Genomic DNA, 57,330 nt, shown 5'->3' on the forward strand with positions numbered 1-57,330 from the left:
GCGGGGGGGGGGGGAGAAGGGCGGGGCAAATACTAGGAAAGGAAAGAAGTTATTTAAGTTACCAGACAATGTTGTCATTAAAAGAAATGGATATAAATTGAAAGTTAGCCCAACCAGGCTGGAGCTGAGGCGGTTTCCAGCCATGAGAAGAGTGAAGTCTTCTAGTAAGAGTGACAGGAACAAACCACTGTAGGTGAGGGTGTCACAGTAAAATGGAATGAACTTGCTTGCAAATTGGGTAACACGGAATTCACCTAGTTCTTGCAGATACCATAAAGGTGAGTAGAGCCACTTTCTGTTTGCCTTTCTGCCACGGAGTTAAACAGTCTGAGTAGTCTTATGATGGATTTTTCCCAAGTTTATTAACACAGTTATGGAAGGTGAAAGGACACATCTTCAGTATCTATGAAATTGTTTGCACTGTTGTGCCGTCTGCTTTGTACTATTGTGGTAATAGTATTTTTTTGAAATTTCTGTTAAGTTATTGGTTCAGATAGAAAGCATGACTCTATGGCCTCCCGTGACATACTGATGTACTACAAAATGTTAAGAATTAATTAAAAAAAAAATTGGTTTAAAATTATGGTAATTCTGTGTGCTAAGTGTCCAACCAAAGCACAGTAATGTGGTTGCAAACATATGAGATGAGAAGCATAAGGTATCAGTGGATCAAATATTATTGACAGTATTTATGTGATCAATCACTTTGAACTCCTGGAAAATATTGTGAGGGAAAATCTACCATTTGCTTTTGGTATTACTGAGCCAAATTACTTGGAATTGATTTAGTTGATTTAGAGATGGTTCTATTTACATGTTCTTAGTCTTGCATGGTCTTAGTTAGTTAATATCAACAGTTCTTACCAGTTCTTTAAGAAGAATTGTATATAAGGTTGTTTTCCAGTGTTTTTGTTTACATGTGAGTGGACTCTGTTTAAATTTCCTTCCTATTTCCATATGAAACCCACATATAACAATAAGGAAAGATTTTCAAATACAGTAATAATTTATACTGAAAAAGATATTGGAAACGATTTCTGACGTTTCAGAGTCATGTAACTGAGCTTATAACAAAGACAGTAGAAGTAACGTTCTTTTTACTGTGACAGATGAGACAGGAATTTGAAAAAAGCATGCCAACAAAAAATTATAACTCTAATATAACATAAATGACCAAATTGTTTAACAAAGATATGAACACCTCCAAAGGTTCTTACATATGTAGCAAGGCAAAATACTGCTAAAAGGTACTAGGGCTGTTCTTATCTAAACACCTCTTTTCCATTGAGTTTGAAAGTAACCATTTCTCTACTCCAGAGTAGCCATAAGATGGCAGCACTCTGCACAAAAGGCTCCTGAAACCCTAAATCCCGTTTTCCCAGAAAGAGCCTTCACACACTGGCGGGAGTGAGTGGCCTGCGAATAGAAGCCACGCTGGCCAAGTTGAGAATACCTCCTGTAAACTTCAGAAACGTGGCTGGTTTCAGGCAGTGCCTGAGCCCATTTTCCTCCGTTTTTAGCAGCTGTTGAGCTAAATATGCTTATCTGTTCTGGTTATTCTAGATTAACCTTATTCAAACCCTGCATTTCAGCAAAGCACTGAACTTCTGTAGTTTTAAAGGACAGCAAGGTCAACTGTAAGATAAATTTATTTTTTGTGTGTAAGACCGGAGCGGAATCACTTTTTACAGGTGATTTAACCCCAGCTCAGTAGTTTAGTGTTTACATCTGGGTAAATCACGCCTGAATACATGGTGTTTACACAACCCTGCCAGCTTTTTCAAGAGCAAGTCCACACTCTGCGTCATCACCTGGCCCAGCCTGCTGCAGGACTGTGCCAAAGCTTCGCGTTTCTCCCCGGGGCTGCTGCAAGCCGCCTGTCCCAGGACTCACTTTGGCTCACCTGTAATGGGGACAGCAGCTCCGGTTTGCGCTCTAGCATTAATGGGAAGGGAGTTGGTTACAGAAAGCTCTTCAGCTGAAGCGCAGGAGGTCTGAGGTGCTGCGGAGCCTGTGCTCGCCGTGGTTTCCACCACCAGCATGTTCAGCCTCGCACCGGCCCTGAAGGCAGGTGCCTGCGCTGGTGCCCCAGTGCCAGGCTTTTATAGCACAGGGAGAACGAGGTGTACCATGCGAAAAGAAAACAGAAACTGAGGCCAGATTCGATAGGCTGTGTGGAAATCCCTGGCACTTTTTGCGTGCCATGGGCTGGCTGGCGGTCCCGCTCCGATGCTGCGCACTTTTCCCACTGGTTCCACCTGAGCACTTCTGCGGTTCAGGGGTTTGAGTGTGAGAGTGTACTCAAATCTGAAAAGCAAACAAATCTCTCAAGGTGCTCACCCATGTGAAGGAAGCTGAGGCCAAAGGTTTGCTCACGCCCTTGGCTGGAACCAGCCGGGTCAGAGCTGTGGGCAAGGTAAACACGTGTCGAAAACACCCTGGGTTGGCCGCCTGCTAGTCATTGCACAGTTGGTGAGCAATTCCTCCTTCTTCCTCCTCTTCCTCTCTGTTTGTTCAGAGGTGGGTTGTTGACTTCACTCTCTGCCCTCATCTAAGAGCAACACATTGCTCCGGAAACAAGAGGGACCAGAGCATGAATCATGGCCTGAGTCATGAATCCCCAACACCCCGCTTTGCTCGGAGCTGGAGGGGAAAAATTCCTTTCCTTTGCATGGCTCTTTGGCTCCTGCAACCCGCTGGAAGGAGCTGCAGACACCCCTCATCTTCTAAAGCTGCTCGCCATCGTGTGTGGCAAACACACCTGGAGAGGAGTGGAGGAGAGGCCTTTGCCTTTCCACACACCTGCCCACATCTCAGGTGGGCTCGGTGGCTTCCCCTGCACAGCAGTGTTTTGATCCTAGGCCCCTAACAGGGTGTGATATTGTAACACCCCAAAACATGGGAGCTGGAGCGAAGCAGCTCAGTCACTGCGCGTTCACATCTTCGCTTACTGCAGGCTCCGTGTCGTTTGTACAGGACCCGAATGCTTACAGTGGTTTCTTTGGATTGACGCCGTTTTCTGTTGGAGCAATGCCCATCTCACCATGCTGATTAACAAAGAAAGAGATAGTTAATAGCACCAACTGGCATTTACACTGTATAAATGCAGATGCATTTATTTATTTTACCCAGTGATTTGATAGGTGACACTATTGTTTTATATCTGGAAAAAATTTCAAGTAAAAAAAAAAAAAAGAACAAATTACTGATTAGTCACATTCACCATCACTGTGAATTTCCCCATTAAATACAGCTGTTTGTTAGGGATTGTTGCTTCGTCTTTAAATGTTTTTGCCAGCTCTCCCTAAAGTATTGCCAGGACCTATGCTGCAGCAAAGGGAGAGACAGGTTGGTCCATCCAATATCATTGCAGTATTTGTGTCTGGTTTCTGTCTGTGCTGGACTGTCCTGTGTGCAGGACGATCACGTCACTATGTGGCTACTCAAATCACCTCTAGTTCCTTAGAGATGAATCTAATTTTCACGCTTAGAAACTTTTCTTTCAGGCTTTGTTGCTTAGCTAATTGACAGGCATCCTCTGAAACATCTGTCACTGCCGTTCTTTGGAACTGGGTCTGCCAGGCTGCTGAGGGATATATTTCTGGGTAGTCTTTTTCGGAAGAAAATGCCTTCCATTTCTGTGGGCCTGAGAGTCCGGAAGCACTTGACTGTGCAGCTACAGAACATATGTTTTCTTTGGGAGAAAAGTAAAAACTATTTTAACCACTCATTCTGTAGGTTTTTGCATATTCTTCAGTTGCTACCTTTCTGGTTAAAAAGTTTGACCAAAACTTTTAAAGTCTACTTTGATTCCCAATTAGAGATCATCAGGAGCTTTCTAGACAGATTTGATTTGGAAGCCAACCAAGGAGAGAATAAAGTCACCAGATGTTTCAAATGCAAAGCAGCCTGCCTCTGACCTGAAGAGTGTAGCCCTTTGCCTCTTCCAGATGCAACAAGGAGGTGAGTGTCACTGTCCGTGCTGGAGAGAAGGGAGACCCCACCTCACTGCTTCCAGTCCCACAAAACTCTCTGATATAGGGCAAGAAGAGAGAAATGTTTTTTGAAGTGCAGGAGATGCTTCCCCCCAACCTTTGTAAATATTCTGAGAACTGTCCCAGCCTGTGGGACATTTGGCCTTTAAATTGCTCTGCTTTTTCTGGGCTTTCAGGGTGACAGTGCATATGAGAAGAGCATTGGGGATTAGGAGCTGGGTGGTGTGTGAGGCTGAGAGATCATTTACAAGAATTTCTCTTCCATACGGATAGCTCTTCAGCTTCTAATTGAAAGAGATTTTGCTTGCTCTGATGAGCTTGGGACATACTGATCTCTTATGTTGAGTGATCAGCTTTCACTGGAGCTAGCGTGCCTCCTCTTCCAGGTTTTGTCTAGCACAAAAAGAACTAATTGTTGTTTTCTCTTGGGCTGGTCTCCCTGTATGTGTAATTATGCTACATCAGTTCACACCCTATTTGCGGGAGAGGCTGGGATTTTTTGAAAACGAAGTAATTTTCGGATTTGAATGAGCCAATGGTGAGGCGTGCTTCTGTAGGCAAACGCTTCCCATTCTGGAACCTTTACAGACCCATCACCAGGCTGACTTGTGGATTCAGCTCAGTGTGCTAGAAAAGATAAACCGTAGTTCTAGAGACAAAAAGCCCACTATTGTTAATGAAATGCAACTTGAGTCTAATGCTTTTTTAGTTTATTTCTTATTCCCTGTCCCCAACATTAGCTTTCTTTCTTTCTCTACCTCAATATTCAATGTTGTTACTTGCCAGTGAATTTGTTAAAAGTTGACTGGATGAACAGAATATCTTTCTGTGCTATCTTCATGTATTATAAGTGCCAGGTATGGGGGAAAATGCGCTAAAGATTTTATCCTATACAAATTTTATTACTTTTAAAGAACCACGGACTTGCATTGTTCAGCATTGCCCATACTGAAAGATAAGCAGCTGTTTTCTGTTCTGATGTGTCCTTATAAAACTGTAACAGTGATTTAATTGGGACCAGAATTTGCTCCAAAATGAATACGTAGTGGCTGATGAAAACAGTAATAATTGCATTCTGTCCATACTGTAAACTACGTTTTTGTTATACTTCATTGAACTGATGTCTCTAATTTGGGTGAACGAAACAAGACTCTGTCTTTCAGACCTTGTAAAGAAGGGGAACCATGCTGTCAAACTAAGCAATGCCAGGACCCCAAGGCTTGTACACATTCTCCCCACATCAGCATGGCTACTCCGGATTGCAATTCTGCTCTTCTAGCACACGTGATAGTTAAAGCCAATAAAGCATTAAATTAGTAGAGGAATTTCCTGGTCAACTTACCTTTAGATATTACACAAGATACGTGGTGACATTTCAAAACAAGAATCATCTGTCAGCTTCCTGCCTAGGTTTTCTTGCCTTGCCCAAGATCTACTCTTCGTACACGTTGTCTGCCTTCCTGGACCTCTCTTAACCTCCTGTGCCCTTATCACTGAGCTTTTATTCCCACTCTGTGCAGTCTTGTGAGCTTCTCATCGTGTGAGTTTTTAAAAATCAAAACTGATCTTGATTTTTTGTCTCTTTTTTTCCTGTATGTTTTTATTGTTGTTTGTTCTGCTACTTTCTTTTTCTTCTCCCTTTCCTCTGGGGAGGTCTGTTCTTTTTTGCAGAAACTTAGTTATTTTATTCAGGCAAGGCTTATTCAGGTAGTCTTTGGCAGCCATCCCATTCAGAGGCAGGCACTTAGCCTCCAGTCATGCTGCCCTTGCCAAGACCTATATAAAATATTAACACACAAGCAAATGGGAAACTGATAATATCAAACAGAAATGGTAAGTTTGATGTAAGCTGTATTATTCATTCTCTCAACACTAAGAAGTTTGGTATCTTGAATCTAAGAATAAGCGTTTGCTAATTGCCAGCTGTTCAGGTGGCTTGTCCTTAATCTGGGACACTGCTTGTGTCTGGTACCTTTTGGTGGCTGAAGGAGTGCCACCAAGTTCTCTGAGCACGTTGTTTGAAGTGTTGTTATATTATCATGGGCTAGTAAGAGCTACAAAGTGACCTTCTGCATTGAAAGGAAATGTACTGTGTTTTGGAACTCTTCAAAGCTGTAGGCACAGCAACGATATTAAAGGACACATACACAAATGTAAATTAAAACCAGGGAAATATAAGATGTGTTGGATGGCACTTACAGGAGGATTTTTTTCTTAGTATAAGCAAACATTTTCAGTTGACTCCATTTATGTTTGAACTTGTGTAGTTACAGACAGTGTCCTCACAGAGTTGTCTTCACCAGCTGAGGGAACATAATCCAATCGATGCTTTTTTCATGCCACAGGAAATTGCTGTAGCTGAACAAGGGCCTTACAAAGGACACTCCAAGGTGTAGAAAGCAGTTGAAGGAGACTTAGGATTGTTGTTGTAAATAGAAATGTTAAGATATGGTTCCACAACAGCCTAAACTGGGCTAAATTCAGTCTAACGTATTTCCACCGTTCCTGCTAACTCTCCCTGTCTTTCCTGCTTCCTCTCTTGACCTGGCACTCGCTCAGGACTGGGAAGCCACACGATTCAGGGGACCCACCCAGGTGAAAAGTAGCCCCCCACCTTCCCCGTGGAAAGTGATTGGCTTATAACTGGATCAGTTGGAATCAGCCCACTGTTTGTTTGGACATGAGTACTGGTAGGAGCGAAGGGGTGGGAACACGAGGGCAGGGCAAAGGTTGGCTTGACGTAATCCATCTTGAGCTGCTATGAAACTACCCATAGACTGTGCAAATACTAGTAAAATTGGATGTGCCTGGGAATATTTCCAGGCACTAGAATGAGATTGTCTATGCTATTAAACTGTTAAAATGCTCCCTGGAATGAATTTGACCTCTTCCAATTAACACACACTGCAAACAATTTCTGGGCACGATTTGGTTGCTAGAATGGTCCCAATAGGCAATTTGCAAGCATAAACTCAGGTCTTTTCTGTGCCAGTTGGCCTCAAAGCCCAGGAATGTTTCCAGGCATGTTGAGTTTAACTAGTATAGACCCATCCCTACCATCACATCCTGCCCCGAGACTGCAGCTACCACCAGTTTGAAAAGGGAGGTCTGATCCTGCCAGTTCTCTTGGTGAGAGCAACCTAGTCCTTATGAGCTTTGGTAGGATTTATGACTGTAGGAAAAAAGGATATATGTTTTCAGGCTAGCAACGTGACTGATGAAATTATAATTTTATGCTGCACTGTGTAGAGTCGGTTGCAAACCGTTATGATAAGAGAGGGCTTGTCCTGAACAAAGGATTTTCAAAACAGACAATAGAAGAGCATAAAAGATGGGAAGAGATGAAATCTACAAATAAGAAATTTTATTTCCTTTAATAAGGTTGTAAGAAATGCGTATTTTGCCTTCATTCTAGGTGGCGGGAAAAAAAGAGATAGCAATAAGTTGTTATATTGTTGTATCTGTGCTGTGGAATATTTGGCTGCTTATTACACAGAGTTAAAGCTGACACAATTTTTTTCCCAAGTCAGTTGCAGAAACGAGAATGCAATTATTCCTCCTTCTACATATTAAAAAATCCACAACTGCAGCATTTCTTTTTCAGTTTGCAATGTTAATAAAATAAATGTACTCTGTATCTTGAATTACTGAAGCCAGATCCTCAGTTCTCATAAGTGATTGCTTTTTGTGGTTTGTTGTTTGTTTTTGTTTTTTTTTTTTCACAGTTCCCTTTACAAGTTTCCCTCAACATCAGGAAATCTGAAAAAATGGGATTTTTACGTCTCTCCAGGTATAATCACTTGGCAATCCTATGACCTGTCTGCCTAACACACTCCCTCAGGGAACCATTAAAGGCGTAATTTTAGAGGAGCCTTTAAAAAGTTGCTGTACGCACAAAAACCCGCTCCCTTGCCTGGGTTGCTCTAGGACCCAGAGCGACTGGGATTGACAGAAATCTTCACCTGAATGAATTTTCCCCTTATACCTTATAAGGAGTCCAGGAAAACAAGGAAGTGATAACCACGTTCACGTTACTTTATGCACAGCTTGTCGTCTTTACCTGCCCAGGTAGCCCTTGTTTTCACTTTTATTCATGATCTGTCCCGGTAGGGTTGAAGTTTCCTCGCAATCCAGTGTAGGTGACATTTGAAAACATACCCTCTGGGAATGTATGATTTTTACGACATTCTACCTTTCCGCGGACGATAATTAACACGCTAATATTTTTTTTTGTCATGCAGCCAGCACTGAAAACGAATGGGGATTGAATTGCTTTGCCTCTGTTTCCTATTTCTGCAAAGAAATAACCGTGCACAAGGTAAGGCTCAGGGGTAGGGAGCTCCATTTCAAAACCATTTCTGCATTGTTTCTTGCTTGAAGTTGATATGAAATAGCTTTCCATCTTCAGTATTTAATAATTCTTTTCTGTTTAATGACTTTTTGTTTTTGACAGACTGCTGTAGGGCTACCCAGCAAATTCATCTAAGATTTATGTGGTCATTACTTAGCACGACATGTATGAAAGAGACAGGCGTTTGAGCAATTTTGGTTATACTAATCACTGTTTGATCTACTGAGAAACTTTAATACTACACATGTGACTGAGTGTTTCACTGGCACTTGCACAGTAAATTAAAATCATATCTACAGATCTAAGTGAAGCAATTTTAAGTGTATAGAGTGAACATAAATCTGTTCTTTTAATATCCCTGGTAATGTTGGCAATGTCGTACCTGCACCGTACCAGAAACACATATAACACTTTATCAGGTGCATTGGAGAAAACAAGTAACATGTTCTCAGTGAATGCCATCCATAAAGCATGAGAAAGTAAGTATGTTAATTGCCAGCAATTGTGGGGGTTTAATTTTTATTAGAAAGTTAATCTTCTACCAATAGAAATACTGTTACGAAGGAATTTTATCAGTAATCCTAAATATGGCTAAATGTGTGCATTTTTCACCTCCCACATTCTCTAAATGACAAGATTCTTCATACATTGAATGGCTAAACACATTATTAATAGTCTTTTATCTTCTTGGATTAAACTTTAGGGACCTGTACTCAGGAAAGCGCAGTGACTTGTGAAGATTGTTTGCTTTCCGGACCACACTGTGCTTGGTGTTTTCAAGAGGTAGAGTAATTGATACAAAGAAAATTTTCAAAGTAAGACATGAAGTGTTTGTAGTAGCTCTGAGTGATGAAGTATTGACTTAATTGGTTCAGCCCGTGGTTTTGTAACGCATGCAGTGATTAGTGAAGCCTTCCTGGGGATCAAAAGTGGAATTCAATCTAGACTTTATGGTCTATTATTCATTGTTGGGTTTGGGTTTTTCTTTTTTTTTTCTTTTTCATTTGAAAACAACCTTCCTCATCTAAGGCAGAAATAAAAGCGCTGTTAGAGGGGCTCAGGTCATCAGCCTCGGGGCTGACTCACCCACAGCGCTGATGTTGAAGTACCAGACATCAAGTCAGAGACCAGACTGCATCTTATATATTACATGCCAAGCCAGACAGTGTAAACAGAAGGTGCTCGAGTCAGTTTGCATACGCAAATGATTAATCTGTGGTTGATTTTAAGTGTGATGATAGTGTCAGTTTTATAATTAGTATGACATAGGTGTAAGCGTTATGGCTGAAACATTGGGCTTAAAAAGAAAAATCTGGATTTGTTCCCAAAATTCTGCTGCAGACTTTCTGTGTAACCCCAGGCAAGTCACTTAACATCTTTGCTTTTAAAACTTTCACCTGTAAATGATGCTAAATAATTTCTCCCTCTTTCACAGTAAATAGTCTAGGTCTTAGTTCATTAATGTTAGCAAGATAGCCAGCTATTACAATTAAAAACTTGCCAGAAATAATAGAGAAATAGAATAAGTATTTTTCGTGATAGTTTCTGTTTTACACCTTTGCTGTTAAAAGTATTTTTTGCTTTTTTGAATAGCAAAATGATACCTAGGATGGAACTATTATACTGCTTTATGAAGCAGCTGACAAAGACTAAAGAGCACTTCTTTCAAAAATAAGTTGGCTCAGAACAATAAAGAAGTTTGCACAAATTGTTACCGTGGGAAAAAATGTCACCCATGTTAGGGTGTTTGCAGTAGTTTTTATGTTTGTACTCAACAATGAAAATCTTTAAATGAAATTTGATCACATAATTTTGACTACTGCCACGTATTTTCAGAAAACAAAAATGAAACACAATTTATTGATTTTTTAAAAAAAGCTATGGAACTATTGGAAACTTCAGAGCAGTAAAGATGATTTTTTTTTTCTTTGTTCATAAGCTCATTGACTTGTTTGCTAGAAAACAACATATCAAGAGTGCAAAAGATGTAGGAGCTCTAATGTCAGAGTAAACACAAGTGTCTCCAAAGAAACCACTGTTTTCTGTAGGATAAAAACACACCTTGTAATTGTATCTTAAATATGAGTTTGCTTCTTCACACATGTTTTGAAAAGCCGGCAACTCAAAGTGTGTAACTAAAGGAGATGATATGGATCTCTCTGTGGAAGTTTTATAATGGTACATGACTTTTATGCACACCATGCTCAAAAAGCAGTTGGTGAGAGTTTTTCCTGAGCAGAGACGTCAGATTCAGTCTGAAAATTAATAAACCACTGTTCCCATCAGGTGTCTCAACATTGCTTCCACCAAAAGATATAAGATCCCTGATAATTTTCAGGCATGAAGGGTGACATTTTGGTGGCAAGAAGGGTCCCAGTTTTGGTTTAATAGGTTTAAAGTAAATCTGTTTTGCTTTGGATGGAAACTTTTTCAGTGACTGAATTCAGAGAATATTTGTGGCTTAATGGCTGAGTCCCAGGTTGCTTACCCAAATCCAGGAGAAAAGAGCGGCCCCGTGGTATGGGCCCATGACCATCAGCCAGGAATTGAATGTTTCGGCTCTGGTTCTGCAGGGCATTACCGAGGTTTTGGTCAAAAGGTCTTACAGGCCAGAGCAGTTTCCAGTTCAGGAGGCAGCTGACTGATTTTGAGGATCTAAACTCTTGACACAGCTTAAGGAAATAGTAATAAGGCACAGAAGCCTCTTTGTAAAACTAACCATTGACTTCATGGCTACGGGGGGGGGTAGTACCTGCCCTGCAGCAGTGTTGTGGAAAGGAATACATATCAAGTGCTTTGAAATGAGTAACAAAAACAAACTGCAACTGATATTGGTAGGCTTGTGATTTTCTCCAGACGGGAGAAGGTCAAGTAGGATGCTGGGCCAAACGTAACCAGACAGACGTGGGCATGCCAGCAGCCCCGCCAGCGCTGGGGAGCGAGGGAGGGAGGCTCTGGTGCTTGTTGGGCACCAGGCAGAGTAACAAGGACTCGCTACCTGCTCCAGTGAACGTGTTAAATGAGAGTCGAGGAGAAACAGAAGGTCAGAAAAAAACAGTGAACACGGGGTACCCCACCGTCCATTTGTCAAAAAATTCGTAGGAGATTATAATCTGCGAGACCTCTTCTGTTATTAAATGACGTTGTTCCATCAGCAGTTCAAAACTGTTTAGGAAAGACTGATGAATTTGTGGCATAATCCTGTAACAGAAAAACCAGGGGCTCACCGGGGCTGTGTGTGATCATTCCCAGTGCTGCGAGAAGCCAAATGCAGTGAGTGGCACAATTCCCATTCCCCAACAATAGAGCAGTTTCTCCCAGGATACCAAATCGGTGTAAGTTACATTAATTATACTCCTGTGTGACATGATCCATGAAGGACAAATTTAGATTTCTGTGCTACCTAGATCTCTTTCTGTACTAGTTTGCATGAACTTGCGCCTTTGTTTCTCTTCCCTGCGTTGGATTGACCTTTCGTCAGGCAGGTGCTGGTGGCTGGTCAGTAAATACATTTAACTCAACCATTCCATCTCCTGTTTGCTTTAGAATTATACGGACTCGGCTGGAATTCATGGGAGGTGTGATACCCCAGAAAAACTTTTGTCAAAAGGATGTCAGTTGCATTTGATTGAATTTCCCATTTCAGAAGTAGAAATTCACAGAAACAACCCCCTAACTGTAGCGACCCAGAAAAACAATTCTGATGTCACACAGATTTCTCCTCAAAAATTAACTCTCAGGCTGCGACCAGGTAAGTTTCAGCCAATGTGATATACTGAAGCCTCTCAGACTGAACGGTCTAAAAAAAATCTTGATAGAATAAAGATAAAAAAACCTGTGTTGAGCCCAAAATTATCTGTTGACTCATCAGATGGAAGCTAGGTTTGACTGACTTCAAAATACTTTCAGAAGTGCTGGGTACATAATAAAAGTAAGGATATATTTTTTTAGTGTTTCTATTCTCTTGCCATTGAGGTGGCAATGAGAGAGTGGAACCCCCACCACCACCTCTCCAGCCCTGCTCCTGTGCCTCTCCCCCACAGGTCTGGCAAACAGCATATCTCAGAGGCAGCATAAAAATCTTGCTTTGAGGATTTACAAGGTACCAGAGACATTTATGGAAACATTCCAGACCTACTTTGGGGTCCTTGAGATGTGAATTTTTCCTGGAGAAAATTTGGAATAAAGAAATGTAAAAGACACCCAGTTAGGTCATGTCATGGTGTTGGAACCGAGAATAAACCCTGTGTGTACACTCTGGTTTTCTTTACATTTCTAGTGTAGGTGGTATGTCCCATAAGTGCTACATTTAGTTGTAATGAGCTTCATATCTAAATTTTCTAAAGCTGCACGATGCCTAAGTGATGTTCTCATGTTTTTAATTACAGCAATCAGTCGTAAATCTATGGTTATGGCTTTACTGAAGAACAATTTAGAAAAAACACTAGAACTGCCTTTCATTTTTCAAACATCGTGTTTGGGATTGTAGTTGACACAGAATTTTTGAAGGGTTTTTTTTTTAATTCTACTGATGATTTGAAATACTACATAATTTTCACCATAAATATAATTTTAAGAACAACTTGATATTGCTCAAGTGCTGATACGTATCGCATTTTCCCACGACCTTCATAGGACATGAAGAAACAATACAGATCAAGGTTCGCCAAACTGAAGATTATCCGATTGATCTCTATTACCTGATGGATCTCTCAGCCTCCATGGATGATGATCTGAATACAATCAAAGAACTGGGTTCAACTCTTTCCAAAGAAATGTCAAAACTGACAAGCAACTTCAGACTGGGATTTGGATCTTTTGTTGAAAAACCAGTTTCACCATTTATCAAAACTACAGCTGAAGAAATAAACAACCCTTGCAGGTAGGCAGGGAAAATACCTACCTCTTTTTGCATGCCAACATTAAGTCATAATATTAATCTTTAGGATAAAATTCAATTCAGCAGCCTCACTGGAAGCTCTACCCTCTTCCAGCTGTAACTCAGTCAGTTTGGGAAACAAGATTTGTTTCTTTTAGTTTCACTCTCTGATCATTATTCTGTTCGGTCTTAATGTTGTTTGGAGAGAGGAATCTGGGAGTGATTCTGCTTTTTAGCTTTTGCTGCTGGTTACGAATGGGCTTAATGGGTTAACAAACAGGTATGCAGAATAATTATGCATCGTTCTTTGATTTGCTAGAATATACATATATATATATATGTAAGAATTTTATGACATTGCTATACCGAACAGGTGCAAACTCAAGCCAAACACAGAATAGCAGTTTCTTTTACCCATCAATGTTGTTTTCCTACTTTTTTTCCCCTTAAGGTCTAGCAGTATCCCCCAAACTGCCAGGCTGCCCTAGCCCTTTCCTAACCTACGTGGAGGAGAAGCTGTGCTCTGCAGCCTGAAGCGGGACTGCAGCAGCTTGGTGGTGCTCTCTGAAGGTCATTAAGGGACTGCAGATCCTAATGTGCTTCTGAGTCTGAAAACAAGGCACAGCAGGGAGCACAGCAAGGACTGGGCGTTGGTAACTGCCTGAATTACTCTGCTCTAGGAGGCATTTCCCAGGCTCTATGCAGACCTGGTTGCGTTGCCCGCCTCACAGGATGCTCTATGGTTCGCTTACATTTTTCACTAGATCTGTCTCAGACACAGAGATACATGACCAAACCCACTAATCCGGACAGGCCTGCCAAGTACCCGTTGTAATGATTTTTCACTCTGTATTATCCATAAGATATCTCACTTATCTTGTAGAAGTGTGCCATACGAGTGCTTACCCACCTTCGGATACAAACACGTTTTGCCACTAACAAATGATGCTGAAAAATTCAATGAAATTGTGAAAGGCCAGCGAATCTCTGCTAATATAGACACTCCAGAGGGAGGATTCGATGCAATTATGCAGGCGGCTGTTTGCAAGGTAATTGAAACTTCTAGGCATGATATTAATTATTCTGTATATTACCACTTCTAGTATTATATGGTTATATTTTGTCCTGGTTTGAGGTAAAACAGAACCAATTTTCTGTTCGGAAGCAAATCATGATTTTTCAAGATTTTTTAATGCAGTCCAAGAGCCTCATTAGATTTGTGTGGAAATACTTTTGGCTGTCTCAAGTTAAACATGCATATTGCAGTTTTTTAGTGGTTCTTTTTAATTGCCAGGGATAAAAAAAAAAAAAAAAAGAACTGTATAGTTACTGGGTCTGTTTTCTTGATTGTTTTTTCTTTAACTATTTTTTATTAACTATGTTTAGAGTAGTAAGCAGGTTGATGCAAACATGGCCAGCCCTTGTTATTAAATACAGGAACAGGGAGACAAAAGGTTAGCCAAAGACAATGCAATGAACATAATCTCTTAAAAGAGATATTCAGACACTCCCTTTAAAATTGTTCCCTTAATTTATTTTGAGATGCTGTTCTCCAAATCTTTTGCTGCTTTTCCATATTGTGAGTGCTATACAGCATGCTAAACTAATGTATTTTAAATGACAGGAAAAAATTGGATGGAGGAATGATTCTCTGCATTTGCTGGTGTTTGTGAGTGATGCTGATTCCCACTTTGGGATGGACAGTAAACTGGCAGGGATTGTTATTCCTAATGATGGGAACTGTCATTTGGACCACAATAATGAATATTCCATGTCAACTGTTCTGGTAATTTACTATGAATTTTCTACTCGCATTCTGGAAATTTAAAGACTAATATGAGCAACTTAGAAAATTAATTAAAGTATACCTTCCTCACTGAAATGTGTAAGAGTTGGGGAATCCAGATGTTTACTGTCGTCTATTATATTTGTAATTGCATATTTTAGTAAAAAGAGAACAGTGTGTTTGTATGGAATCATGATAGACTATAGCTAGGAAAAAAGAAAGCACAAATCTTATTTCTGTTAACCTGGAAAACACATGGAACAGGACTGACTAGTATTTCCTTCTGCAGGCAAGGCAAAATTTGCATTAATCGTGTTCCCTGCAAGGGTGTGAATTCAGGAGGAGTTCAGGAACTTGTAGGACACCATTCACGTAGGAGAATTTACCAGCTTAAGGTTCAGTGTTCAAAAATACTGAATGTATACACCACAGTGTTCAGTGTAGGACAAATACTGACTTGCTCTGGCACAGTGTTATTCTATGGATTTTATATATATATATATGTATGTATGCATGTAGATATCACAGATGCTACTGAGCCAAGTGTCCCAGTATGGAGGTCGTCACTGTACTTTTCTCAGAGGGGTTTCCTTAAAAACAAGGCGAGGAAATTATATACACTCTCCTTTATTTTGTGTACATGTAGTGCCTAATTATAGTTTACACTATATAGACAATACAGTATTAATTATGAACATTTGAATCTATGCTTCAGGGGAGATAATTAGCAACTGGATGCAAATGAAAAATGGATTGATGTGGCTCTCTTCTGTTTGTTTGCAGGAGTATCCCACAATCGGACAATTAATTGACAAACTTGTGCAAAACAATGTTTTATTAATTTTTGCTGTAACGAATGAGCAAGTTCACATATATGAGGTGAGTAAACTAAAATGTTAAGTTCTCCAGTATATTTTTTAAGGGGGACCTTTTTTCACAGCTGCTACAATAATTCTAGTATTGAGGACTGAATTCTGTAAGACATTTGTGTAATAAAAATAGATAAAAGATTATAGGTTATAGAGAAAGGCTCTTTTACTTAGGAAGTGCTTCTTCATGTATTGATTCTGACGTTCTTAGGTAACTTTTAAATTGGGTTTCAGGTTGAATTACACTAATTTTTTAGGTCAAGGATTGTCAAACTAAGCATTGCTAAACTATTCAGTGTAATCATTATGATTACCTTTCTGTATTTTATAAGGCTAGAGAAGATACATTTGTCTTCATGCTCAATTCTGAAATAATGTGGGGTTTTTTCAGCTGACCTGAGAGTTTTATTAATTTGTCTTTGTTTCTGTGTCTCTTTCCAATGAGACAAATAGGAAAGTAGTGTGAGATTAAAAATACAAAATATGATGGACTGTCCTCTTCCCTCATGTATCATTTCTCATGCCCACTGAGGGAAAACACTCTATTACAGGAATTTTTGGCATTGGGATTTGCAGAATCCTGTTCTATCAAGTGATTTCCTGCTCTATGAAGTCATGTCATGGGAAATGGGAGCCAGGAGAGAGGGGAGAGCAGAGGAGCAGTGGTTATGGATACGCAAAATCCATATTTTTAATAGACTGTGTATCACTCATACCTGCAGCTCCATCAGTCATCTGTGCAGGCACCTGTTTTCAGACTCCACAGATATAAGCCCTCCCGAAGCCCCGTGCTGCTTTTGGCCCATTGGTGTTCCAGCTGTGAGCTGAGGCAAAGCCACCAACGGCTGCCTAACTGGTTTTTGCAGTGCGTGTGAGCAAAAGCCCTCTAAGATAAAATAAGAAGGATATTGGCAATTCTTATTTCCTTTTCTGTCCAGTCCTGCTGCTGGGAAGATATCTAGAAGAATTCAGTGAGGATAATAAGGAGGCCTGCAGCCTATGCCTGGCTGCTTGGGCACATACTACGTGAAGGGGGACAAGGGGAGGGAAATTGTGCCTCCAAATTTATTCAAGTTGGTTGAGAGGGAGTCAATAAGAGTGATCCTGCTGATACAATAAGCTTGGTTTTCCAAAAGAAAAAACTTCACACAACATTCCTCATTAAAAGCCAACAGTAAAGGAAAGAGAAGAAAGGTGCTCCTCTGGTGTGATAAATGGAGAATAGGAGAGAAAGGGTAGGGAAAAAGGTCTTATGTTGCAGCAGAGAGAGCAGATGAGCCCTTGAGGTACTCACCAGTATGATGGTTTTCTATTTCTATCCTCTGTGTAACCCAGGGAAGACCCCCCACCAGTGCTTCTCGGACTGGTTCCAGTTGTAGAGTTGTCGGGAGCAAGACTAATACTCCAGGTGTTTGACAGAAGTTACGAGTCACATCTTTCATAAACTGATTCTCAGATTACAGTCTTGACAAGAGAGGAATCACTCTGCATCTTGGAGTACTGACTGCCTGGCTTTTTTAAAGACTGTATTGAATCCGGAGCTGAGGCATGAAAATTTAGATCAACAGTAGTAGAAATCAATCACTTACAAATGCAGTGGGATTCTATAGTCATAGTATAGATTAGTTAAAATTTGTACATTAAAAAACTTTTGCTAGATCTCGTTATTGCTCAACAATTTCTTAATAGGGTCCCAATTAATGACAAATGAAATCTTTTCCCTGATTTTAGTAGGAGCTGCATGAATAAGGGCTGTTCTAGGAGGTAATTTGGAAGTATCTCTTTGATTTACAGAGCCTTATTTTGTCCAAAGAAACTTTTGTCTTACTGGAGGCATTATATTTTCCCTTGGAAATTGCTGGTGGTCACCCTCAGAGTTGGTCAACAGTGCTTATCAGGGGGTTTCTATTTCAGTATCCCTGTGTCAGTGTTATACCAGTATCAAAGTTATCAAGTGGCACCCTTTGTTCACTGGGAACACTAAACGAAGATTTATAGCTAACAAAAAATGCAAGTCATTGTTAACCCAACTGGGGAATGGCTTGTTCTTGTTACTTTCTTTGTTAGGGAAAAAAAAAGTGTGATTATCTTCTATCTTGTAGGGTATACAGTAATCCCATTCAATACATTCTATCTGCTGCTTTCATCTTTTCAATACCACTTTCTGTCACTTATTTGGATAGCTATAGTTGTTACAGTCTGCTTCCTGTCCTGTAGGTGATGTGGAAAATCAGTCAGTGCAAGTACAAAAATCATATATAAGTCTCACTGCAGTTTTTCCACACTGCAGTATACTTTCAAGGGCATATGTAGGACCTGCAAAGAGGACAATAGCGTCACGTTCTCATCTGCGTGATTCAAATTTGTAATGCAAATGTAAATAACCAGGTATCCATGCTTAAGAATGTAAAAAGAACAGAGCAAGACAATGAGAGTTATTCTTGTGTTGAGGCCACTGCTCAGGTCACCTGGAAGAGCTGGGAGAGGACCCTAAACCGGCACTTGAGCACCACCATTAAACCAATCTTGTCTTGGCGTATTACTTCTTTTAAAAAGCCTCAGTGATGGAGATTGTGCAGTCTTCCTCAGAAAACCCTCCCAAGCTTAATCATTCTTTGAGGTGAAAAGCCTCTCCCCAAAAATCTCATCTCAAATCTACTTGAACTCAGCATCTAATTATATCAGACCTCAAAATTGACCATTGCTATTCATAATTCAGGTCTTAGGGAGAAATGTACATTGAAATGACTGTGAGGACTTAGAAAGCACCTCTTTAAATAGACTTGATAGATTCCATTAGTCTTAAGTGCAGTGTTCAGACTGTCAAATATATATTTTATATCTCTAGCCCTGTATAATCCCCAACAATTTAGCCCAAAATAATTCTGTCATTTAATATTCTTGATCCTCTTCAAATGAATTTTCAGTTTATCCACTTACATGTACATGTATTATTATCTAACACACAAATATTAGGGATTGCACAAACACAGAATACGTATGCTTGTAACGTAGCTGGGTTTAGTTTTGATCCTTCCGTGCAATCAAACAGCTACTGCTCAGCAATCTAAAAGAGGGGGAGGATTTAGGTCCGATGCTCTCCCTGACCACAAGAACTTTAAAAGCAGTTGCATGGAAACATTTACAAGGCCACTCAAAATTAAATGCAAGAGAGGGGAGGAAGTTCCTTACACTGAGCCCTGATAATTTGAGATTGTTTATAAAAAGGAATATTTCCCTCCCCCCCAAAAAAAAATATATATTCATATATGTCTAATTTTTTGCATCATTAGTCTCAGCTGAGTCTTACCAAAGCAGCGGGGCATGTTTTTGTTCCATAAAAGCTATTCACTAAAAACACATCCGTGAATATTGCAATAATAATATTTTGATGCACAGTGTAAAACCTATTTTGGTATAAAAGAAAATATCAGTCTTTAAGGTTTCATGAAGTAGTTGTTATTATTGTTATTATTTGTTTTCAAGCAGAATTCTTTAAACCTAGATTTAAACCTAGATTTAAACCTAGAAAATTCAGACCTAGATGAGGGACAAGACTCCCTCTTTAATCCTGACTAAGCAGCACTTCTTTTGAAACAGAAATCGCTCTTTTTTGGAAAAAAATATTTCTTTTTATATCACAGGAGAATACAGCTTGAAAAATGGCTTTTTTCAGACTACATTTCACTGCTGAAAATTGAACTAAAAATATTCCAGTCTCCACACTTGTACAGAATTTCAGATTATTTTTATAAATCTGGCATGACACTCTATTTATGATGCAAATCATTCTACCATTTACACTGCTAAAAGTTAAACATTACCCCACTGAACTCAAATACATAATTGTCAAATTTAACTAGCACAAATCAGAGTATCTCTATAAAAAGGAAGTTCATCTTTTAATGAATATTTGCTGAAAGACTCAATTCTATATCATCCTTTGGATAGTTTTGTGATAGTAGCACTCCAAAAGCATGAGTCTGCCTCACCTTCTTAATGGTTAAACAGAAATATGTGCTAAAAGGCAGGGTTCAAACAGTCGACTGGAGATACACACTTAGACCAGGCTTGCAACGTCATCCTTGTATCACCATGCAGAAAATTTTTGTTCAAAGAGGAAAGATAAAACAAAGTCTTCAGAACAGTATATCCCTGCTGTTTGTTTTGCGTGCCACAGATTAAAGGGTGCTATACTTTAAATTCCAGGTTTATCGTCTTTTCTTATAGTTATCTCCCAAAAGGTCCACGTGTACAAAATGCAGAGTTTCAATATTCTAAGAATCCTTGAGAGAGCACTAATTACAGGAGGAGTCAGGAATGCAAAATCACCAGCTGTAACATAAAATGCAGTTAATCCCACTGATTTACAATAGCACTTCAGAAATCCAATGAATGATAAGTATTTCATACACAACATATAAAGTAATCAGAAGGCTTTTGGAGATGTAAAGTATATGAAGGATATAAGGGTATCAAACTATCCGTGTGTATTAATAGCAGTCTGGATTTTTTTTTTTAATTAAAATAACAGCATTGATACAATAAATTGCAAAGGAAGATGAATGTTGCAATGTGTGTTTTTAATGATGAACACTTATTTCTCAAAGGCATGGGTACAAGGAAGAGAAGTTCATGTAGTTAACAATCAGGAAAGATAAATTTTAATCGAGCATATTTAAAACCTAGCAGCCAGATGTCATGTTAGTGTCACAATGCAATTTAATGTGAAAGGAAAAGAAAATTTATCACTGAAATCAATTGTTAAATTGGCACTGTATTATTAACATAAAGTCAACATACAATCAATCATAGCCACAGACCACTGGGATATGTGGGGGGTGCTACATCAATCATAAACCAGCGGCAGTTTTTTAAGGACCTTTGTTCAAAGTTCTTGTAGCCCTTAGTTTAAAATTCTTAACTTCTGTGCCCTCACTAACCAGGAATTCAAGGTGCTCAGTTGCTTGCAAAGATAAAAAAGTGACTGCTGTTATTGAATGTAGGGTCCAAGACTTTCAAATAGTACAGCAACAGTAGAGCAGCTGAATCTGGTTTTGGTTATTTTTATTAGAGAAAAACACAATGGTTGACAGAATATATCTTCGTTCTAAATTTGAAATATTAGAGCTGAAACATGCTACAGTATCAACTTCCAAGCACACAGTGGTGATTTAGCAATAGATGTCCTATTAATTTGTGGTGAAACTCGCACTTCTCCATAGGACTTTTTCAATAGGACGTGCGCATTGAATCTGCAGGGGTCCTTGAAAATGTCACTATTATTTATTTTGATTGGCTCCAGTACATTTCATTCTTTTCCAGACGGTAGCTCCTTGTCACCTACCTTGTTGTCTAGTCTTTTTTTTATGCTTTAATTTTTTATTTTTATTTTTTAAATTTTCAGAACTATGCAAAGCTTATTCCTGGAGCTACTGTTGGACGACTACAGAAGGATTCTGGAAATATTCTCCAGTTGATCATTGCCGCATATCAGGTAAGGTGTTTTCTTCCTGCATGTCTATATTTTCAAAATTAGAGTGCAGTTTGGTAAAAGCAAGTGTCTTTGATTCTTTTTCTGCACTGATTACAAGAACATGAGTTAGGTGTTGACCTTAACAGGAAAAGTTTTGGTCACTCTGAGGTTTAAGTAAGCACAGAAAAAAAAAAAAATAATCCTATAACCTTCTCTCATTCCTTAGTTCTGCTGAAATGCTAAATTCACATCTGTCTTGCCTTCTTCATAGTCCCGTATTTCACACCTACTCTTAAGCCTTCTTTAATATAGGTATTCAGGTCTCCCAGTTCAGTATCTTGACAGGGACTCAACTCTCTTCCCATCTGTAGCTGTCACCAGAGCAGATGTGCAATTGCTCTGCAGGAATATCTGGGGGAAAAAAGCACTATGCTGTGCTCAGTGCTCTTCTCTGCTTTAGCAATTTGATGCTGCCCCTGTGAGGCTGTTCTGAGGTTTTTGAAACACAGAACACAGGAGATGAAATTGGTTTGTGCAGATAATACCAAGACTTGAATGGTTTTGCTTAGATAACAATAAGAAATACTGTAAAGATGACAGGAAGATAAATACAGTGCTGCTCTTCAGAGCTTTGTTTGTAAAATGCATCCTGGCTGCCTGGTTCTCTTCTATCTGGGGAGTGTTGTTAGACAGTTTTACATGTCTTTACACAGATATATTAATTTACATATATGCTGATATGTCACAGATTTCTCTTTTCCATCTCAGCCCCTTTTTATTAAAAACGTGCTCTACCAGTTGGCTACAATGTCAAACAACTTTTTGCAAAGAGCTTCTGATTCTTTCCTCCTCCTTTTTTTTTTTTTTTTCTGCTCTTCCTCCTATCATCTGAATGAGATGTTCATCATTATGCCCAAAATTACTTTGGTCTTGATGATAGGAAGGCAAACCAAATTCTTATAACTCTTATAAAAGCAATACAATTGGCGAGTTATGGTTTTTTAAATGAAATATGAAGTACCAGAAGATTCTCTATCCTATGGAAAATTAAGTAAGCAAAGAACTTTAAGGTTAATCTTGGGAGTCTACATATTTTAGCAACTATGAGGGGAAATCTTTACATGAGCAAAGCTATTGCGTTTAGCAATCCAGTGGCACCAGGATTTCACTTCTGGAGTCCAACCTGTTGCTAGTCACATCTGGTTCCTATCAGGAGTTCTTGAGGCTGACACTCTAGCGCATAGACAGAGGTTCCTACACTTAACAGCTGAAATACCATTTTGTTGTCCAGTGAGTGATGGAAAAACATAAAATAATTGTCCGAGTGCTGTATCCTGCTGCCTTTGCTGCGACATTGTGGTAAGTGCAGAATGGTACTTCCTCTAATTGCAGTGTCATGGCATCTTCTGCCTTCCTGGAATACTGGAAAAGTGGAGACTGCATCCTTGCCTCCTCCCCGTAGAGTTATCTATTGTCTGCATTTATTTTTTTTCCTACTCTCCTTTTTGAACTTGCTCATATTTTCAGTCTCATCGCCTCCTGTGGCAAAAACGAGTTTGTGTCAAGATACGTTTTCCCAGTTTAAACTACTCCCTATGCTTTGAAGTTTCACGGAGTGCACGTTAGTTCTGGTGTTGCAGGGTTTGGTGAATAATAGCTCTGCATTCACCTTATCTTCATGTCTTCATGATTTCATAATATTTTATCACTGAGACACCTTCCACCTCGGCAGCCTTCCCTCCAAATTCGACAATCCCAACCTTTTAAATCTCTCCTCAGCTGCTCCATCCCCTCGGTGACTTTAGCTGACCTTTTCTTTATCCTCCCTGACTCCAGTGAGTCCTTCATGAGCTGTGGAGACCAGAGGAGCTTGAAGTAAACAAGACAGGGTACACTGAGGTTTATACAGAGCAAAAATGATGCCCTCGGTCTTCTTAGCACCCTTGCTCGTGACACCCAGAACGTTGTTGGCTTTTAAGCTGCTGCGTGCTGAGCAGATCATCTCCCAGAGTTGTCAGAGGTGACCCTGGTGAAGCTCTTGAGTTGTTTTGGCTGGTTCAGCCATGCTGTAGGCAGGGTTTGGAGGGGGCTCTGAGCTGGGTGCTCATTCCCCTCCCATAGCAGCAGGAAGGCGGCTGCAGGAACGGTGCTCCTGTCTTTAGGCCATACCTCGTCGTGTCCTCATTCAGGTACAGCATGTCTGGACCACGCACCAAAGTTGCTCATAGGTTCTTAAAATCCCACATACATTTCAAGATGTACAAAGTGTACAAGTAGCAACATGTCACACTCAAAATTTCCCCAAGCCCTTTTTCTTGCTTCATGATTGAAAATCTTCCAAGTAGGAAATGTTGAAAACCACCTTATAAGTGAAGACATCTGATTTTTTTTTGGGCTGGGAAGGGGAAAATGAGGGTTAAAAATCACATGCAAAACAGAAGATCTAATTCAACTTTTGCCACAGCCCTCTCATGATACTCTCAGCAGCGTAATTCAATGCCCCATGTCTCTGCTTCTTTACCCACAAAAAAGGCATAAATAACTATTTGCCACCCAAGAGTAAAGTTGGGTAAATCTTTTAACGCTTTTAAAGTGCCTTTGAGTCTTTGCTTGCTGCTCAAACACAAGGTTTGCTAATGCCATTCCCTATGTGTTGCTATCTAAAAGCTTCAGGGAGGAAGTAAGCAAGTTAAGAAAGTCTGAGCTGTCAAAATATTTGTTACAAGGAGCTCTCGTGTTCTTTCCAAGTATGATTCATTTTCTTCTGTAAGCATATTTCTGCCTGCTTTGTTTAACATTGAATTCGGCATAACTTTGTATTGCAGAGCTGTAGGATAAATTGCCTTGTGACAGATATTAGGCCGTTTGACTAAAGTTATTCCAGCATTTTAAAATTTCAGAAAAATTCCACTCTTTTTTTTCAGTGCATGGTTCCCTTTTCACTTACAGGAAATAAGACCAAAGAAATAATATATTAAAATGCGACAGGAAACACAGGGGCACAAGGTTGTAACATTCCTTTGTCTGTTGTTTCACTCAGAAAATTTTTTGAACCACAAATGTTTCTCTGTGAATGGCTTAAAACTCACAAAACTATCTGCTGTTTGTCCCCAGACTATGGCCAGGCACTTAGGAGATTTAAAACACCATTAGAAATCCTCACAGATAGCAAGATATAAGAAACTGGAGATTATCGCAGTTTATGCATTCATTTTCTGTGGCGTAAGGTGTGTTTTTTGACCTCTCACAACAGCAAGGCATGTTCCTAATGACCCAGTACAGGCACCAGGATTCAAAGTATTACCACTTGGCCTTCGGCAGTATTTAATTTTCTCTCATGGGTGCCCTCATTTGGACCCTCGTAGTTTTGCAGCTGGTGGAAGAGGGACTATTTGGTGATATTTCCTGTAACATTAGCACATACCATCATTCACAGTTTTGTGTAGAGGTTTGCTCTATTTTATCTTGTTGTGAGAGCTCAGCTATTGCAAACAAATTATTTTCTACTAATCTCTGCATTGTTTCAATAACAACACAAGCACCTAACTCTAAAACAAACATGAAGGGAAACCTGGACACATCCAGAGCTGCCAAGGTTACCAACCTGATGCCCACTGCGCAGTCTTACTGCTCTGGCTGTGTGCTGGAAAGACCTCTGGGAATTATGTGAATGCATCTTGCATGACATGTTACTGTTCTTTATTAAGCGCTTTGGTTTACTGACAAGGCTTTCCAAATGAGAAGACGCTAAAAAAAACCCACAACCCTAAGACAAATTTCCAGGGAATCCAGGACACGTATGAAGAACAGGGAGCTGTTGGCTATGCAAGTTTATACCTATTCTACTTTTAGTTGGTTTTACCCCACCAAACCTTTACACCAGTGAGTCATCCTGATGACTTTACTGGAATGACTCACTGAAGTAAGGTCAGTGAGTTCCTCATGCTCTGATTGAAGTGCAGGGGGTATTTTGTAAAGCAATTAAGCTCACAAGAGCACAAAGGCAAGTCAGTGAGACTTTTGCTCAGCAATTGCTAAGGTACTTTTGAAAAATTTCCATTTACTGGATCCACAATCCAATGAAGTCATACGGAATTTCCCTGTGGTCTGCTGTAGGCTTTGGATTAAACCTAAATTGTGTAAGCAAAGTTGCTATAGAATATTTTAAAGAGTTAAATATAAAAACCTGGGTGTGAGAGACTTCGGGAAGTAAGATTTTCACTTAAGAAATTAATGTTTGACTGAAAAAATTGATTTAAGAAATGAGTACGTTGCTGTATACAGCTTGAAATAGCACCAACAGCTCATGAAGCAGGAATTTCCATTGGGAGAAGAAAGGAACGGAACGAGGCCCCTGGCTGTGGGAGCTCACCGTGAGACTTGGCTCTGTCTCCAGCCGTGGAAACATCGAGCTCGGTCACAAAGGCCCTGCACTGAGGCAAAACTGAGCTTGGAGCCTGCCCTGCCGTGAGAGAGTGTGAGATTTGATTCTACCAGCAGAGATAAGCAGGGAGCAATATTGCCATAGGCTGGCTAGTCAGGAGAAGCCCAGTGCTACCAATGCAGTCAACACAAATCCGTTCCTTGGTAAGAGCAGAGCTAAAGGAAAACCTGTATCAGTCAGCAGCGCACTTAGTGATGAATGATGATTTAATAAAAGACTGAATTTATTCTCCTGAAAAGGCAGGAAATAAGCCCCGAGATAACGGATATTAAACTGATACCACTGTTGCTTTCCACTGAAAGCCAGTTCTGTCGGCACTTTCTTTGTTTTGCTTGTTCTCCATTTTTCTTGCAATACAGAAGTCTGTAAATAAAGTGCTGAACCCACAAATTACTCCTCTGTATGTCGGGATAAGTTACAATCTGCGTAGAAACAGACGTGGAGCATTAGCAGCACTTGGCAGTGTTATCACTCCATTCATCTCACACCTTTTTCCTTTAAGGAGCTGAGGTCCGAGGTGGAGCTGGAGGTCTTGGGAGAGACAGAAGGGCTCAATCTCTCTTTCACAGCCATCTGCAACAATGGGACCCTTTTTCCACATCAGAGGAAATGCTCTCATGTGAAAGTGGGAGACACAGTAAGTAAAGAACAAATTCTCAAAAGACATGAAGTCCAGAGAATCTGGGACACCAGAGAGTTTGCCCTTTATTTAATAATCTTCCTCCGAACAAGTTACAAAAAAGCACAATTAGTTATTAGGAAGGAATTCTTTACTCTGAGGGTGGTGAGGCACTGGCACAGGTTGCCCAGGGAAGTTGCGGATGCCCCATCCCTGGAAGTGTTCAAGGCCAGGTTGGATGGGGCTTTGAGCAACCTGGTCTAGCGGAAGGTGTCCCTGCCCACGGCAGGGGGGTTGGAACTAGATGATCTTTAAGGTCCCTTCCAACTCTAACCATGCTGTTATCCACGACCCTCTTGTTCTGTCCTATGCATGTGCTTCCAGAGCACCCTGCAGAGCTACACGTGCTGCAGCTCTGAACAGGCACCATTTTAACCTCCAGGTCTCTTTCAACGTGACTGTAAGTCTCTCTTCTTGTGAAAAAACCAGAAGGCATATTGTGATAAAACCAGTGGGGCTCAGTGACACGCTGGAAATGGAAATTCATCCCCAATGCAGCTGTAACTGTCAGGTGAAGGCTGAGAAGAACAGCCCAAAATGCAACCAAGGGAAAGGATCGTTGGAGTGCGGGGTGTGCGTCTGCAGCCCGGGCTACGTGGGGCCACACTGCGAATGCCACGAGAGCTCCCTGGGAGCCGGCTCCTGCAAGGACTCGGCAGAGCAGAGCTCCTGCAGCGGGAGAGGCGACTGCTACTGCGGGCAGTGCGTTTGCCACCCATCCCCGTACGGAAAGGTGTACGGGCCACGCTGTGAGTGCGATGACTTCTCCTGTGTGAGACACAGAGGGCTTCAATGTGGAGGTACGGTCCCTTGATGCTATTTTTAGTAGCTGCATTTTAAAGTGTTATTGTCTCACTCAGCTATGAGCTTGTGTATCTATACTTTCATCATATATTCAGTTGCAATCAATTCTGTATAAGGTGTAATTTACTATTTCTGTATCATCTTTAGACTTAAAACAAGAAACAGTTTTTAACCCTGTTTTCAAATTTAAAAATGAGACACCTTCAGCCACTCCATAGCTAGTCTAAGTTGGCATGGCATTATTGGAGCGTATCAGCTACCATCACACTGGGTCAGGCTTTTAATGACTGTAGATGATTGTAGCTCTAAGGAAGCTTAGGTAAGTATATTGTCATGCATCGGTGTTAGCCAGTGTACAGTCTCACTCTGGCATAATTATCAAAGCATAGAAATCTTAATTAATTAATCAATCTTAATCACTTTTAGGATAATTCTAATATTTTTATAATTTTAACCCAGTAACCTAAATTATTCTTGCTTTATCTTAGTAAGATACAATCAGAATTTGAGAACTTGTATCCGTATTTTTTTTCCTGGACTATACCATTATAAATGAGAAGTGATTCTATTGAAACAATGAGAGTAGGATTAAACTGGCAGGAACCAGCAATGAGATTGTGCTGAATAGACAGGCTGAAATTATGCTGCTATAAATGAAAGAGGATTTACCCATTAGGTTGTGCACTGTTGGGAGATAAGATCTGTGTGGAGGACTCCAGTGAAGAGAATGGAGCTGCTCTGGCTTACAGCCAGCCTAAGCGAAAATTTGATCCTGGCTTAAAACTGAAAATTCTGGGGGAGGAAGAAGGACGTTTAAGAGCAAGAAGAGTTGGAGACAGGGAAATATCTGCTATTAAGGAGAATTATTTTAAAGGCATCATTTGGATTCTTATTAAGAGACTGATTTGAAGTATAATGAATGTTTTTCCAGGCAATGGTGACTGTGATTGTGGGGAATGCATGTGCCACAGTGGATGGACTGGTGAATACTGTAATTGCACAACTGACACCAGCACCTGCACTGCTGAGGATGGGACGCTGTGCAGTGGGAGAGGTGAATGCGTCTGTGGGTCGTGTGCTTGCACCCATCCGGGGGCTTCAGGCCAAACATGTGAAAAATGCCCTCTCTGCAGTGACCCTTGCAGTTCCAGAAGGTAATGTGCTGGTTTTACATCTCTGATGTTTGTATCATCCAGGTGTCTATTTCCTAGACTGCTTCACCAGCGTGCTTACTGCCGCTACCGTAAATTGGATTTACAGACCAGAACCCAAGAGCTTCTTTGCCCTTTGAGAGAGGTAGTTGTAACTCATATATCAACCATTTATCAGTATTACTCACATACAATAGAACTTTATGGAAAACAATTTAATCACCTACAAGCAGCACGAGTAACACATCACACTTCCACTGCTGTCCCTGGTTGTACAACTAATCAGAATAGTGCCCTTATATGATAACATCAGACAAATACAGATGAATCTCCTTGCATTCCACAGTACAGAATAAAAACATCCCATCACAGCTGCTACAGCAAAAATGAGGACTCACAGAAAAGTTCAGCATTTGTATTACCATTCTCATGCATATGAATTGATAAGGTCATGCTGTCTGCTCAAGCTTTACACATGTGCAAATTCCTAATCCAAATTCAGTTAAGCTTGGCTGAATTGAATTGGTCCAGCTGTGATAAACTGGGTCACAGTCTGGGGATGAAATCAGTGGGTAGCTGTATGTCATGTATAAGTTGATAATAAATTGATTGTAAATGGTGAAGTGTCTTCTATTCACTGAGCATACAAAATTTATGTCGCTTTCCTGCTGTGATGCGTGCTGTGTGCCACAGGGCATGATAGGAAAAGCAACCAAAAATATGTGTGACACAAAGCTGACCGCTCTAAGTACACGCATGCTTATGCTTGTATTACGTGAGCTCTTGCAGGGCCACAGTCAGCCCAAAGTACGCAGGCTTCAGTAGAAATTCAAGTTAGAAGTTGAATTAGGCTTCACAGAATACTCATTATTAATGACCCTGGTTTTGCTCGCTGAGCGCCGAGTTAGTGCAAGTTGCATTAATGTTTCATGAAAAACTCATTTAGAGTTGAGGCCCATTTCTTTTCCACACCAGCTCTCCACCACTGTATTTTCATGCCTGTCGTAGCAGTCTACACTATATCTGAGATGAGAGGCAACTCTGTGGCATGTGATTTAATCATCATTTATGTTAGTGCTAAATTGGACCTGCAAAACCAAGCCAAACAGTTTGTTCACAGCTTTAAGTAAAGAGGACTTCTGCATGCAACTGCTCTAAACACAAAGGACAATGCTGCTGCTTTGCTCTGCACAATTTGGCAGAGAATACAAAATATAAAGTTACACGATGGGCATTACATTAGCCTATTTGAACATGTATATTGTATGCAGCGTTAGATCTTTTCTCTCTGTTTCAATGTCTTCCCTGGCTGAAATACAGGGCAGGGAAAGCCAAAAGAGAGACAACACTGGGAATATCTGGGTAGGGTGACCGAGAGAGCTGAAAGACCAGGTCAGAGGGTATGGAGATTAATGGCTAGGCAGCTGAGAAAAAGAATGGTAGTATGGGAAACATGGCAAATATGACGAAAACACCAACACCGCTGAATTTTCCTCCATGAGATAGAGGCTATCCCATTACCCCCTTGCCTTTACTATTCACCATCTCCAGCACGAGTGATAAAGGTCATCTCCATCACATGAAGATAATCTCAACAGCCTCAGCGTATTCTCATGGTTATATGTAACTCAATGCAACAAGAGATGGCCAGTTCTTTTCGGGGATGTTTTCCTGCCGTTCTTCTCTTTTCATTTCTTTAAGCAGTCGGTCTTTCAGGCTTCTTCTTAGAGTCACAGGCTCTGAATCTGGCTGAAGCTATTTGTGAAAAATCAGCAAGATACCTTTTGCATCAAAAATTTTCATATAGGAATTGTGTTCGTTGCTTCCTTTTTCCATAAATAAACTTTGGATATATTAAAATCCTCATTGAATTTCTGGGAAGATTTTCAGACACTTCTAAAGGAACTGGTTTAGACTCTGTGTTCCACTATTAAAGTAAATAATTTCCCAATAAATTGCATAATTAGGATCTAAGTAATTCCTGAGACAAGTAATCACATTCAAGAGACATCTGTTGAGACACCTGAGTAGTGTTTTAATACATTATTCAATAGACTTTTAACAAAGGAATACTTACAGTAGGTACCCCAGCTTGATCTGTCTGAAGCCGATTTCAGATATTGTTCATCTGATAGGCATTCCTTCGGCTGGTATTTACTGAAAGCTTAGTTTGGAATATTTATATTTGAAAATTAATATTATGTGTGAGTAACCCCATGACTTTGATATTCCTCCATGAATAATGTTGCTTGGGTTCTGTCTGGTGGCTAATAAGCTGGGAGAGGAAAAAGGATGAGAGAGCTTATCCACAATACCTTTATTCAAGCAGGGTTGGGTTTTTTTTGTTGCCAATACCTATCATATTTCTGAGAACTACTGTATCCATAGCACAAGACCTTTTGTTTAGCTTCTTTTTAAAATGCAGATGCATAGGTCCTGGCTTTTATATTGTTGCTTTGTGACAGGCAGAGATTGATGAGCCGCTGAATTATTTTCCACAGGAGCTGTGTGGAATGTCACTTGGCTTCCGATGACAAGTCACCGGGAGAATGCAGTGAAAAATGCCAATTGGTCGATGCAACTGTCAGCACTGCAGAAGGTTTGTACACTCAATCTTCCTTTTTGTGTGTGTGCATGATTAGCGATAGTTTCTACTTTCAGTAATTTTATATTTGAAAGTAGCCTTGTTTTTCTGCTGTGGAATTATATTAGGGATCATAAGGCAATGGCTGTCTGTCTACGGTTCTTCTGTGGTAAGTAGGAAATGCAGATCAGGGCTGGTATTGCCCCTCCAGGTTAATTAACTCATTGGATCACCCCTACTTTCTAAGCAGTTTATGTAAGAAAGGATAGAATTTAATAAATACTAGTCCCTGCAAATCAGTGGCCAATGAAAGCCCCTGAGGTTAAGTCAGCCCACACCATGGTTTCCAGTGTGGCTTCTTTTACCATACAAAACCTGACTCCAGTCCTTATACACACTCTTGATTACAGCCGGCAACTAGACACAGCCCTTTAACCTCTGGCAATGACGTTCTGCTTCTTGTCAGGTTTTATCGAGACACTGCTAGTATCCTAAAGGCTAAGCACATCTTTCAGTTGCTCATTGTAATTCAAAACTGCCCTCCATCAATGGGAATTTCCGGAATAGGAATTAACCTTGAATAAAACAGTACTCTCAGAAAAAAAAATACAACTTTAAATGAAATATTACATCAAAGTCTTTTTCTTTCCTGTAGAGGAAGCTGCTTGCCTGTATAGTAGGCGGTCTGTATTTATCCTAATGGCAACTCTAGCCCCAGTCCTATGGCAAAATGCAATTGATAGGTGAGGCAGGACATAGGTGCATTATATCCACACCACAGATGTAAACATGAGCATTAAATCAGACAAATATAAAAGTTAGGATGACAATGTAGAATGCTGTATGCACATCTAAGGATTGTGCCTGCAAACTGATGGGAGCCCATCCAGAGCGGTATGCATGCATAAATTTCACTGATACACATATTTCCAACCTACACCTTTTGGTTTTGTTGATATTACTCCATAATATAGAGCTCAAAAGTTGCAAACTTTTTGCCCTTGTGTGGAAAACTGATTCTAATTTAGGATTTTTATTAAAATTATTATTAAGCTTTGCCTTTCTAGACATCAGTATTTGTTTATAAATATAAAAAATGTCTTTATAAGCTTCAAAAACATATGAGCACTTTTATTGTATCTCTACAGTTAGTAAAGTCTTCAGGTTGCTATTGCCGGATGGCAGATATTTGTAGCTAGAAACATATAAGACATTGTCCTTTCAAATATTATGAATACTGATTGAGAACAGGAACAGTGACTTATACGGCTCTGTTCACACACACAGAGGTAACAGGAATATGAGAATGACAACATCATCTCCTGTTCCTCCTTATTTCCTTTTTTTAATGTCCTGTGCTTCCCTGATTGGTACTGTCAGCTACTTCTTTAGAATTCAAATTTATTTGCAGCAGTTACAGCAACTGCTGTAGTGAAGGCTGGATAAGTGTTCCCATCCTAACTCCTCCAAAAAACAAAAAAGGAAGCTGTTGCAAACTGTGTTTCATCCAAAATGCTTGTGTAATAGCACAAGAGTTTGGTTTTGGCATGGAGGTAGCCTCATTTTAAGAAGTCCCAAGGGGAAAAAAAAAAATCTTGAAAATAATAGTAATAGAAGAAATCCTAAGATTGAAACTGTATTACCGGAACAAAAAAAAAGATTTTGGAAGTGGTATAACCACCACATAATATTTAAGATTAACAGATTATTAAGGAACTTCATATGATAGCATTCTGCTTCTTTCTGTTTTCAGTTTCTTTAATGCTTCAAGGCTTTTTGAAAACCAGAAATAGCTCTAGGTTAAATAAAACATTAGCACTTAAAGATTTACTTTCTCTTTTGCATGCGTATGTTGCAACACAATGACTAGAACTGTGGAGCAATAAAAAAAAAAGCGTAGGCTTTAAATTTTCCTGTTTCCTGGAATGCCTGTTTTAGCCTCTGAGCTGTGCCTTTCGCCTCCTCTGCTTGGGTTCAACGGGTGCTGGGGGTTTCTCCTCCCACCCTCCCACAGCAGGGTCATTGCTGGGGGTGGCAGCCTCTCTGCCTGGGCATCTGGCAGGGCATGGGATGGCATAGCAGCTCTGGAGGTGCTGATGGCTTCACGCTTACTGGGCTCATCTCCATGGCAGGCATTCATGCTTTTGAATATTTATTTTCACCCTTTTAAAAATATTTTAATGTTAAATTGGGTTAATTCCCGCTTTGTCAGACGGGTCTAAGAGGAGCCCTTGCTGCTCTACTCGCTACCCAGGAGGAACTGCCATTCCTAAAAAGCATCTCCTGCCACAGGGCACCAGGCTGCTCCTGCCACAAGCCCATGAGGGACAGTTACACTTCCCTTGGAAAAAAACAGAGTTTTCCTACTCTGTAGTGTTGACACCACACAAATTCCCAGCACAGCAACAAAGTGGAAGCTGCAGCCTGAATAAGCCTCTATATTAGCACCGCTCTGTTGTTCTGACTCAAAGTGAGATGAAACTGTTAAAAAAAAAAAAGGCATTTTATTGAGCAAAAGACAACCAAGAAAAGGCACAATGATCTTTAAATTTATAGACTTTTTTTTTTTAAAAAAAATCTTTTCTCTATGTATCTGTTAGGAAACAGTTTTTTGCTCTTCAAGGATCCAGTTTGCCCCCCATCACCCAATTCTTCTTCCTGTGTGACTCCAGTGATAAAACTAGGCTGCAGGCAGAAGTAGGAAAAGTATGATGATTCCCTGCAGAACAGAGAAAATTATGCAGGTGTAAATCACAGGAGTTTACTTACCTAGGCAAATTTTTGCGCTGATGAACTGAAAATAATCTATGCAATAGTCTCTCTTAGTGATCCCTCATCCTAAAAATAGCATCAGAGAAATAAAAATACTAAGCATAAGTATTCTGAATAGCTTGAACTGGCATCTTTGCTTTCATTTCTACATCCTTGCACATCCTTGCACATCATCAGTTTTCCGTTCCCTCAAATTATGACATTAAATTAAAAATTACAATTTTAAAATAACTAATATGCAGTTGCTGCCTTCTGGATGATATTTGGAATATGCCTGCAAGTTTTTCTCTGCTTTCAGGATAGCTAACAACTACCTTTTTCTTCCTTTTTTTAAAAAAGAAAAAAAAAAAAAAAAGCAAACTAATATTCTTTGGGTCTGCTTGCTTAAAAGAGTTGGGAAATAACAAATATTGCAAAACTTGTGACACTGTTACTGGAATTGTGACCTGGAGCTGAGTGCCATTAATTGAGTACACTCAGTCTGCAGTTTGTGGTCCTTTTAACAAAACCAAATCTTGTTAAATCAGCAAGTCTTCTCTACATATCACCTTGATAGATAACACATTGCTCTGCACCAAGGACAGGCAACAGTTTAAATACAAGATTATCACAAATCAAGAGTGTGTTTCCATTAAAATCCAACCAGATGTGATTCTCACTTTAAAATGAGTAGAGAACTGTTGTGTAGTCAGCTATTTATACTTTCACATTCTTTATGGTGTTTAATAGTCTTTTCTATAAGATCAAACCATATGGTAATAAGCAATATGAAAAGAAAAGAAAAGAAAAGAAAAGAAAAGAAAAGAAAAGAAAAGAAAAGAAAAGAAAAGAAAAGAAAAGAAAAGAAAAGAAAAGAAAAGAAAAGAAAAGAAAAGAAAAAGACTAAGCACTTATTTCTTTATGTACCGTAGATTTCTTTAAAATCCATATTCCTGTCAGATTCCTACTTTATATTTCATTAGACTTCTTGCTATTAAAATTTTTAGCACAGTTGCTTATGAAATTTCAGTAAGTTTTGACTGGTAAGCAATAATGGAGAGGTTAGAATGACAACTATTTTCAAAGAAATGTTTGAGAAGCTTACTGGTTTTTCTTACCTCTAAAAATAAAAACCTAAGAAGTTTACTAAAAATGTATTAAAAGCATACCTAGGTTTCTGATGCTCTTTAAATCATGGGTTATATGGAAACATAACAAGTGTTCAGCCACAGAGGTATAATTGCACACAGTTATAGGGTTGGATATTTTCACTCAGTAAAAATACTATATAATGGACAGGCTTTGAAAGTATGGCATTTCTGGCTCTGGACCCATAGTCTCAATTTTTGATCATCTTATTTGTTGTATATCATCCCTCACAGCCAGCCTCCTCCTGTCATCCTGTTCCCTTTGAATGAACTTTTATTAGCAGAAAAGGTTTCCCAGTTAGGAATCATCTGGAAAAAAATAAGATGAAGTTTTTATCTATATTAAATAGAGAGACAAATAAACAGGGCAGACTGTCATCCCAGGTCACTTTTTATCTGCTTCCTCTGGAATCACATTACAAAGATCCCAGAATCACAGTTTTCTGTTATTAATTTATATTTACTATTGTGACAATCCTGGGCACCCTAATCTTTGACAGGGGTATTGTGGAAGAAATAAATGCCAGCTCTTTCAACAGTATTCATTGCTGTTTGATGTATGTATATCTACTTCTGAAACATAATCTAGCCACCATAGGAGTAGCTGTAAACCAAAGAGAACATACTGTTTACTTTGTCCCATAGTTGGGGACTATTAAATTTCCTAGACAGCTGGCAGTTAAGCATCTTGGAAGCACTTCCAATTCATTGAAATTCACAGTACACCGGATTAATAAGGTGCACGAGATGGTCAGCACAGATTGACAACACCTGAATCAGTTCTTTGGAAATATAAGTGAAAAATCTGAAACAAAACAAAACTTGGGATGGAAGAAAAGGCATTAAATTTAGTAGAAATTCTGAGGGTATTTCTGCTTTTGTTTTTCACTCTACCATCCACAGACAAGGCTGTGACAAACATGATGCCAGCAGTCTCTCTTGTTATTACATGTTAAATTTCATTTGATCTGACAAATTACTCTTTTTTTTCCTTCCTCTGCAGATTATTCAGAGGATAAATCCATTTCCTGCTCTTTGCAGGGGGAAAATGAATGTATAACCACATTTCTATTGGCTATGGATGAACAGGGAAGGACAGTCATTCACAGCATAGAACAGAAAGGTAAGCAGTGAATATTGCTTTTTCTATGTGAAATCTGATTTAAAAATACAGGCAGGGTGAGCAATCTAGAAGCTGAGCTCTTTTAAGCAGCAGTGCACCTCCTTGTGTTTGTAGGTCTCCTCTTCCCAGCCCAAAGAGCACCTCCTCAAGTACTTATTTAATGTGGCAGTAAAATAAATACTTGGCCTTTCATGAAAGATGAGCAAAATGATCCCTGGGCTGCAAAAGCAAGTTAATTTTTCTAATGCCCTGTGCAATTCTAAGATGATGATACCGAATGCCTTTTGCATTATATGAGAAAACTGTAATTCACTTTGAAATTTTCACTGTGTATTTCACAGATGGACAAATATCCAAAAGGCTATCTGATTGGGTATACCTGATGAAATTCTAAAATACATTTATAGTTACATTTAAAGTTATAGCATTATTAATTTTTTAAGATTTTGCATAACTATCATATTCAACAGATCTCTTTATACCCTTTCGTTTAACGTTATTTCCTTATTTACTATTGTTTCACTACTGATTTTTCATTAAAGCTCTGAGTCATGTAAGACAGGAGAGAATACAGACACCACTTTTCAGCTGCCAAACAGTTCAGTTTCCAGGCAATAATAACACCTTTTATTTTTTTGGACACACCCCGTGTCTTGGTGCTAAATGTTAGTTATGTTTTAGGGAAAGCCATGCAGATTTGCAACCTTGTTCTGTTGGCACAAATGGCATTTAATTAGTTAACCCGTTTCTTTAGCATACATGCGAGAACAAAAGTGGTTTCACTGTGCAAAAAAAAAAGCAGCTTCTACCATAAGAACAGTAGTCTGGTTTTATACAGGTTAATATTACAGCAAAGGCGGTTGTAACAAAGGCTAGTTTACTTTGTAAACTACACCCCTAAGACTCAAGAATTTAAGGGTAAACCACTGATTAAAATTCTCTTTATTAAATACATTTACTGTGCATTTTAAGTAAATTTGGGGAAAAAAAAAGTGAAAATAATATCATAAGCAAGGCACAGTTCATTAGCTTATGTGTCGTGGCCCTCCCACAACTCTATGATAACCAGCTTCGCTGTCATCTGCTGTTCTACTCCTGAGCCTTGAAACTATGTGCCGTGGTGGTTGTGATGCATGCGAATGTCACCAGAGATGAGACCTCCAATAATGCTCTACAAATTCGTTTCATTTATGGAACCTATTTGAAGATGGCACCAGTAGCCAGAGCGTTAACTCATTGCCCAAACCAAACTTCATCAATTAGTTAAACAATAACTTCAAGCAAAAAACTAATGTGAAATACAATCCCTAGCCAAATGAGATCAAAATGAATTTTCAATGTCCTTAAACCATGGTTCAACAGACAACTTTACAAATTGGTAGCATTCAGTGATTTTCATGAGTAATAATTCTTACTATTACAATAATCAACTTTGTGTTTTGGTGAAGCTGAAACTTCAGTTTTAATTTTGACTCTGAAGTATTGCATGATGAAATTTATTGCAGAACTTGAAATGCAAAATTCCTTCAAATTGTTCAGTACAATCTGTTCAGGAAGTCTAATGGATTTTTTTTTCTCATTGTTTTCATGAGTTAAATGAAGTTTCCTCCTTTTTTTTTGATATCATCAGTGTCTTTACTTTGATACAGATCTCGCTAGAAGTCTTTTTCTCTGCAACACACTCTATATCAGTCAGTTGACATAGAGCTTCATCCGTAACATTGTAAAGCTTATATTCTTGTCAACCTAGGCCTATTTTTTAGAATTATGATGACACAAATTTGAAAACAATTTTCTAACTTTTCAGGATCTGGGTCTGTATCCAGCAGCTGCTAATCAACACAGTAAAAGACCAGTGGAAGAAGTTAGCAATTGATTATTTTAAACATTTTAATGTAATATTTTTCAGCCAGTTTCACAAATCCTTTAGCAGGTGTCATGGCTTCCGTTGGGACAGTTAACTTTTTTATTAGCAGCTGGTATAGTGCTATGGGTTGGATTCGGGATGAGAAATACTTTTGATAGTGCCCTGGTGGTTTTAGTTGTCGCTGAAGTGTGTGGAGTGTGTTGAGGATAACTTCCTGACACAGCTGGTAAGGGAGGCAACTAGGGAAGGTGCTGATGGACCTGTTGTTTGTAAACAGAGAAGGAGTTGTAGGGGATGTGATGGCTTGGATCCATCTTGGGCATTGTGATCATGAAATGATAGAGTTTTCGTTTCTTGGAGAAGCAAGGAGGAGGGTCAGCAAAACTGCCTCCTTGAACTTCAGGAGGGCAGACTTTGGTCTTTTCAGCGGCCTGGTTGACAGACTTCATTAGGAGGCAGTCCTCAAGGGCAAAGGAGTCCAGGAAGGGTGGACAATCTTCAAGAAGGAAGTCCTAAAGGTGCAGGAGTAGGCCATCCCCATGTGCCAAAAAACGAGCTGTCAGTGAAAAAGACTGGCCTGGCTGAACAGAGAGCTATGGTTGCAACTCAGGGATAAAAAGGAGAATTTATGGCCTTTGGAAGAAAGGGTAGGCTGCTCATGAGGACTATAAAGATGTTGTGAGGCTACGTAGGGAGAAAATTAGAAGGTCCAAAGCCTATCTTGAACTTAATCTGGTTTCTGGTGTTAAGGACAATAAAAAAAGTTTCTATAAATACACCAGCAATAAAAAGAGGACTAAGGGTAACCTCCATCTTTTATTAGATGGGGGCGGAAACATAGTGACTAAGGATGAGGAAAAGGCTGAGGTAATTAATGTCTTCTTTGCCTCGGTCTTTAGTAGTAGGACCAATTGTTCCCTGAGCTAGTATATAGGGGAGAGCGAGCAGAATGAAGCCCCCATAATCCACAGGGAAATGGTGAGTGACTTGCTACAGCACTTAAACATGCACAAGTCTATGGGGCCAGATGGGATCCACCCAAGGGTGCTGAGGGAGCTGGCAGAAGTGCTTACCAAGCCACTTTCCATCATTTATCAGCAGTCCTGGCTGGAGAGGTGCCAGCTGCTGACTTAAGCTGGACACCTAGCTTTTAGATGGGTACAGACAGATAAAATGGATTTCACCCACGGAAAGCAATTTTGAGTATGATGTACTAGAAGTGCAAAACCTTACTGTAAAACAGATTGTAGCAGAGCACTTACATCCCAGCCGCTAAATGAAAGTTAGATGTTTACCATCATTCTTCAGTGTTGCTGACTTACAAAGACAACTTCAAAAGGTTAGTAATTAACATCTTTTGAATGAACAGTTTGAATCCAGATCAGAATGCCTTCTTACAACAGTTTTACCTGTCTGACATCTCTTTGTGGTCATCTTTTTAACTCTCTTTATCCACACAAAATAAGGTACTTGTATTGGAACAGTTGGGTTCACCAAAAAGAGTGATCAGTGTCAGCTTTGCAGGCGAGAAAAGGATGTTTTCTATAATGTGGTCACTGGTGGAGTCTCATAGTGCATGGACACCTTTGTATGCCCATGACCAAGTGCCGGGTCCTGCACTTGAGTCACAACAACCCCATGCAGCGTTACAGGCTTGGGGAAGAATGGTTGGAAAGCTGCCTGGCGGAAAAGGATCTGAGGGTATTGGTCAACAGCTGGCTGAATAAGAGCCAGCAGTGTGCCCAGGTGGCCAAGAAGGCCAACAGCATCCTGGACTGTATCAGGAATAGTATGGTGAGCAAGACTAGGGACATGATCGTCTCCCTCTACTCAGCACTGGTGAGGCCCCACCTTGGGTACTGTGTTCAGTTTTGGGCCCCTCACTACAAGAAAGACACTGAGATTCTGGAGTGTGTCCAGAGAAGGGCACCAAAGCTGGTGAGGGGTCCAGAGAACAAGTCTTATCAGAAGCAGCTGAGGGAACTGGGGTTGTTTAGCTTGGAGAAAATTGGTCTCTACAACTACCTGAAAGGTGGTTGTAGCAAGGCGGGGGGGATCAGTCTCTTCTCCCAAGTAACAAGTGATAGGACAAGAAAAAAGGGCCTCAAGTTGCACCAGGGAAGGTTTAGGATGAATATTTAGAAAAATTTCTTCACAGAAAGAGTTATGAAACAGTGGAACAGGCTTCCCATGAAAGTGGTGGAATCAACATCCCTGGAGGTATTTAAAAGACGCGTAGACATGGTGCTTAGGGGCATAGTTTAGTGGTGGTTTTCATAGAATCATAGAATGGTTTAGGTTGGAAGGGACCTTGAAGATCATTGAGGTCCAACCCCCTGCCATGGGCAGGGACACCTCCCACTAGACCAGGTTGCCCATCCAGCCTGGCCTTAAACACCTCCAGGGATGGAGCTTCCACAACTTCTCTGGGCAACCTGTTCCACTGCCTTACCACCTTCACAGTGAAAAATTTCTTCCTAATATCCAATCTAAATCTCTCCTCTTCCAGTTTGAAGCTATTCCCCCTCGTCCTATCACTACATGCCCTAGTAAGCAGTCCTTCCCCAGCTCTCCTGTAGGCCCCTTTAGGTACTGGAAGGCCGCTATAAGGTCTTTCTGGAGCCTTCTCTTCTCCAGGCTGAACAACCCCACCTCTCTCAGCCTCTCCTCATAGGAGAGATGCTCCAATCCCCTGATCATCTTCGTGGCCCTCCTCTGGACCAGTTCCAACAGTTCCATGTCTTTCCTGTGTTGGGGGCTCCAGAGCTGGATGCAGTACTCCAGGTGGGGTCTTACCAAGAGCAGAGTAGAGGGGAAAAATCACCTCCCTTAACCTGCTGGCTACACTTCTGATGCAGCCCAGGATGCGGTTGGCCTTCTGGGCTGTGATCACGCATTGCCAGCTCATGTTGAGCTTCTCATCAATCAGCACACACAGGTCCTTCTCCTCAGGGCTACTCTCTAGCCATTCCCCACCGAGCCTGTATTTGTCCTTGGGATTGCCCCGACCCAGATGTAGGACCTTGCTCTTGGCCTTGTTGAACTTCATGAGGTTGGCTTGGGCCCACCTCTCCAGCCTGTCCAGGTCCCTCTGGATAGCATCCCTTCCCTCCAGCATGTCTACCTTGCCACACAGCTTGGTATCATTGGCAAACTTGCTGAGGGTGCACTCAACCCCACTGTCCATGTCGCCAACAAAGATGTTGAACAGCACAGGTTTCAGTACCAACCCCTGAGGAACACCACTCATCACTGGTCTCCGCTTGGACATCGAGCCATTGACCACAACTCTTTGAGTGTGACCGGCCAGCCAGTTCCTTATCCACCGAGTGGTCCATCTGTTGAATCCATGTCTTTCCAATTTGGAGACCAGTATATTGTGTGGGATGGTGTCGAACGCTTTGCAGAAGTTCAGGTAGATGACATCAGTTGCTCCTCCCTTGTCCACTACCATTGTAACCCCTGTGTAGATGGCCACCAGATTTGTCAGGCAAGACTTGCCCTTGGTGAAGCTGTGTTGGCTGCTCCCAATCACCTCCTTCTTTTCCATGTGCCTTAGCAGAGTTTCCAGGAGAATCTGCAGTTTTGGCAGTGTTAGGTTGATGGTTCGACTCGATCACCTTAAAGGTCACTTCCAACCTAGACAATTCTATGATTCTATGATTCTAAGCTCTCATGGCCTTTTCTGCTCCTCACACCACCCCACCAGCGAGTAGGCTGGGAGTGCAAAGGAAGCTGGGAGGGGACACAGCCAGAACAGCTGACCCCAACTGACCAAGGGGATATTCCATGCCATATGACATCATGCTCAGTATACAAAGCTGTGAGAAGAAGAAGGAAGGGGGGGACATTTAGAGTGATGGTGTTTGTCTTCCCAAATAACCGTTATGTGTGATGGAGCCCTGTTTTCCTGGGGATGGCTGAACACCTGCCTGCTGATGGGAAGCAGTGAATTTTGTTTTGCTTTGCTTGTGCACGCAGCTTTAGCTCTACCTATTAAACTGTCTTTATCTCAACCCACGAGTTTTTGCTCACTTTTACTCTTGAAGTTCCCTCCCCCATCCCAGCTAGGGGGGTGAGCAAGCGGCTGCGTGGTTCTAGTTGCTGGCTGGAGTTAAACCATGACAGTAGGTTAGCAGGAGGGAAATAATATGGACTTGAAGGAAAAGGCATGCACAGCTCCCAGCATATGAGAAGCCCAGCATGCCTCTTGGCTGTTTTTAATTACCTAAAATTTACTGATTGGATATCCATGGTCATAATTGTTTTTGTTTCCACAGATTGCCCACAGCTTCCAAATATCCCAATGATAATGGTGGGTGTCACCCTTGCTATCCTTCTCATTGGCATTGTTTTACTTTGTATATGGAAATTACTGGTGTCAGTTCAAGACCGAAAAGAGGTGGCCAAGTTTGAAGCAGAAAAATCAAAAGTGAAATGGCAAACGGTATGTTAAATGCATTAATTTTATATGAGGCTCTTTAATTTGGTTGATGATGCACAGTTGCCTTTAAAATTCTATTTGTGTCTTGGTTTCATTCTTTTCAATGAGTAGATTTTACTGGTAGATTTTCACTACAGTTAGTATTCTATGAAGTAAGATGACAATTTTTTAGGGATGAAAAATAGCTAGAATTCAATCTCCTGGTTTCATTTCTTCCATGTGTAAAATCATTTAGATAACATTTTTTATTAGTTGTTTTTTAATCAGTACCTTGCCTTCGATTAATCTCAGAAAATTTGTTCGCTGCCAATGTAATCATCAGGGGTGTACCCCTCTTCCCAGGAACAGAGCCTGTTTTAGGAAAGATATTATTGATGGTTGCTGTCGTGATGAGAGTCCACTTACACAGAGGAGCAATGAATGTAAGCTGTCTAAAATGTGGGTAAAAGGACAGAGAAATTCAGGTCTTACCTTCTATCTGTAGCTTGCACATATCTAATGCAAGCTTATACCACATGTTCCCTTTTCTTCTTTCCTTTCTGCCCTTGACTTTTTTGCTCTTCTGCAAAAATTTTAAGACTTCTGAGGCTCTTTGGAAAAAAGCATGTTGAGTAAGCATTTCTGGTGGATGTCAGAAGGACAGGCTGCCCTTCACCCGGCTCCATTCTTGTACAAAGCCCTGTGATCGCAACATTTCTGCAAGGATGGACGCTGCTGGCTTTTCAGCTTTTGAGATGGGAAAAATCAGTTACTTATGGGCAAGGCCACTTGAGAATGTTTTCTTAATCGTTTGGGAGAGCTACATATAGTAAGAGGGAAGGGAAGGATATGCTTGATAGAAGCATTTTAATTTTCTTTTCTGTTGCAAGAGGAAATGATAGGAAAGGTAAGACGAGAGGCCAGGATAAATAGCGCAGGTGGGACCTGCCCTTCTCCCAAGGCATGGTAGTCTGTGGGCCTCAAGCAGGAGGACCGTGACAAGTCACACCTCATCACTGAGACACCATCTGTGTTTTTAGAATGATCCGACCACAACATCTAATACACAAATTATATTGGATGTATTTGATAAAGTATTGTTTGATGATGCGCATTACTCTAATCTGGGAGGCGGATGCGAAGGGAAGCATGTTCCTCACCCCAGACTAGTTTGTGCTGCCTCATAGAGACCGGTCTCCATTTCAGTGGCTTGGAATATAACCGAGCTGCTGAGGGCTACTCTAAAATGATCAAAGGTAGGAAATTACTGCTGTACAAGGAACAGACCAAAAGTCCTCACTGGGGAAAAAAAATGGTGGGAGGAGAGTGTGATATGGGACTTTAAAATTATGACTGGGGAAACTGAAGATGGGACGTTCATTCACTGACTTTTCCCATACAAGTATAGTGAGATAGCATGCTCCAAAGAAACCAAGAAACATAATTACACAACACTTAGTTAAGGCATAGGATTTATTTCCAAAGATATTCTACATGATAAATGTTTGCATGGACTCAAAGTGTTTATAGACAAACCCATAGGAGGAGGACATCCCCCTCACCCAGGAGGTTTGTGAGACGTGTGTCAGCTTTTCCATGGACAGCCTGCATCACCCACTGTTGGGAATGAATTGCTGGGCCAGGCAGAGGTCTGGCCCGAGTTTCTCACAAAGTAGAGCACAAATCATCTTCTCCTGCACACTGGGAAGCAGAGTGATACTAGCTGGTGCATGTACAACCTGCATCGTAATGCTGGGTGAGGAACTATGGATCAAAGTGATCCCTTTGCTGAAGAGGTGTGTTCAAGGCAGTGGCATGCAGCTACACCTGCTTGCTGCTGAAGCAACGGCAAGATGAGTTAAACACTGCATGACTCCATTTCTTCTGGTTTTGTTGTTTGTTTTTTTTTTAGGAAACAAATCCACTGTACAGAGGCTCAACAACCACTTTTAAAAATGTAACTTACAAGAACCAAGAAAAGCAAAAAGGGACCATGTCTGCGGGTTTCTATTAGCAGCTCCGACACTACAAACTTAGTTTTACTGGCAGAAAATCTAAAACCACTTGTTTCTTCTCCGCTGATTATGTGGTATTTGTTTGCACGTTGCAGTGGTATAATCATTCTGTTAGAGAAAATATATCTTGTGTTGGGAAAATTATAGATAGCATATTAGTGGTAAAGATTACTAGAAGTATTAAAAAACCCAGCTTTAATATTCAAGCCCCCATCTTAAAAAAAATAGCATCACAAATATTTTTAATTTTGTCATCAATACTGAGGTTTAAAATTATCATATGTAAGTCTATTTTTGTGAAATTAGGTATATTCAATGAGCTGTCTACTACTTTGCTCATACACACAATCCCATGTATTTGTGTTTAGGAATGTATTTGTACCAGTCTATTTGGTGGACTGGTTTAAATTCAAAAAGATAATTTTTTTCATGAATGTTGCTTAAGCTACTGAGGTTAGAGGTTCCTCATATCACCTGTGTGACTGAGTAATTTTTTATCTGAACCAAATAGCGTTATTGCCTGTCTTCTGTGTATCTAAGGTATACAGAAACATCTCCTCTCTAACTCCTCTTTCTTGTCATGTTTCCCCTTTCTTTGTTGCTGTTTGATGTCCTTTAAGAACCCAGTCCCTGGGATTATCTCAGGGAAAGTTACATCAATCCCTTACTCACTTGCAGAGTTGTTTTCTATTCCAGGCATAGACTGCTTTTATTTATTTTTTTTCTCTTCCCTTTAAATTCTAGTAGAGAGGATCCAGAGCAAAAGAGGAATATTTGTAAATTAGAGACTCCAGTAGAGAAATTTTACACCAGAGGATTACCAGAACTCCATTTCACCATTTACATCCTGTTTAGACACTCAAAATAAACCTCACACGCTGGACCATTACATGCACTGTTCCAGGAGCCCTTTACATGCAGGAAAAGTTCACACACAAAGACTCAGTATCACACACAAAGACAGTACTCTTCTGTTGATATACCCAAAATTGTGAGGTTCTTTCAATGCCCAGCAGCCAAACCATTTATTCATGTGTGAAATAATGCATTCAGCAATTTTGGGCCAGTTTTTTTTTAATTTATTTATTTTAATCAAACTAAGCAACAAATAGACCTATGGATTCCACTTCATATTCATTTCCATGACATTAATGAGGATTTTAAAATATCGGTTTTAGCTAGTTACTAATGACTTGCCATAAATTCTTAAATTGTAATGCTGTTATCATGCACAGCACAAGGGAAAAAAAAGGCCCCAACAAAATCAGCTAATATGCTGGCATAAAAAATTACAACATTGGGCTATTTTAAGCTAACAATAATTTACTTTACTTTTTAATATTATTTTTCCTCTGCATTTTTTAGTACTCCGGAACAGATGGTAAAAATGTACATATGAATGTACTTACAAAAGAAGACTTAGAAACCAAAGGTACATTGACACAGTCACAGACAAACAATAATGTACATTCCCTACGGTAAATAATATACCTGATCTAAAAAATTCAGTGGCCATTTTGTAATAAATATTTACAAAATCTGTGCAACTTCAGTCTCTATATCCTCTACAGTTTGTGGATGTGAGGCTGATATATTAGCTAGCTCTGACCCATGCCTGTTTTAGGGCCTGATCCAAAGCCTACTGGAGTCAATGGCTACAGAAGAGGATCTAGTTTCAGTGAAACTATTAGTTTTGGTTTACAAAGATTGTTTTGTTTAAACAAACTGGTTAATAATGTCTATTAATGGATATATAGTATATATTTCTGTGCAAAGCGAAATAAACAGTATCAGATGCCTTTGGAAAGAAGGTGATGCTATAACCACGTATTAAATTCAAAACGATTGCAGTGTGAAGGAAATTATGGCTGTCATTAAACCAGAACAGATTCACATCTGTACTCTTCAGTATTCCTGCATATCTCATAGCGGAAACTGTGCACAGACAAAAGCTTGCATCCACAGCCCTTCCAACCACTAGACTCCCACAGACGTCAGTGCAAGTTACATGTAGGACCAAATCCCATTTTCCTGGCACATGGATAAACTCATGGGAGGCAAAGCTGGCCCCTGGATTCTGTCTCAGATTCCACGTGGATCAGGATTGCCTAAGGGACTAGGGAAATCTGGATTTAGCCCATGAAATTATCTGTTACTCTTCTGTTTTTCATGTAGAAGTCTCAAGTGACAAACTTTCTCTGAAAGAAATTAAAATATTTGTATTACTTTTAAAGTAATAAAAACCTATGCTGTTTATTAAATACTTTTAAAGTTCTGTTTCTGAGAAGGCTGATTCTGCTGCTTGATATTAGGGTTGAAAGCCCTTCTTCTCTAGGTCACCCATTTCAATATTGAAATACATTTCAGTATTCAAACATTAACAAAGTGTTGTTCAGATTTCATATCAAACACTTGGTGGTCTATGTTCCCTGTTCCTACAGGAGATTTCATTTCACAAAGCTACTCATTCTTTTTCCATCACTTGCATCTTCTGATCATCAGCAAAGATCCAATTTGGTATGTAGACAATGTTTACAACCCAATTAATCCGCTGAATTGTCAAAGATGTACAGAAATCAGACAGTATGTTATTTCTGTTTCCCTGCTGTGACTGACTGTACTATAAATGTTCTGTGCACCTTCAAAATCGTCAGGATGGAAATCACTCAAATAACTAAGAATTCATCAGAAGAGAGAAAAGAGAAGGGCTTGGTGAGGAAGGTCTCTATTATTGAGTAATATCCAAGAACTAGGTTCATTCATATGAGCCATTCTTTTAACAGCGTTCATCTAGATCATAAATTTTGAGTAAACCCCCAGATTTCAAGAACTTTCAAGATCTTACTTGGCACTCACCCTAGTGAACGAGTGGTGTTCGTCTTTTTTTATTAACTATATTATTTTTATCTTGTAGCATTTGTACCAAAGTCCTTTTTTTTTTTTTTTTTTCCTGCACTGAATTATGGGTGGGGTTTTGTGCGGTGAGTGGGATGAAAAAGTCTTTCTGCTGATTTTATGAATATTGTTTTGACCTGAGGCTGGACCTTGAGAGCGGCCAAAACATTTTTAATAATAATGCTTCTATTCACTGAAGAGTTGAAATAAATAAAAGAATAATCATTAGCAAAATTATGGTATTTGTGTATCTTTTACACCCAATAGAATAATTTCAGTAATGTATGTTAAATGGATAATTTTTCATTTGATTTATAAAAGTTTCACATTAACCTGTATTGTATATGTTCAGACTGCATTCAACTTTTTTTTGTAATATAACTAGTGAGTAATAAGTCTGGGAACCAAGGCTCAGATGTCAAGTGCAATACTCTTCATGTTTTGTCTACCATTATACACAAGTCCAAGTTTGTTTTGCAGTGGGCATAAGGGAAATATTGCTCCACAAAACTTATCACATGCAAGCTGAACATAAAGAATGATCTTTTTTTTTTTTTTGTCTGTTTGCCACAACTTGTTTCTGTAGAAAAGGAATTACTTAACTTCGAATAAAGATTGTAAAATTGAATGTATTTTTTTCATATACTTTTATTGTTCTTCATTTTCCGTTTCAGCATGTGCCTTTATCATTTTTTTTCACATGGTTTGATTAATCTTAGCAAATTTCTCATGCTTTGGCATAACCTAGAATTTATTTTATAACTCCTCTCCCTCCTTTTTAAGACAGCGCATGAGGTCTAACGAGTCTGGATTTTCTTCTGTTTGTGATCCTTTTGCTTCTCAAGGAAATGAGTTCATGGATGAATGCTCTAAGCAAGCCATTTCTGGAACTCTGATTGATTACATGTGGCATTCTTTTATACAGTAATCCCTAAATTGCACAACTTGCTTAAAGATAAAGATCATTCATTTTGTAAGTATAAGAGCAGTAATATCTTTTGGGAAGCAGGTGGCAAGGTGCTTATTTTCTGTTTAATCTGCAAGTTGCCTCTCTTTTTTTTTTTTCCTCTAATAAAAAGAGGACATCTTTTGTTTGACATCTGCTTGTTTCCTGCTCTGAGGAAGAGAACATTCCTCTGCACTCTTGACAGAACTGCATTTTAATTCTGTTGTATACTTCAGGCACACAGGAAGATGACGTTCTCTTGGGTTTCACAGTGGATTGTGAAAACTGAAACGGATACAATTGCACAATGTATACTCATCATATGTAATGCAGAATGTATTCTATCCCCCAAAGTCTACACATCCATTTGTTTGTTTGTTTTTAGGAATGGTTCATGCTTAGAAACTTTTCTTCTGTGTCTTCACTGACGTGCATATCAGCTAATATTGACAGCAACAAAAGTACAATAATGACAGGTGGTGTAGATAAATACAAGACTGTTTTTTCAAGGATCTTGGTAGATGAGAACTTTGTTTCTTGAAGCTTGCTCAGTCTCTCTCTTCTACCAGTTGTCACACAAAAGCTGAGAGAACCAAAACCTGAAATTCATTACAACCTCTCCCTTCCTCATGCTATTTACACTACAGTTTAGATTTATTTTTAATCAAATTGGATAATTTAAAGTCATTTCAAGACATGTCTGTATTCGGATAGATGAAGTTCTCAAAGCATCGTGTATTTTTTCAAATGCCTTTTTCCACAGGTTAACTTTTCTCAACAGTGGGTTTTTCATTACTGTTTCCAGATTTAGAATAGGTAGGAGTGTAAATAAAACCAAGGTCTTTATGATGTATGACGAAACAGGAAATTTCTATTTAGTGTTCAGCAGTTGGATGTTACCTGTGTTTGGAAAAGTGTGTACCACCAACTTCAGGTTTCAAAGTTAATAACTCTAGTTCAAAGGCAAATTGTATCTCCTGTTGATCTTCTTAGGCGAGAGGTTAAAACTTGCTTTCACTAAAACTCTCAACTAACTTAAAAACCAGACCTATAATTATACTATAATTACCATGTAACAAACTCTCAGTTGCTTCTATTTTAGGATACGGTAGATTTGAAAAGGGACAGATATATAAAAAAAAAAGTAAAGAACAAAAAAAACACCCCAATCCAAACAAGGGTGGGGGAAACAAAACAAACCAACCAAACCAAACCAAACAAACCAAAAATCCCCAATAATCTCCGAGGTGATGAAGAAATTTAGACTGAAAATATATCAAACCAGGGAAAAAACAGTTCAGGCTGAGTCCTAGAAATCCTTAAGATCAACGAATTGTTACAAAACCATTTGACACACTTCCCCCTCACCCAGTGTCTGCAGGGAGAGAAAGTTCTCTGTGTTAATGTGTCATGAGCCAATGCGGAAGGTGTCAATCAAATGAACCACGGTCAAGCAAGAGAATTTGAATTTTTACAGATACAATGGGCTGTACCTCTTGTATTCATCCTAGCGTACTTGCAGCTACTGCTTCAAGCTGTCTGGGACCACAGCTGCAAAAAAACAGTTCAACGTCTTCCTCTGGTAGGCTATAGGTTTTGGATTCCCCTTCTGGTGGTCTCTGAATCCGGCTGATACAGAGCTTTATCAGAGAGATGCTTGTCACTGAAGGTAGTATTTACTGTGGATGATTAGTCAGCATCCCGAAAGAGCTTGCAGGAAAGACTGTCCCTTAGGGTTTGTCCACTAGCAGCACTCAGGAAACTCCTTCCAAAATAAATCTAGGAATTTATTGTAGGCTGGATAATCCACATGGAAACTGTGTAGACGATGGTCACTTTGAATTGTACTGCTTTTAATCTAGTTAATCTTTATTCCAAAGTATGGACAGAAGTGTCTGAACATGTTTAATTCAGTTTATGTGATGTTCTATACAGCTACTGATTTAATTAATTTTGAGTTCTTCCATGTTGAGATTGTAAAAAGATAAAGGAGGAGAAAGACGAATAGCTGGGAACTTTCCTGCCTTTCTCCATATCAAAGGCCAAGATACCTGGTCTGACTGGTCTAAGAGCATCGTGGCAAGTCATTCCCACTGGTTAGAAAGTCATTAGAGCCTTTCAGTGACTCACAGGCAGAGCAGCTACTCTATTGCAATTAAAGCATTTAAGTTTTTTGACTGCACATTTGCATCCGATGATAAACTCAGCCTCATGTTAGCAAACAGAATTTCCCTGCAGAGGAATGATGCTGTTCTCACAAACGTGTCCGGTTCTTTACAGCAAAACAATCCACCAGGAAATGTTATTCTCTTCCTACCTGAAATGAGTAGTGACTAAAGATCATTGGGTTTTATCAATCTAACATCATTCCTTGTGCTTTTTAACAAATTTTCAATTTGGGCATGGAAGTATGCACAGGAAAAATATTTTCTCTTTTTCGATTCTTACCAGCATAAAATCCAGAGAAGAAAGCAGAAATTTTAACAGGTGGTTCCCTGGCACCTACCCTCATATGTGTGGATATAATAAAAAATACACTTATATAAGTTATGAAGACAGATTCTGCTGATGAAGGCAAAGCAGATAAGATGTTGCTAAGGAAGACAAGACTTTGGGCAATCAAAGAAAACAGATGTGTTGTATCAGCCTGTAGACAGCAAAAAGACACAAGGAACCTAACTTGGGGGAACTGGGGCATTCCGTTAGAACTGCAAGGTTGCTGGGTGTAACAAAGTGTTGAAAATAGAAAGTATGTGTCCTTGAGGTGAATATAGCTCATTATAATGTGAAATCCACAACTCCAAATCTTAAGCTATATGCCTCCTAGATGAGAGCCCTTCCCACCAACCATGTGCTCTAATTTAGGAGTGTGCTGTATCTTTAATTTGAAGCAATAATACAAGTAGCCTATAGGAGCTTATTGGGAAATCATGAGCTGCCAGTGATAAGTATAGGATGCTAATTAGCCATTTTTTGTAAAATAGAGAAGTTTACAATGTATAAGCCAAGTTGTGCCAGCTTTGTGGATGAACCACCTAGCACCCGTCTCTGCACAGAAATGAGATAAAAAAATACCTCGACTCTGGGTGTGATCAGCTCTTTGCACAGGTAAAGAGCCCACATCTGGGACAACACTACTGTTGTGTGAAGCCCATGGGAGCTCTGGCTTCCAGACTTTCTAAAATCCTGGTTCTTAAATCCCCAAATACGAGACTGACTATTGTGGCCTTCCAGTACCTAAAAGGGGCCTACAGGAGAGCTGGGCAAGGACTTTTTACTAGGGCATGTAGTGACAGGACAAGGGGGAATGGCTTTAAACTGGAAGAAGGCAGGTTTAGATTAAACATTAGGAAGAAAATTTTCACTTTGAGGGTGGTAAGGCACTGGAACAGGTTGCCCAGAGAGGTTGTTGAGGCCCCATCCCTGGAGGTGTTCAAGGCCAGGCTGGACATGGCCTTGGGCAACCTGGTCTAGTGGGAGGTGTCCCTGTCTATGGCAGGGGGGTTGGAACTCGATGATCTTCAAGGTAACTTCCAACCTAAACCATTCTATGATTCTATGATTTACCACAAAACAAAACACTGAAGAGAACAAACCCCATAAATGTCTATGCATTTTTACTGAATGCAAAGTAAGATACCTAATGCAAAAATTATTCCACCTGACAAGAAATTGGTTAAAGGAAAGAGGCAAAGTAAAATTGCTTTGGGTTCCTCTGTGTGCATATTCTGTAATGAGCACAATAAATGTTTCCATTGGCTGCAGGATTTCTGAGTGGAAATGCGTGTGCATGGCTGGAGAAACAGGTCACCTCTGCGAAGGAGGAGTGTCCCAGGTGCAGAGCCACATGTTCTCCCAGCCTGCCAAGTCACGTCAGCGACGCCTACATGTTAAGCCCCAGATTTTCTGCAAGCAGGTATCCTCATTCTGGCTGTTACACCCACCCAATTTTTTCTTCTGACTAGATTGATGGTATGTTGTTAGCGGTCATCTATCCTTCCTAAATTGTTGGTAAACGACAGGCCATGCCCTACCCTCACTTCTGCCCACCCCAGTTTATACCAAAACCAAGCCCAGCTCATGGACACATTCCTCTTTCAGACACCATTAGATCAGCAGGATGCATCCAGAGGCAATGGGACCTGGCAAGGTGTTTTGGTGGTGACCACTGGAGACCAACAACTGCAGGTTTGGACTTCTGTGCTGCCTTGCAGCTCTGCTGCCAAAGGTGCCGGTGCTGGCTCGTGGGACAGGGTGGGCATGCAGGCACGGAGGGAATGCACTGGCTGCAGGACCTGCGCTTGAAAGCATCAGTTTTCCTGGAGCTGATAAAAACAGCATCCTTGATGCTTCACTATCAGAATCAATGTCCACTGCCCCCTTTGTTTTGTTTTGTTTTGTTTTGTTTTTTTAAGTGGAACCTTGTTATTCGCTGTTACCCTGATTTATTCTCATAAAATGAAGAGGCGTTGTGCGTAAGGAACTGGTTACCACAGGGCAGAACACACATCTGGCCAAACAAATCATGAATGGTTTTGCCTACAAATCTGTTAGCATACGATTAAGAAACACAGAGAAAACTAACAGTCTCTCAGGTGCGTTTAAACCATGAAACAAAAGTTGTGAAAGATTTATGGGGTTTATATTTATTCTAAAATGTCCTGCTAGGCAATTAAATTATGGCTTTATTGGTTTGTTTAAAAAGTGTAACATTTGTTTATCATAGTATGTGTAATTTCTGGTATTGAGTACAATGAGTCATAGGCTTGTTTAGTAAACAAGTCTACAGTCTAATATTAATAGCTTTTCTTGGGAACATACTAACTACCCTTCTGTAGCAAATCTTTGCAAAAAATGTCTCTCTCATTATATTGACTTCAGTATAATAGTGCTAACAATGGAAGTTTCCCTTGATGGCAGCTACATATGTTTTAAGCATGCTGACTCAGGTTAGCAAACTACTTAGGTATCTCAGCTACCTTATAGATGGGGCATATAGAAAGGCTTGAAGACATTATAAGCACCTAAAGGCTTAAAATTTAAGCAACAAATTAGCTTCTTTGCCAGAATTGAAGATTTAAGTTAAATGCAGGTCGGTTACATGACAAATTCTTGAAATGCTTTAACCAGTGGATCAGCTGTACGTTATCGCTGTGAGCTCTGTAAACCCACGTTAGCTAACAGAGATGGGAATACGCTGCAAAATATCTCCAGGCATGGGCTGCCTGGGCCAACAAATTCAGACACGGGGCAGCTGGGAGCAGAAGTAGTGAAAAGCTGCATGAAGAAGTCAGACAGAAATAGGGTTCTACTGAATGTTTGCTCTTTGCACGCAATTCCCCTTTCTACAGTGCCAGTGTGATTTAGTTTTGCTCTACCGATTCAAAGTCCTAACCTAACACTGCCTTTTCTCAGAAGTTCGGTAAAAGGCGACTGAGGGAAGATCCAAGCCTGTTCCCTGCACGGCCTGGTAGTGTCCCTGTCCCTCGCAAGAGCGAGCCACAGCTTCTTCCCTGCTTTCTTGGCGGTCCCTGCAGAGATGCTGACAGCACGTTTGGGAAGCTGCAAAGAACTATTTTCACCCTCTATTTTACCCATGCCCTTCTGGCCCCACTGCCGAGAGGCATTTGGAGCGGCAGCGTGTATAATTTATAGGCGTACGTGTATTTTTGTTCTAGCTGCAGGTAGTTAAAGTCATGTGAAACACATGGTATTAGTGTGTATGTATTAGTAAAGTGAGGATTTGCTTAAAAGCTTTGAAAATAGGAAAAATACAGGTAAGGCAGGCAGATTTTGTGTGCAGTACTGTATTGGATAAGTGTGGAAAGGGAAGCATAAGGCTGTATCAATGCTGTTGTTGTCACCATTATACAGGAGTTTTTCATTTTGGAAAAAGGCATTTACAGCCTAAAGCTATGAACAGCTAACTAATAACACTTAGAATCACATTTAGAAAAACACGTTCTGACTAGAGAACGTTAAACCGGCAGTTTGCAACTCAGGTTTTCTGTTAGCCTGAGACTGGCCAGTGGAAGCCATCCTGTAGGGTCATCTATCCGATGTGGGCTGATGGGGACCAAAACTGCGGAGCCTGGCAGCCACAGGGATTGCCTGGGAGCACGGGAGGATGGAGCAGTGTAACAGGAACACGCAGGCAGAGCTGCCAAAAGGAAAAGGGGTGTTGCTGGGCATGGCTGGGACATGTCAGAGGAGGCAGGGGAGGTGGAAGCAGTGCTGGTGGTGCCTGTAGCCACGTGTAACTGCAGTGGCAGAACTGATAAATGAGAGTAGTTCTCTGTCTGGGGTAAACAAGAAAACTTTTAAGTGAAAGGGAAGATGAAGGGCTACAAAGATGATCAGGAGACTGGAGCATCTTTCTTATGAGGAAAGGCTTAGGCACTTGGGCCCTTTCAATATGGAGAAAAGAAGATTGAGGGGGGATCTTATTAATGCTTATAAATACTTGAAGGGGGGGTGCCAAGGGGATGGGAACAGTCTTTTTTCAGTGGTGCCCAGGGACAGGACAAGAGGTAACGGACACAAACTTGAACATAGGAAGTTCCATCTAAATATGAAGAGGAACTTCTTTACTTTGAGGGTGGCAGAGCACTGGCACAGGCTGCCCAAAGAGGCTGTGGAGTCTCCAACTCTGGAGACATTCAAAACCTGCCTGCACGCTGTCCTGTGCAACCTGCTGTAGGTGACCCTGTCCTGGCAGGGGGGTTGGACTGGATGATCTCCAGAAGTCCCTTCCAACCCTGACCATTCTGTGATTCTGTGAATACAACCTTGGTAGTTGACCTGAGATGCTGACCTGAGACTGTCACTTTTCAGAGCTAAACAGGGCCTAGAATGGTGCTTCTGAAAAAGATGGAATTGTTGTTTGCTGGGCATGGCTGATACAAGCAGTTTTGGTCCTGTTTTTTCTTCCTAACTGTTCTCTGGTTTGGTATTCCCATTCTGGCTAGTATGAAAAAAAAAGAGACCTGACCTCAGAGTTCATGTTATGAACAGAAATTACTGTGTGAGAAGATGCTGAGCACATGACACACTGGATCTGTGTGTGTGCCTCAGAAAAGCAATGGGTTTTCAAGAAAACAGAATTAGTGAGAATTTGATGAGGGCTTGTATTTGTGGATGAGGGCCATGAACGCACACTGGGTTCATACCTGTGTATAGGCTTCTACAGAAGGCTCAGTTAATGACTAAGCAAAGATAGGGGAAGGTATTAAACATCTGTGTAGAGTACCTAAACAGCAAAGGCAAATCAGCTCAGGAAAATGCATATATACACATATATATGGGTCCAAGGATATACAAAAAGAAAGAGAACAGATCACCAGCAGAGAAATTAAGACAAAACTATTTACAAAATGTGTGTGCCAGACAGAAAATAAAATAAAGGAGCCAAAACACTACAGCAAATGCCTTGAAAGAAGACAGGTAAAGCTTCAAATAAATAAATAAAATCTGACAGTTACACAATTTACTGTACAAGATAATATAAACTATGTCATCGAGTTTACTTCAGAAAATGTTGCCAACCATGTTGGTTTACAAGCCACTATGCCAGCAAAGATGTCACATTATAATTAAGTAGGTATAGCTTAGCTATAAAGACCCAGGCCAGGATAACTGCAGCTGCACTAGAAAAGATTTGTCAGTTTAGTAAAAACAGAATAGATTCAAGACAGTAAAAAACTATAGTCAAAGAGATAGATCTGAATATCAAAGAAAAAAAAAAGAAGCAAGGAAAACAACTCAGAATTAATAAGTTGCTAATTTGCATTTAGTAAAATATTTACAAAAACATTGTTGAGATGTTCTTTATTAGGAATCTGTAATCAGAATGTGCTCACTTTGATCTCACTGAAATGAACAGAAAAATCCACCGGAGATGGGGCTCCTTCCCACAGCCCAGAACAGCCTCATTTTTGTTTACTGGCACCTTTTTTTTTTTTTTTTTTTTAACCTAGTACCACGAACACAGCGTGATCTCTCAGTGTGACCCAGAAGCAGGTTCTGAATCAAGAGAGCCCTTTTCTGGAGCTCAGGACTCAAAGCAGTGGCCAAAAACTCCTGAAGAGATGTAGATAGTTTTGAGTGGCCAGATTTTCATAAACGGCTCATTAATGAGCTTCTCTCTCAGAAACTGCAGTTCTCGGAAAGTTGCAGCTTTCCTGAGAGGTACATTACAGTTCCTTGAGAGAATTACAACCCTTCTGTCTTGCAGAGTCAGGTCCATTCTAGAACAGCTTGTTCAGCAAAGTTTTCTGCTGTTTGTTCTCTGCCAGACATTTTTATCTTCTGTTAAACTGGGAGAAACCCCTCCAGTTAACTGCTTCTTTCTACACGTTCGCCTTCGCTTGCTTCTCAATTCCTTCTTCTACCAAACTACCGGTGAGAAGCGCCCCCCAGGCCCAGAGGTTTCTGTTTCCATCCTTGTATCATGACTGAGGCGGACATGGGGGAGCAGAGGCTCAGGTCAATTATGCTCCAACACTGTACATTTATTTTTATACATTCACGTATACATTTACATGCTTATTTGTCTGCTATGCATAAAGAACAATGCAGAAACATGCTTATGCAGCTTAAACCCGAACAGTCCTGCTGATTTCCAGTAACACTACTCTATCTTTAACCCAGAGGTTCTGCTTTCGACTTGCCCTCCGCTATTCACAGCTTCCGTAAGACTGAAACTCAACCCAAGTGGGGCAGCTCCTGTGAATATCCGAGTGAAGACAGAGGTGACCAAAATGGAAGAAGGCCATTATTTTTCCCCATGCCAAAATGTAAAACAACTTCGAGTTGTGTCCCGGTCATTCATTCCGGGGCCACTCCAGCCCAAACCACGACAAGCTGACCCAGCTAAAAAGAACAAGTCTCTGAGCGGGGTCTGTAAAAGCGGGGATGCTCAGGGACAGAGCGGCAAACTCCTGAACACGGGCTGTGCTGTCAGCGGTCTCCCACCTCCAGCGCCTCTGTGTAATTCTCTGGTTTTTTAGGAGTACCCGGAGCGGGGGCATGAGAAAGCGAGTGTTTGCAGATGGAAAACAGCATTAATACAGAGCTTTTTGTCCGCTTGAATCCACAACCCTGATGTGGGCAGAGCTGCATGAGCGCCGTTTCCAAACCCGTTCC

The 57,330-nt window shown here is 40.2% G+C and overlaps 1 protein-coding gene across 2 annotated transcripts; it reads left to right on the forward strand.

Annotated features, from left to right (window-relative positions):
* Nucleotides 1-8,032: 8,032 nt before the first annotated feature.
* Nucleotides 8,033-44,344, forward strand: ITGB6 (integrin, beta 6). 2 transcript variants are annotated; one of them, XM_009894625.1, is made up of 16 exons: nucleotides 8,033-8,063; nucleotides 8,237-8,313; nucleotides 9,050-9,129; nucleotides 11,893-12,097; nucleotides 12,982-13,228; nucleotides 14,109-14,274; nucleotides 14,850-15,011; nucleotides 15,795-15,890; nucleotides 21,288-21,377; nucleotides 26,303-26,437; nucleotides 26,862-27,279; nucleotides 28,215-28,437; nucleotides 30,936-31,033; nucleotides 35,921-36,040; nucleotides 42,188-42,354; nucleotides 44,243-44,344. In XM_009894625.1, the coding sequence occupies exons 2-16, from the start codon at nucleotides 8,253-8,255 to the stop codon at nucleotides 44,342-44,344; spliced, it is 2,370 nt and encodes a 789-aa protein (XP_009892927.1). In that variant the 5' UTR covers nucleotides 8,033-8,063; nucleotides 8,237-8,252. The 2 variants fall into 2 exon arrangements, with proteins under 2 accessions (XP_009892927.1, XP_009892926.1); XM_009894624.1 differs by lacking the exon at nucleotides 8,033-8,063 and having other exon boundaries at nucleotides 8,130-8,313.
* Nucleotides 44,345-57,330: the final 12,986 nt, after the last annotated feature.

The sequence above is a fragment of the Charadrius vociferus genome, unplaced genomic scaffold (assembly GCF_000708025.1).
Source record: "Charadrius vociferus isolate BGI_N301 unplaced genomic scaffold, ASM70802v2 scaffold161, whole genome shotgun sequence".
Taxonomy (NCBI): domain Eukaryota; kingdom Metazoa; phylum Chordata; class Aves; order Charadriiformes; family Charadriidae; genus Charadrius; species Charadrius vociferus.

Excerpts from the sequence above, each read along its gene's own strand:
- ITGB6 (XM_009894625.1), top strand. The coding sequence starts at position 8,253 with ATGGGGATTGAATTGCTTTGCCTCTGTTTCCTATTTCTGCAAAGAAAT. Across the intron at positions 21,378-26,302 it reads TGATCATTGCCGCATATCAG|GAGCTGAGGTCCGAGGTGGA; the intron begins GTAAGGTGTTTT and ends TTTTCCTTTAAG. Across the intron at positions 36,041-42,187 it reads TCACAGCATAGAACAGAAAG|ATTGCCCACAGCTTCCAAAT; the intron begins GTAAGCAGTGAA and ends TTGTTTCCACAG.